At 42.3% G+C, this 72,089-nt stretch overlaps 1 protein-coding gene across 4 annotated transcripts; it reads left to right on the forward strand.

The window, feature by feature from the left end:
* Window positions 19,760-53,666, forward strand: LOC8062009 (histone-lysine N-methyltransferase TRX1). 4 transcript variants are annotated; one of them, XM_021452940.1, is made up of 25 exons: window positions 19,762-20,377; window positions 20,460-20,511; window positions 20,585-20,659; window positions 20,941-21,154; window positions 21,746-21,869; window positions 21,945-22,049; window positions 22,193-22,389; window positions 23,598-23,690; window positions 23,808-23,905; window positions 27,010-27,168; window positions 34,680-34,805; window positions 34,891-34,938; window positions 35,014-35,131; window positions 35,199-35,264; window positions 35,343-35,404; window positions 35,503-35,559; window positions 35,632-35,700; window positions 35,806-35,995; window positions 36,711-36,803; window positions 37,204-37,265; window positions 38,428-38,505; window positions 51,542-51,637; window positions 52,127-52,230; window positions 52,311-52,454; window positions 53,267-53,666. In XM_021452940.1, the coding sequence occupies exons 1-24, from the start codon at window positions 19,893-19,895 to the stop codon at window positions 52,435-52,437; spliced, it is 2,898 nt and encodes a 965-aa protein (XP_021308615.1). In that variant the 5' UTR covers window positions 19,762-19,892; the 3' UTR covers window positions 52,438-52,454; window positions 53,267-53,666. The 4 variants fall into 4 exon arrangements, with proteins under 4 accessions (XP_021308614.1, XP_021308615.1, XP_021308613.1 ...); XM_021452938.1 differs by having other exon boundaries at window positions 20,460-20,502; window positions 36,546-36,803; XM_021452937.1 differs by having other exon boundaries at window positions 19,763-20,377; window positions 36,546-36,803.

Consider the following 72,089-nt stretch of genomic DNA (forward strand, 5'->3'; position numbering starts at 1 on the left):
TCTCTCCCTATTTTTTAGATTACAACTAGAACTAACTAGAACTAGAACTAGATGAACTAGAACTAGATGAACTAGAGGGATCCTCTCTACTTGGATGAATAATTGAAACCCTAGCTTTGATTCTGTAGAATAGGTATGCCTCTAGGGGCTGGTGGGGTCTATTTATATAGTCTAGGAAGAGTAGCCCCCAAGAAATCTAGGAAGAGTAACCCCTAAGGAATTTCCACGTCATCGATTCGCGTCATGTTATTCTCCACCATCCGATCAAACCGACCTTAATCGCACGGTTATTCTTGAAGTTTAGAGGCGGTGGAGCATGATCCCCGAAGTCAACCCTGATTGGGCACCACAGGAGGGCGAGCGCCCTGGTCCCTAGGGCGGGCGCCCTAGGCCAGACCCCGTTCTGCCTCCGCTTCGTTCCCGTGGCTTCTGGACTCTTCTAGATGTTGGATAATTGCGGTGCACTTTAATATCTCTATGTAAACCCGACATGTGGACCTTTCCTCCATATTTCTTGATAACCCCCTGCAGAAATAGACAAACACCAAAACTCGTGGAATGTCAGATAAAACCCTAAGTCTGGGTGTTGGTTGCATATAGGTCCTTTTCCATGATTAGTTGACGATTAAATGTGAGCATTAAGGACCGTCAACAAGCTCCCCCAAGCTTAACCTTTGCTCATCCCTGAGCAAAGCCAAAATCAGCACGAAAACAGGGGTTACTTTTATGCCTCTTACTACAGGGTTTTTAAATTATCACTAAGGTCTTAAGTGATTGAAAAACAGAACGATCAAGTCAAGCACTATGTCTCAAGTTCTTATGTCTTACCTTTGTTCTGGAGTTTTTTTGTAAGTTTCCAAAATAAAACTGAGGGAATTGCCTTCTTCTCGAAAGATATATAAGTAGAGCTTTAAAAGTTTTAGCATACTTACTTTGCATTTTGCTATGTCAATGCTCGGAGCAAGGGAGAGCTATGTCATACTCCTAGATCAAGACCTTTGACCTTTTTGAAAAGTTTGTCATCTCTTACTGGCATATTGCTTATTAGAGGGACCATGGGCTATCTTTTTCTTTCTTTCTTTTTTTCAGTCTCTCTTTCTTTTTTTTCTTCTCTTTTTTCAAGTGGGCACCAAGTACCCCTAATTCTACTATCGGACACGTGTCCATTTTTTCCACTCAAGTGGGTATCTTTGTACCCCTAATTCTACTTCGGACACTTGTCCATTTTTACCTCTCGTCTCACTCTTTTTTTCCAATCAATTTTTGCATAGTCCCATGCCTCTAACGTAATAATACTTCGGAAGAGTGAATCTTTTATATTTTTAAAACAAAAAGACCTTGATCTTTGGAGCATGATAATTCTCTCAACCAAAACTACAAGAATTAACAATGGCTTGAACAAAGCAAGTGCCCACAGTTTTAATATTTATATCATATAAGACTCTAGGTATTATGTCAAACAAGATCTCATTCATTTTTTCTGAATTTTTAGATTTTCAGAAGATAAAATTTCCAGAACTCTAGCAAAACTTGGAACAAGTTAAATAGTAGCTTAGACCTTCTCATATCATGTTTGTCAATTACCTAGACTTGGATCAAACTTTCTTTTTATTTTATTTAAAAACTTAGGATTACACAAAACTATTGTATATTACTCAAAAGAAAAACTTTGTTTGGTTTCATGGTTATGCATTTTTTTATTTCCGAATACTAGTAAATAAAATCAAGAAAGAAAAGTAATACTTATCTAGATACACGTGGGGGTGCATCCCCTAAGCTGGATGTTGACATAGTCGTTCACTCTTGTGGCCTGCATGTTCGGTCTCGCTCTTCTTAAGCCTCAAAATCCTACACAACCCAAATAGACAACAAAACTCGTGGAGAATGTAAAGGGTTAGGTAATTGTCTAGAGCTTATGAGAGCTTAATGTGAGAATTCTATGAACTCAATCACATCAAGTTCCTCTACCAGGTTGTTTTGTGGCTCGAGATAGATTTTCAAGCGTTGACCATTTACCTTAAAAGTGTTACCTATGTCATCTTGGATGGTAATGGCTCCATGAGTTGAAGTGTCAATAACCTTGTACGGTCCATCCCACTTACTTCGTAGCTTACCATGCCCAAAGAGCTTAACTCTTGAATTGAATAGTAGAACCTTATCTCCAGGCTTAAACTCCTTGTGCTTGATTCTCTTATCATGCCATCGTTTTGTTCTTTCTTTACAGATCCTTGAATTGTGGTAGGCTTTTTCTCTCCATTCTTCTAGCTCAGATAGTTGCATCAGACGATTCTCGCTAGCAAGGTGGAGATCCATGTTCCATTTCTTGAGTGCCCAATGAGCCTTAAACTCTACTTCCACAGGCAAATGACAAGTTTTTCCATATACAAGTTGATAAGGTGACATGCCTATGGGTGTTTTGAATGCAGTTCTATATGCCCAAAGTGCATCAGGAAGTTTGTCCTTCCACCCCTTACCCATCTCATCTATGGTCTTTTGTAAAATATTTTTGATTTGTTTGTTAGATGTTTCGGCTTGACTGCTAGTCTGAGGATGGTATGGTGTTGTGACGTTGTGTCAAACTCCATAATCGGCTAGGTATTTCTAGAAGATTTTGTCGATGAAGTGGGAACCTCCATCGCTTATAACTATCCGGGGTATACCAAAGCGAGGAAAGATTACTTCATGGAACATTCTTTTGGCATGTTTTGAATCAGCTGATCGACAAGGTAGGGCTTCTACCCATTTGGACACGTAGTCCACAGCTACCAAGATATACTCGCAATTCCTAGACATAGGGAATGGCCCCATGAAATCAATGCCCCATACATCGAAAAGTTCTACTTGAAGGTTATTTGTGAGAGGCATTTCATTTCGTGAGTTGATATTCCCATGTTTTTGACATCAGTGGCATCTCTTAACAAAGTCCTTTGTATCTTCATACATCGTTGGCCAGAAAAAACCACTTTGCCAAATTTTAGCATGTGTCTGGAATGCTCCATAGTGTCCTCCATATGGTGAGGCATGGCATCTTTCCATAATTTGAGTAGCCTCAGCCATAGGAACACACCTTCTCAAGAGTCCATCAATGCAGACTCGGAAAAGATATGGCTCATCCCAAAGGTGGAAACGACTATCATGAAGCAACTTCCTTTTGTTTGTACTAGGTGGGACAAAGCCTTTTACTATAAAGTTTACGATGTCTGCGTACCATGGATCTGCATGTGTTATCTTAAGCAGGGTGTCATCCCTTAGGTAGTCATTTATGGGAAGCTCATCATGTGTTTCCTTATATTGAAGCCTAGACAAGTGGTCGGCTATGGAATTCTCTACTCCCTTCCTATCTCGGATTTCTATGTCAAAGTCTTGGAGTAGAAGAATCCATTGAATTAGACGAGGCTTAGCATCTTTCTTAGTGAGGAGGTACTTGAGAGCAGCATGGTCTGAATAGATGATTATCTTTGCCCCCACAAGGTAAGATCTAAACTTGTCTATAGCAAAGACAACAGCCAAAAGCTCTTTTTCAGTTGTAGTGTAATTGAGCTGTGGTCCAGACAAGGTTTTGCTAGCATAGGATATGGCATAATGCTTTTTATCCTTGGTTTGTCCTAAAACGGCACCAACCGCAAAATCGCTAGCATCACACATGATCTCAAAAGGAAGATTCCAATCAAGTGGTTGGATAATCGGGGCTGAGATGAGTGCTTTCTTAAGAGTTTGAAAAGATTCATGACACTCATCACTAAAGATGAAAGGTGCATCCTTAGCTAGGAGACTAGTTAGGGGTCTAGCAATTTGAGAGAAGTTCTTGATAAAGCGTCTATAGAACCCTGCATGTCCCAAAAAGCTACGGATTCCTTTCACATTCGTGGGAGGTGGAAGTTTTTCAATAACTTCAATCTTTGCTTTGTCCACCTCTATACCACGTTCGGACACTTTATGTCCTAGCACTATTCCTTCCTGAACCATAAAATGGCATTTCTCCCAGTTCAGGATTAAGTATTTTTCTTCACATCGCTGCAAGACTCTATCTAAAGTCTCCAAACAATGATCGAAGGTTTTGCCATAGACGGTAAAATCATCCATGAAAACCTCCATGATCTTCTCAATCATGTCCGAGAAAATAGACATCATGCACTGTTGGAAAGAGGCTGGAGCATTGCACAATCCGAACGACATTCGTCGGTATGCATAAGTTCCATACTGGCATGTAAAGGTAGTCTTTTCTAGGTCATCTGGGTGGATTGGGATTTGGTTATATCCAGAATAACCATCAAGGAAACAAAAGAAAGAGTGGTTTGCAAGCCGTTCCAACATTTCATCAATGAAGGGTAACGGAAAGTGATCTTTCTTTGTAGCCTTGTTGAGTTTTCGATAGTCAATACACATACGCCACCCAGTGACAATTCGTTGAGGGATGAGTTCATTCTTCTCATTGCTAATGATCGTCATTCCTCCTTTCTTTGGCACTACTTGGACAGGGCTAACCCACTCACTATGTGGCACAGGATAGATAATCCCAGCATTATAGAGTTTGAGGACCTCTTTTTTAACAACCTCTCACATAGCATTGTTAAGTCTCCGTTGTGGTTCCCTTGAAGGTGTAAAATTGGGATCAATAGGGATACGATGAGTGCAGAGAATGGGACTAATGCTCATGAGATCTTTGAGAGAGTAGCCAAATGCTGATCTATGCCTTTCAAGAACAGTGACAAGTTGTTGTGTTTCATAATCGGAAAGCTTGTCACTGATAATTACTAGAGTTTTTGGTTTGTTGTGCAAAAAGACATATTTAAGGCCAGAAGGAAGAGGTTTTAACTCTATCAAAGGAGGTGAAGGTTGTTCCTTTTTGTCTAGCTCAACGGGTTCTACCAACTCTTCTTCTTGAACAAAGTGTTCATGATTAAAGAATGGTTGGGCCATCTCCTCTTGAGTCAGCATTAAGATCTCCTCAATAGGATCTGGTTCAAGTTTGGGTTCCACTATCGTGTTAATTGATCTAGCAAGAGGAACAACAATAGTGGAATTCCCAACCTTGAAGTCTAAATGACCTCGTTGTTGTTGTTCTTGTAGAAGTTTCATGATTGGTATGCCAATCAAGAGAGGAATCTCTGGTATGTCAAAAATGTGAAAATCTAGACATATTCCAGAGTCCTTGATTCTAACAGGAACTGCCCTTAATACCCCATGGCTTTCTAGAATTAATCCAGATGGACTTTGTAAAAGTTTCTGAGATGGGGTTATGGACTTGTTGGGATAAAGAGTGTCAGCTAACTCCTTGGAAATAACATTTATCCCAACATATGGATTGTAGTGGACCTTCCTAGCGGACCCTCTAATTTGGCATAGAAGAATGGTTGAAGGAGTGATGATTCGAGCTACCTCAGGAGACAGCTCTACTTCTGTTAGCCATTCATAACTCAGAATAGCCGAAAGGCTTCTGATGTGTTCTATGCCAACAGATTCTACTCTTAGAACGGATTGATTGGTCCTTGCTAGAGGTCGTGTTTGGATAGGAAAATTCGAGGTGTTTCCATAATCTTCAAAAAGATCTTCCTCGAATTCAAAGGGATGCTCTAAAGGTGGTTGTTCATCATCCCTTAGTTGGTTTTGCATTCCCTTATCAGGAGGTTTCTCTACAACCAAATTAATAGATAGGTCAGCTGGAATTTCTAACTCGGTTGCAAGTTCCTCATCTTTTGGTTTAGGATCAGGCTCGACTTCTTTTTCTTCTTCGGGAAACTCTTCGTAAATGTCTGTGTAAGGGGTATTTTCAAGGATTCTCTCTAGGATAGCTCTCCCCTCATCTGTGAGTTTGTGTGTGAATGAGCCTCCTGAAGCAATGTCGAGGTGAAGAGCAGCTTCCATGTTTAGACCACGATAAAAGTGGTAGTGCAGTACCTGGTCAGGCAGGGAAAGGCTTGGACAGGAATTGGTAAGGCTTGTGAACCTAGCCCAAGCTGCACCTAAAGTTTTCTTCTCTCTTTGTTTGAATGTAAGAATTTCGATTCTAAGGTCAGCGATTCGAAAAAGTGGGAAGAAAGTGAGACAAAAGTTGTCCCGAAGTTCATCCCAATTTCCATTAACGCCTCCTACAGAATGAGCATACCACTTTTTTGCTCTTCCCAAAAGGGAGAACGGAAATAATTTCCATTTAAGGGTTTCTTGTGTCATGCCGGAAATAGATCGGCAAGAGCACAACTGCTCGAGTTCTCTAAGGTGGGTGTATGGATCTTCATCTACTTGCCCAGAGAAGGGTTGCTCCTGAATCATGGCTATTAGATCCGGGCCGAGGTCGTAGCCATCTGTATGAATTGGATGTGATGATGGTGGTGGCTCTAATAACTCGCACTTTGGAGCAAACAATTTATAGATAGGAGTGAAATCCATGTGGTGTGGTGAAAATGGTGTGGTAAAAAAAGGAAAAGAAAAAGGATACACGGACGACTTGGTTCGAAACTAGCACAGCTACCGTTCCCCAGCAACGGCGCCAGAAAGCTTGTTGGGTATTTTAAACGCAAACAGAAAAATCCGCAAGCGCACGGATACCGATGTAGCCTTCACCCGGAAGTATTCTAGAATATTGATTTTCCACAGGGAACGTGAGTGTACTAATTAGGATTCAAGATCACCCAAGGATAACTATATAATTATTTTTGGTGGGAAGAGAGGAAGTTTCCTGAGAGTTCTCTAGTTGATCTAAGAATCAAGAATTACTTCAAAGAGTATTTATTTCGCGACATCAGAACACTAACCATAGAAAGAGATGAGAAGGGGGCTAGGAAGCTCTGACTACGGTCCTACAAACACCGATCCAAACGAGGTGGAATACGTCGACCGTTAGGGCTGTCACTACCCTAGGGCTACCACAACAATCCGCAGGATTGGGTGTAATTCTAGGTAATTGCAAGACTAAACACCACGTCTAATCTATTAATTACTACTCTAGCGTAATAAAGACTAGAGCACTTGATGCAAGCGAGAATCCAATAAATAACTTGATTGTGAATAAAAGTAATTAAAGAACTCAGGAATTATGAATTGAAGAACTTGGAGAACGATGAAGAACGAACCAGTTGCTGCAAAAGTACAATGTTGAGGAAGATCCGACAGATCCGGCTCCTCCTCCGCTCTCCTCTTCTCTCTCCCTATTTTCTAGATTACAACTAGAACTAACTAGAACTAGAACTAGATGAACTAGAACTAGAACTAGATGAACTAGAGGGATCCTCTCTACTTGGATGAATAATTGAAATCCTATCTTTGATTCTGTAGAAGAGGTATGCCTCCAGGGGCTGGTGGGGGTCTGTTTATATAGTCTAGGAAGAGTAGCCCCCAAGGAATTTCCACGTCATCGATCCGCGTCATGTTATTCTCCACCATCCGATCAAATCGACCTTAATCGCATGGTTATTCTTGAAGTTTAGAGGTGGTGGAGCATGATCCCCGAAGTGGACCCTGATTGGGCACCACAGGAGGGCGGGTGCCCTAGGCCAGACCCCGTTTTGCCTCCGCTTCGTTCCCGTGGCTTCTAGACTCTTCTAGATGTTGGATAATTGCAGTGCATGTTAATATCTCTATGTAAACCCAACATGTGGACCTTTCCTCCATATTTCCTGATAACCTCCTGCAGAAATAGACAAACACCAAAACTCGTGGAATGTCAGATAAAACCCTAAGTCAGGGTGGTTGCATATAGGTCCTTTTCCATGATTAGTTGACGGTTAAATATGAGCATTAAGGACCGTCAACAGCAAGTTGCTATGGTACCCCAGCGTCATGAGCAAGCCTACTATGTACAAGATCCATCTGCTCTTCCTCCACCTCCTACAAGGTTGATGCTTGAAGGAGGTGCTAAGGGGAAGCAAATTGCTATCCCGAATGGTACTCTGCTTCTTCCACCTAGGGACAATGAACTGCTCTTGTCGGTCCGAACCGACATGAAAGGGAAGCTGATATGTGTGTTGACTCTTCTTAGCGTCACTACCTAGGATTGTTAGTCCTTGGCACAACACTAGAAATGCTTGTGTGACACCAGAAGTGGCAAATGGGTTTACCGCAAGCGGATGGTGGTCAATGTAGCACTTCACCAGGAGTATTCCAGGTATCGTATTTTCCACAGGGAATGAGAAGTGGATTAACTAGATCAATTGAGTCGTCAGATGATGATCAAAGGGCTTAGGATTGGGTGGAGAGGTATTTCTAGTATTTGGCTTCTGGCTAAGCTATCCTAAGTATACTTGAGAGTTAACTCCCTTTTTACTGTGGCCGATAGGTGAAAAGGGTGTGGCGAAACCCTTCCCTAGGCAGCTACCATGCAAGCCAACTATTCTTTGCAACTTGCCTAACAACACACTGAAGAGAACTCCTAATGTCTAGCAGAGGCCTGTCACACTTTGCTGCTGGCGTTCTTCAGGTGGGACAAGAAGTCCACAATGGCAGACTTAGTCTAGACACCACGTCTACACTAATTCTACTACTCTAGACCTAACTAAGGTTTCGAGCACTTCACGCAAGGCAAAGCAATGTGCCAGTAGGCCGGTTGTATACTTAAAATAAACTAAGACAAAGAGTAAATACTAGAAGTACTCAAATGAAAGACAACTAGAAAGAAGACTTACTAGAAGACAAGCATCCTCTAAGGCGCTCCTAGAAGAAGACTCCACACAAGTCGGGTCTCCTCCTCGGGGAACTCCTCACTCTCTTCCCTCATTTCTCACACTTAGCTAAGAGTAGCTCTTCCTAAGATACATCATGCTTAACTAGGCTCTCTAAGGGGGTATTTATAGAGGAGAGATGAGTAGGGGCTACTCCAGCGCCACGTAGCAATCCGCGTGACCTCCAGCATGCACCGTTGGATAAACCGACCTTGGAACCGCCATATGATCAATGGTTGGGGATTTCCATCACATGTTCATCATGGAAATGTTAGTGGGAGTGAACCGACTCAAGATGGGCTCACATGTCGGTCAGCTGACCTGCCATTTGGATGATAGTGGGTCCCACTGACCTTCTGGAAGGTCCCTAGGTCGATGGGAGGTTGGGCCAGGTGGAATGACCCAATTGGTCGGTCGGCCGACCGACCTTTGGGGCCCCTGGCCCACCACTGGCGTCCTGGTGGTGTCCCCACTTGTCATGTGAAGTGTTGTCCAAAGTTGAGTCTGGTTGCACACTTGCTTGCTTCCATGTGGGCCCAAGGATCCATGTGCTAAGTGTTTGAACCGTTGAGGGCAAGCACACTTGGATCCAAGGGTTGGGATTGACTCCTTGGAGTATGCCATGTCTCATGCCGTAGAGGGGAGCCCCTGGAGGGCCCAAACCATGGTCGACCGACCGAGGTTATGGGGCCCACACGGCTCATTTCCTTCTTCCCTGCATTGAACAAGCTAAGAGTACAAGTGGAACTTTATTAGTGATAAACATGTTCATGTGATGCTTATCTTCCTTCCATCGAGGACTGTTGACGGGCTTTTGAGTATATAGAACTGGGTCTTATTTCTCGTCAACAAGAACCCCCACACTTAAGTCTTTGCTCGTCCTCGAGCAAAGGTTAGAGAAAGATAACCTATGATTATGACACTTTTAAGATATAAGCAAACACAAAGACTACTCAAGACATATCTTATATAAGTGTGTTATGTGGCACTGTCTAACATATATCCTTAGGATGTTGAAGAATGGAACAGTTCTCGAAGCAAAGTCATCTTCCCATTTTCATATCCTTAGTACCTAGAGTTTTTTGATAAATGTTTTAAAAGAAAGCACATAGTTCATCCTTACTCCTCTAATAGTACTCTCAAGTCACTTAGTAAGTATAGGGTTCCTCACCAAGGCATAGCATAAGATTGCTTCTTTTGTTTCATCCTACATCTATTAGGCTTATGGGGCTCAGGTAGGGGGAAACAAGATAGCATACTTTCATTGTATCTATTGTAAAGTCAAAACAAGTATCCGAGGAGAAGAATGTCATAATCCAAGATCAAGATGTGTAAGTGTGTGAAAAATGATTAGAATAGAATGCTCCTATATTTGATAAGATCTCTCTCTCTATTTTATTTGAGACATGGCTAGCTTTTTTTCTCTTTTTCTTAAAGCAATGGACCTTCATGTGCCCACTTTTTTACTAAGCATAGCCTTTGTGTCTCATCTTATAACCAATACTTAGAGAGAGATATTCTAAACCTTAAAACATGGAACATCTATATGGTGGAAATGGATGGCATGTTTTTGCGTACTTCCAATGTAGAAGCAGCATATATATGTGGGGTGTGTGTGATCTTGATCTTGGGACTATGACATAATTCTCAACTAGGGTCACAAGGTTTGACTAAACTCAACACAAGTACAAGTTGCATATATAGAAGGGTTTTGAACAAGATATGAACATATATGATTGTAGTAGGAATTCTCTTACTATTTAGGAGTAAGTGACACTATGGTTTTATGATATTTTCAAAAATAAATCTCTAAGCACTTTGAATATAAAGGGTATGAATCATGAGCTAAGAACTATATCAGAATTGTCAACAACCAAGTCAATATTGTATTCCTTTCAAGATATGTGACCCACAAGTATAAGCATATGCAAGAATGAGGCTAGCAATCAAGATAGAGATTAGAGAGATAGAGTAGAGGAGTAGAGATTCGGAGGAGTCCTGGCCTGTCGGAGCTTCCTCAGGAGCTGTATTCGTCTGGATTCGGATCCCTCGCCCGGAGGTGCGTTCTGAGGTCCTTTTGTATTTACCATTCCGATTCAAATAAGCAATTTGTTTTTATTCATTCTTTGGTTTACAACTCATATTATATTGAGTACTTCAATTTGGGTAGCTCCTAGGTCAGAGTAGTGATTTGTAACATAGACGTGGTGTCTAGGCTATGGTTGCTTGTAGATGTCCCGTGATCAGCCGGACAGTGGTAGCTCGCGTACGTGACTTTATAGCTACGTTGAATCCTCTATAGTCCACTTCCCGTTGATAGGACCGATAGGCTTATAGGTGCCTGATAGGAGATTACTCTGTTTCTTCTCCTATTCGGGTTACTTGCCCGATAAGACAATATTATACAAAGCTTACCGGTTATTAGAACCAGAGTACATTAGCTATTTCCCAATTCTCAATAGCTTTCTAAATTGATTGTACCCTCCTTAGTTTAAGAGTTATAGACTAGGTCATAAATCACCTACTATTCCTTTGGGTTCGATATTAAAACCGGGTTGATCTTGTTGAAGTGCTAATCAGTATATATCTGTGCACTTGCGGATAATCTGATTATAATCAATATTTAGGTTGCAGTTAATTTATACCAACACTAAATCACCCCTTGCTGAAGCCAAGTCGGTTGAGCCAATAGCCAAAGTCGGCTAGGCCAATTCCACCAAGTTAGCTAAGCCGACTACCTCAGTCTGCTCAGTTGACTCCTCTATAACCAGCCTGATCAATTCACCCAAAAAGCTCTCAAATCATATTGACAAAGCTTCTAGCAGGGCTGATTTAGGTTGCGTGTTCCAAGTGCTAAAACTGACAAGAGTATTCGCCACAGTGCTTTCAAATATGTGCTGCATAATGATAAGCTCTATCGGTGACCCACTGAGGATTTGCTATTGAAGTGCTTGGGATCTGATCAGTCTAGAGTGGCTATGGGAGAAGTCCATGAAGGCATTTATGGTACACATAAATTAGCCCCAAAAGATAAAGTGGTTATTGCGAAGGGCTGGCTTCTATTGGCCTACTAGGATGGTCGATTGTTTTTTACACTATAAAGGTTGCGAGCAGTGCCAGAGGTTTGGGAATGTTCAACTTGTGCCTGTTGCTATGCTTCATCCTATTATCAAGTCATGGCCTTTTCATGGTTGGGGGCTACATTTTATTGGCCAAATTCGTCCCCCATCTTCGAAGGGACACCGAATTGTGTTGATTGCTATGGATTACTTTTACTAAGTGGACTGAAGTAGTTCTGTTACAAAAATATGACACATAAGGAGATTATTGAGTTCATCACTAAGTATATTATGCATAGATTTAGCATCCCTCAGACATTAAATACAGATCAAAGGACATCACTTGTGTCTAAAAATGTTAGGGAATTTGCTGAATTATATAAGATCAAGTTGCTTAATTCGTCTCCATACTATACTCAAACTGATGGCCAAGCTAAGTCTAGTAACAAAACTTTGATCAAGCTCATCAAGAAGAAGATTGAGGAGAATCTAAGGAGGTGACATGAAGTTCTATTTGAAGCCCTCTAGGCACATCACATTTCAAGGTATGGTGCTATAAAGGTTACTCCTTTTGAGCTAGTATACAATCAAGAGGTTGTGTTACCCATCAAAGTGAATTTGGATGCATACAGGCTTGCTAAACAAATTGATCTATCAGCTGTTGTGTATCATGATATGATGATGGATAATATCGATGAGGTGATTGATGTAAGAATAAAATCTCTTAAGGAGATAGAAAAAGATAAGACTCGAGTTGCTAAGGCATACAACAAAAAATCAAGAGTAGATCTTTCTAAGTGGAAAAATTAGTGTGGAAAACCATACTACTAATTGGATAGAAGAGGGACAAGTTTAGCAAGTGGTCACCAAATTGGAAAGGTCCTTACGAAGTGATCAAGGTGATATTCGGTAATTCTTATCTGCTAGAGACATTGCAAGGTGAACGTCTCAACAAAGCATTCAATGGAAGGTACTTGAAAAAGTATTTTCCAAGTATTTGGTAGGAAGCCTAAGTGCTCTCTAAACAATGGTTGATACATGTATCACCCTTAAAACAAAAAGGACTGATGTATTGTAACATCCCCGATGTTACGAATATTAAAACTTGATCATGTCATCATAAGTATTGCATAGCATATTTGTTAAGCACATCCTGATGCATTAACTTAAAATAAGTTTAATTTAGTTGAATGTGCTTAGGGAATTAAAGTGTGCTTATGTTGTGAAGTGATGCTTGTGTTTGTAGTATAATCCTTAGTGATGGAGGGTTCCGAGGAATTGTGGGAGAAAACCCTAATTTTAAATCCTAGCTTTTACCCCCTTTTGAGTAACTTAAAAACTAAGCAAAATTTGGGGATGAGTTCAAAAGAAAAGTTGTAGATCTTGTTAGGATGTACAACTTTGGTGTTTTGAGTTTTTGAAGTTTCAATACAAAATTTAAAGTAATTTTGAAAATACAGATTTTTAGAAATTGTCCCCTTTTCCAATTTTAATCCCTAATTCAAAACCTATTTGGAATCTTGAAAAGTGACCAACATGAAAGTTGTAGAGATCAACAAGTTGAACAACTTTTATTTTGGGAATTTTTCAAGTTGTTGAGAAAAATCAAAAGTAATTTTGAAATTTCTAATCTGCCCCAATTCAAATAGGAATTTCTCCAGATTGGGATTTTGAAATTCAAACTGTTTTGCCAAATTCACACTCTTCCACTCAAAATCAGCTTTGGGAACTTAAGGATGTTTTGTAGCTCTTAAAATTCTAAACAACTTTTGTTTTGATGGAAATTTGTCTTCAGTTCAAAATTTGGGAGTAATTTTGCAAAAGGACAGAAAAGAGGATAAGCTTATCTACAGTGGCTCGGGCCAATGGCGGCTCGACAGCTCTTGCTTGCCTCCGGCAAGCTGCCGTGGCCGACTCGGCCACTGCTCGTGGCTGCCACGTAGCTACTTGAAAGCTTCCTTGTCGTTCTACTTAAACTTGGTCGACCTTATCTACAAGCGGAGCGCCGCCGGCCGTTTTCCCTTTCACCTCTCTCCTCAATGCCGAGCTTCTTGATGAAATTCACCGCAATCGCTCCACCCCCATCCCAGCAGCTCTTTCCTATAGCTTTGCCTCGCTCTTGCATCCCTCTCCGAGCCGCTTGCGTTGCTTATTGCCGCTTTGATCGTTCCCAGTGCCGGTTCCCGTCGCAACTGCCCACCATGGCCGTCGAGCACCACCTCACCGTGGCCAGGCTTCCACAGGCTACCTCGGTCCAAGAAGTGGCTGCCAACGAGTGTGCCGGACCATGGAGATACTCCTTCACTGCTCCGTTGCAGCCATGGAGCACCCCAGCGCTGAAATAGCGATCTCCGACGAGTTCCTCTGTTTTCCATTCGCGACCAGGGACCTTGTGCAACAATTAGAACTTCTGCAGGGGCCTAGCTGCATAGACTGTGACTCAGGTGAATAGTGCTATAAGGACTTGTTTGTAGATATTTTGTTGAATCTTTGAAAATTCATATCTGGAGTTTGGTAACTCCAATTTTGGTGAACCAAATTTTGTTGTGCTCCTTGAGATGTCTAGTTTTTATTAAAAATATGAAACTGACCATGTTTTGTAGTAAAATAATTGGTTATGATTTATGTCTTTTAATTAGGTTTAAAAAGGAGAAATTCATATCTCATTCTGTGTAGCTCCTATTGCCCTGAAATTTTTATGATGTTCTCATAATGTTATTTGAGTGCTGCAGTAAAGATTTCATGTTCAGTGGATGATATATGGTTAAGTTATTAATTTATCATGTTTAGTGCTTATTAAATAGTTTACGATTAAACTAAAAATAAATAAATGTAAAACATAGTTCCTCTGCCTTTATATGAGCTTGTTATATCATATAGATACATAATTTAACTATGTGTTTGTAGGAAATGTCGAGTTTCTTATTTATCTTGCTGTTACATGCTTCCTTGTGATAGAAATTTATCTTTTTTATGGAAATTGCTATACTTATCCAAATGGCATGAAATTTATACAGTAGACTTTGGAGAGCATATATGAGCTTCTGTAGTTTTCTCAAATTTTACTGTGTACTTTTGATATATGGTTATTACTTTGTCTATTTATCTAAATAAATTAATAAAGACATGAAAGGTATTTATTTAGGGATGACTATGATGTTTTCTAGTATCTCTTTGATGTATTTCAACTGTTGGTAAGCTGGGTTTTTCCCAGGTTCAAGTTTGGAACATAAATAAAATGTTATTTCTTTATAATTCAAATATTAGTGGTTTCTCGACAGTTTCTGGAGTATTATGAATTGCTCTAGGTAAATAATGCTTGATGTGAAACTTGTCTATAATAAAGTTGTATGTAATTCATGTATCTAGCTGGTGTTAAAGTTTGGTTGCATTTGTCCCTGTAGTTTCTGAATTATGCCTGTTTAAATTTAAGTTTCAGAAATGGTTCCCTCTGTCAAATCCTGGATCAGTTTCTGTAGTTGTGCAATTTCGACCTACTAAACTTATGAATCATGCTTTCATAATAAAAGATGAATTGTAGTAATTTTCATGAGCTTTCCAAAATGTTATGGGTCATGAATTTTGGTGATCTAGAACTCTGGTTATAGATGTATGAAGCTTAATGTCTGATTCTGTCCAAGGTCTGGACAGAATTGTTTATTCATACTGTTTGGCCATTTTATCTATTAAAATAGTTCTCGAAGATAATAACAAAGTTGTAGAAAATTATATAAGCTTTCCAGAAAGTCTAATATCACCTTTATTGGATGCTTGGATCTCTAATTATGGTTGAATGAAGTTGCATATATGCTGCTACCCTGGTTATGTGTGCAAATAGAGTTGTTTGTTTTAACTAGCCTTTACTTAAATAATGATTAGCTTAATTTCCAAATTAGAATTTGAGTGCTTTTGGGATTGTGTGATGACCTGAGGTCATTAACCTTAATGACCTTTGGCACTTAATTATTGTTTGATGTTAATACTTAATTACTGCCATTAATATTTAATTAAGAATTGATTAAGATAAATAGAAAACCTAATCATTTTAGGTTTTGATTGATCTTTGGGATTGATTGACAACCAGTGGTTACTTGGCATGATATGCTCCCTGATTATGGATTATTTCATATAAATAATCTTTGTTGTCTGATAGCTACACAACCTTGCTTAATGAAGATGATAAAATTTGCTTAGTAGTAATCTATGCTTTGATAACTAAGTTAGTTTGTTTCTATACCGTGAAGGTAAGTTGTACTCGAGGTAGTTATGTTTGTTGTTATCATCCAAGAACATGTAACCTGTCTTTATCATGTCATGAGTATCTCATTGATCATGCATATGCACTTCTACGTGTAGACTACGCTCCGGAGGAATCTGATCCTCAGTAGGTTGCTTCCGAGTTTGTGGATCCATCTGGTTTTTCTGAGTTGTCGGACTTCCCTTCCCACCAAGGCAAGCCTCGGACATTAAACCCTATCCTTGTATTTTCATAAAGTTATTTATATCACTTGAGTTAATATGATGCATTAGGTAAATAGGAGTTGGATGAATTCTATTTGCTACATTAACTACCTTGATGATTCTTATATTAACCTTGATACCTGTTTTATGAAAATGCTTAGTATGCTTAGCCCTGCTTATTAGATATGTTTTCAAATGAGAATGTTTGAAGGGTTGTTGTGGAATAATTTTATAATCAATAATGTTTCAACTTAAGACCGGTCGGTGGACTTGCTTTAAGAATGGAGTCTTAAAGTAGTGTCTCCAACTGTGTCGATTAAGGACCGTTCCGTTGATGGCCTGCTGTGATTGAGACCTTTGAGTACAGCCCACATGCGAAGGTAAGCCTTACCTATAGCTATTCCGATACTTGAGAACGGCTAACCGCGTACTGGGAGTGGAGAGATGGCGAGAGTAGCGTGTACCCACCTTACGGATCTGAGATGACCGGGAAACATCTAGATTGGCTGTAGGATGGTGGTGTACTGTACTCTCGGGTGACGCTGGACCCGTTCTTGTATGGGAGGATCTATAGAAACAGGTTGACATATGCAAGATTAAGTTCTACATATGTCGTGTGGTACTGAATCCCCAGCTGGGTTTTATCGATTCGAATCGCCGTGTTTCCTCGGATATGGAGCCTCAATCCTCACACCATCATCGTAGTAATAAATGGATCTTTGGTATAAGAAAGATATGGTATGCTTATGAAAGTTTGATAATAATTGTGGTTAGTCATAAATGATGATCTTGAGTTAAAACTTGAAAGTAGGTTTTACTCTTAGTAAGCTTTTATGCAAAAGAAATGTGTTGATCTTGCTAAAGCCTTACTTTGAATCCCTATAGCCTGCATACTTGAGTCTTCACCTCTTTTCTAGTCGGTTAAGTCTTGTTGAGTACTCCAGTACTTAGGGTTTTATAACCCCTGTTGCAGGTGCTAACTTAGACTGCTAATGGAGGTCATGTCGGTGGGCGCGACATGATTTATCCACCTCTTCTACCTTAGAAGCTTCACCTAGGATGCTTCCGCTACTCTACACACCTTTTGGAAATTTAGTTAAGTTTGTACTTCATCATATGTTGTAAATTAAGTTATAAATCTTCCGCACTCTGATGTAAGTTATTTTTGTAACAAATGTTGTAATGTTGTGGTAACTCCATGTTGATCCTGTATGATTTAAAATGTGGATGATTCGGGGTCCTCCGAGGGCACCCGACAGACTATCCAAGTTATATGACTCTCATGTGCAGTAGTCAGAGGTCTTAAGGACAATGTCAAGTGCATGTGGGCCATATAATTAGGATGGTTCTGCTACATGTATACATCGCCCTTAGTCACTGAGTAGCTGATCAGATGGGTATCGTTGTTGTTTAGTTTTATCTATTTAAATTTTTTCAGGTTCATGCATCATTCACCTTAAAACACGAGGGCATATGTTGACAACCAAAATTGTCTATTGTGCGAAACTCAGAACTTTTTACCCCCTACCAGAACTTCTAACTTTCGCATGCAAGTTCTGCCTTTACGTGAAATCCAGAACTTCTGACCCCTTACTAGAACTTCTGACTTTCGCATGTGAGTTATGGCTTTACGCGAAACTAAGAACTTCTAACACTACTAGAACTTCTGATTTTCGTAGTCTGAGTCAGGGAGAGTCCAAATTCGATTCCAACTCTTTAAACTCGTGAAAAACTTAGAAATTAAGTCTTAGAGAAATTTTCTACTGAGATAAGACTACTCAGGAGCCTTTTCAACCAAGATCGGGCTCTACATCGGCCTTATCGATCTCTAGATCAATTTGTTATGCAAATTTAGGATGTTTTATACGCAATATGTTCTCAGTAGTAGCTTAAATTTGAACTTCTGATTACTTAGTGACAATAAATGGATAATTGTATGTTATTTTCAACAAAATTTTATAACTTTTTTGTTTTATGATAGCTTTTTATTAACGATACCCACAGAGATCAAAATCTGCGAGTTCCAGATATAATATTGCACCATGGATCTCATTAAGGATATACATAGTCAAATATCATGGACATTATAAAGGTTGAGTCTTTATATCCTGTTTGCCAGAGTTTGAGATTCTCCGTTGAATCTATTAGACTGTCAAATAATTTTTTAGAGAGAAATAATTCTCCACTAATTCTATAAAGTGATTTTCTATTGTGTTTCTAAGGGCTTGTTTAGTTCGCGAATAGATTTTTTTTGGATATACTATAGCAATTAATGTCCAATCATGAACTGTGTAATTAGTTATTTTTTGACAGTCTAATGTATATATTATAGCAATTAATGTCCAATCATGAACTTGTTTAGTTTGTGAAAAGATTTTTTTTTGTAAATATTTATTTTTTTAATTTATATTTAATATTTCATATATTCAAATATTTGTGACGAGACAAAAAGTTTTTGAATGAGGCCTTGTTTAGTTTACCCCAAAAAACAAAAAACTTTTCAAGATTCTTCGTCACATCGAATCTTAGGGCACATGCATGAAGCACTAAACATAGATGAAAATAAAAATTAATTGTACAATTTACTTGTAAATCGCGAGATGAATCTTTTGAGTCCAGTTATTAGTCCATGATTGGACAATAATTACCAAATAAAAACGAAAGTGCTACAGTACTAAAAATCAAAAAAATTTCGAAACTAAACAAGGCCTGGGTAGAGTTTATGTCAGCTACCGATTGAATTCTATCATAGGCCTTGTTTAGTTGCGAAAATATTTTAGATTTCAGTACCGTAGCATTTTTATTTGATAAATATTATCTAATTATGGATTAACTAGACTTAAAAGATTCATCTTGTGATTTACAAGCAAATTGTGCAATTAGTTTTTATTTTCGTCTATATTTAATGCTCCATGCATGTGCCGCAAGATTCGATGTGACTGAGAATCTTGAAAAGTTTTTGGTTTTTGGAGTGAACTACCTTGTTTAGATCCGATTTTTTTGATTCTAACACTATAGCACTTTTGTTATTATTTCACAAATATTGTCCAATTATCGATAAAACTAGGATTAAAAGATTCGTCTCGTGATTTATAGGCAATTTATAGGCAAACTGTAGAATTAGTTTTTTCGTCTATATTTAATGCTCTATGCATGTACTGTAAAATTCGATATGACGGAAAATTTTAATTTTTTTTAGTTTTTAGGTGAACTAAATAAAGGCCTTGTTTAGGTATTGTTTAGTTCGCAAAAAAATTCAAGATTCCCCGTCACATCGAATCTTTGGTTGTATACATAGAGCATTAAATATAAACGAAAATAAAAACTAATTGCACAGTTTACCTGTAATTTGTGAGATGAATTTTTTGAGTCTAGTTACTCTTGTTAAATAAAAATGAAAATACTACAGTAGCCAAAAACTAAATTTTTTACGAACTAAACAAGGCCTTAGTTTAAGGCCTAAAAACCAAAAACTTTTCAGGTGCTCTGCCAAAAACTCGGTGCGGACCAAACGCAGGCGCCAGGCCGCGCAGGCGCGTGTAGCAGCGTCCTCCGGCGGGAAACGGAAAAAAGAAAAAAAACAAGATAAAAGAAAAAGAAAAAGGATTTGCGAGGGCCCTAAACTTCCCTCCCCAAATTTCCCCAAACCCCATCGCCATCGTCACCATTGCTCGCCGAACCCTAGAGAAAGCGAGGTGGGGCGGATACCTAGCTAGCTATGGTGATCGCCGTCGAGGGCAACGGCTTCGTGCACGACGAGGAGGAGGAGGACGGAGACCGCCCTATCCGGTACCTTCCCCTCGGCCACGTCTATTCTTCCTCCGCCCCCGCCCCGCGCCCGCCGGTCCAGAAGAAGCCCCGCTTCGACGACCTTAACCCTCCCATGAAAGTATATTACCGCCGCCGTCGCAAGAAGCTGCGGGTCGATGATTCGCTGTCGCCGCCGTCGCCAACGACGGCCCCACTCGCGCCGCTGGAGCGGGATGAGGAGGCTGGGCCCTCGTGCCGGAAAGGCTCTCTCAAACACGACCTGCTCAGCCTGAGCTCTGCCTCACCTGCATTGGACGGGGACGGGAAGGAGCCGGAACGGCGGCGAGGGCGAACGAGACGCAGTGGAGGGGCTGAGAAGACGGTTTGCTTCTCAGAACCTGAGAGGCGTGGGCCGTGCAGGCCCAAGGGGTCGGTCGGGAGGAGATGGGTCGAGTGAGTTGGATAAGCGCATGCATTTTGCTTGATGGCTTTAGCTTTTAAAAATCGAGCAGTATTGATGCTGTTTCTGGAACAGGTTGGATATTCAGACTGCGGATCCTAATGCCTTTGTTGGATTGGTATGCAAGGTATGAACTCAAATTTTCTTCTTCTCTTGGAAATGCTGGGATGTTGTGATCGGAATTTTAATTGCCAGTGCAGGTTTTCTGGCCGCTGGATGATGATTGGTACAAGGGCTCCATCACATGGTACAATGAGGCAACCAAGAAGCATTCAGTATGGTCTCTGTTCTTGGTGGTGTAAATGCTTTTGTTTCCTGTGGGTTTGGTTTAAGTTATTATATTAGTTGCAAGGATCCTCAAACGTTTGCCGAGTTAATTGGATAAGGTTTGCTTATGCTTTTATTCCTTCTGCATGTTCATAAATATTCTTATTTTTAAGGTATCAGATGCTAGATACAGCTGATGTTTAATTTTTTGCCACTCAATTTCCCATCCATTGTCAGAATTAGAAATGTACTAACCCAGTGATTGATAACTGTGCCTACATTACTACAGGTGAAGTATGACGATGGTGAAGCAGAGGACCTTAGCCTTGCAGATGAAAGGATAAAATTTTCCATCTCCTCTGAAGAGATGAAGTCCTTGAATCTGAAATTTGGAATTTCCAATCAGGATAAGAAGGGACATGATGAGTTGCTTGCACTTGCTGTTAGCTTTCATGACTATCAGGGTCTCGACCCAGGTGACCTTGTGTGGGCAAAAATTACAGGTAGTCTGAACATTTGAGTTCTCTATCTCTGAAAACTGATGTTATCATCTGATTAACTTGAATTCTATGGTGATGGTTTTTTAGTTATCTTCTGTATCATCATTTCATCAGAAGTTCAATTTCTATTCAAATATACCAGAGTACAGTTGTCTTGTGCTCATATATCTGGTGTTGGGTGAAAAAACATTCATTAGATTCACAACACAGTTTTGTTTTTTGAGCTGCATCACATACGCTAGATGATTTCACCGAGTCTCTTTTATAGAAAATGTTTTCAATTAGAGTTAATGCCCTTCATAGCTTTGCTTTTAGGGTATTTTGATGATTGCCTGAAATGTTACTGTCTTGGTCACTTTCTACTTTAAATTGGAGTTTTATTCTCTAATTGCCACTTTAGCTCGTAGTTTCGCCTCTTCCTGAATTATAAACTCATGTGTATGCACTTGCCTTTTTTAAGGGCTTACATTCATGATCTTTTATCTGATTGATTTAATTTGTTTCATTTGTGTCCCTTTCCATTTTCTCTGTTACTGTCATTTGTCACCCACAATTATTGTGTCTTCTCTAACGGGGCCTGATGTGCTTGAACAGGTCATGCAATGTGGCCGGCGGTTGTGGTGGATGAGTCAAATGTACCTGCAACCCGAGCTTTGAAGTCCATTCGGTTGGACCAATCAATATTGGTCCAATTCTTTGGTACTCATGATTTTGCAAGGTTGGTCCTGTAGAATCAATTCTGACATCATTTGACTTTTTTATCTTGGAACTACCAATTATGAATTATCCTCAGGATTAAGTTGAAGCAAGCTGTGCCTTTTCTGAATGGCCTTGTTTCTTCTTTGCATCTCAAATGCAAGCAAACAAGTTTCAGTCGGAGCTTAGAAGAAGCGAAGGAGTATGTGTCCCTAACCTACTTTACAGAAGGAAATCATCTTTTAAGTTTTCTTGGGAGCAGAGCACATAGATGGATCTCCACATTGTTCTTTTACCCTGTCTGATGCTCTTTTGTTGTGAACATTTAACTTTTTTGTTCTGTAGATTTCTCAGCACACAGCAGCTTCCAGAAATTATGTTGCAGCTTCGGAAATCCGTTCAACATGATGGTTCTGTTGTTAATTCCTATGAGGACAAGGTAAACCCTTGTGGTAATTTATCGGAAGATCTAGCAGTGCAAAATGGAGAGGATGTTCAAATGACTCAAATAGAACTAGGAAACCTTCGTGTGAGCAATTTAGGTATGTGTTCAAACATAGAATGTAGCACCTTTTCTATTTCTATTCCTGTATACATTGTGATTGTTTTTTTTAAAAACATTCCATTGAATTTCCACTTGTAAATATAGTTTTTATTTATGACATCCTCAATATAGCAGATAAAAACGGTAAGCCGAGCTATATGCTTACATCAAATTTAAAAATTGATATAAAAAAACTTGCGGATCATGTTTATCCAATTTTATGCCATTCTGTTTGATTTGTTATATGAATCAAAGTTTAAAGTTGTTTGTGATTATGACACCCTCATCGTTTCTTTGATTCCATAGATCAATTAGTGTTTGCATCTCCAGTCACCCTGAATCTTGGTTACTTATATTATAATTCATGCTATTGAATGCCAATTTGTTCAAATGCATTTAATGGCCACTAAGGTTGAAATGTTTTCCTTTCTGAGAACAAGAAAAAAATGGTTGTACATAGTGGATACTGCATACCAAATACGTTTCAGGGATACCTGTTATGCTATATATCCATGCTTTTGAGACTCGGAGCACTAGGAGTGACTATAGGGTGTTTGCTTTGAGGAATGGGTTAGTCCATCATCTTCTCACTCCTTACTTTTTGATTTGGGTTGTGGAATGGAATGGGTTGAGGTCTTGAGGAATGGAGCCATTCCACCAAATTTGAGGATTGGACTCATGATGCACCGCCACATCTAGAATGGTTCCATTCCTCAAACCAAATGCACCATAAATGTTGCCCTACTGTCCTAGCACAGGCACTTGAAAAGGTATACCAACATGTAAACATTGAGTAGGCATCACTGGTACCCTTTTAGTTAATTTTTACTGGCACCTTCTTCTATGGAGTCCCTATTTCTGAAGCAGGTTGGTTGAGAGATATACTTGCAGAGTTGTAGGTGATAGGATAAATTGAAACTTCTTTTGCTCTTCTTTACCTTTTAGTTCCTTTTGGAAGGTTTTATTGTCACTTCCCTCTGGCTATTCACTTTGCAATCCACTCTTACTGTGCATGAGCTTTACTTATGTACTAAAAGCACTTGACTGAATAATTTTGTTTGCTTACCATGACTTGAACTTAGCGATTGGTTAATGTTGTGCGATATTAACTTTTTCATGGTAACATTTTTATCCCAATGTATGAATTTGCTCTCTAACCCTTCCTTTGCTGTGTGACCAACTTCTGTTTTGTGAGTTCCTTTCCAGGTAGGATAGTATCTGACTCTGACCATTTCCATAACAAAAGGGATATATGGCCTGAAGGATATACTGCTTTCAGAAAGTACATGTCAATAGCAGGTAATCATCCTTCAAACTTGTCTAAAACTGTTTGCAGCATTTATTAATCCATTTTGCAATTTCTTATACTCATTTGATTATGCATTTGTTTATTTAGTATATGAAATGTTGTTGCAGACCCACATTCAGTAACATCATACAAAATGGAAGTACTAAGGAACTCTGATACAAAAGCACGGCCATTGTTTAGGGTGATCTCAGAAGACGGGGTGCAGGTAATGAAATTAACAACCTTTTGTCTTGTAGATGATGTTCTCGTTAATAATTTTGAAGAGAGTTTTTTTACTAGTCTCACGTATTCATGTGTCCTGTGTGTATTGGCATCATGTAGGCCTGGGAGTTTACCTGTACAGCAATCTAATTGGTTTGTTTTTCACAAAAGCTAAAGCTTTTTGGGTCTGAAGAGATGCTTACGAATAATGGCTAATGATAATCAATATATACTATTGTTTTGCAATCGCAGATACATCTATAGAAACCTAGTTTATTATTCATAAGATAATTGTGTGCGAAAAAACATGCTAAGATAGTCTTGCTGTTGTGACTAATGGTTATTAAGCTCCATTGTCTAGCTGCCCCTTCATCCTGGAGACATCATCTTGTTTCACAGATGCCATTTCACCTGTATATTCTCTTAGAAACGCACATAAACATTTGGATGAGCTGATCTGATTCTATGTAGAGAGTGCCATATAGAATTTTTTTCTAATGCTTTTATAGTAATGTATGTCAAATTGGATGCTTAAATGTAAGACGCCGTATGTGGCTGGCCTTGGTCTGGGCCTTGCGGCCAGCTCTTGTAGCCTCCCTGTGTTGGGTTCCTTATCCAACAAGGGTGTAGATTGAGTTGTATATGGTAGGGATACAGCCTGTGGGTAAATAGGTGGTTGAGGTACAGCCGCACGTGGCTGTGCGATGTTGCCGGCCTGCGGGTGGAGAGCCGGCACGGGGTACAGCCACATGTGGCAGTGCGGTACTGGCAGCCTGCAGGGGAGAAACCAGCAGCGGTACAGCGAAGCTGGTGGCATCCAGAGGTAGCGACACAGTGGGCACTACCGCACGTGGTAGTGCGGTGTTCCCAGAAGTACCTGCAGTGGAAAGTAAAGGTGCTATACCAACAGGCAGAGGCACAGGGTTAGTAAAATCATCAAGAAAGGCATAGTCCTCAGGAGAAAGGGCTGAGGGATGCGCAGCAAAGGGAAAGGTGGATTCATCAAAAAACTCATGGCAAGAGATGATTCGGTTGGACTGGAGATCCGAACACCGATATCCCTTGTGATCATCAGAGAAGCCAAGGTGAACACACAAAGCAGATTAAGGAGAAAGCTTGTGAGGGGTGGTAGAAGAGAGGTTGGGGTAACAATGACAACCGAAGACACTAAGTCGATCATACAAGGGCACAGTACCAAAGAGGGCATGGTGTGGAGTAGAGGACCGTAGTGTCTAGGTGGGTAGGATGTTGAAGAGGTAGGTGGCGGTGGAGAGGGCTTCGGCCCAATAGTAGGGAGGCATGCTCACATGAAAAAGAAGAGCGAGCAATATTGTTAGTAGAGGGAAGGACTCGCTTGGCTTTGCCGTTTTGAGCCGAAGTATAGGGACAAGACATGCGAAGATGAGTGCCACGGGTGAGGAAGAAAGCACGGGTATGAGAGTTGTCAAACTCACGACCATTATTGCATTGCACTGCCTTGATGGTGACACCAAACTGAGTAGCGGCACAGGTAAAAAAGTTAGACTGTGTGGCGAAGGTGTCAGATTTGAGTCGTAAAGGAAACAGCCACGACACTTTGGCATCTCCTTTAGTTCACACTGTCCTCTCGCTAGCTCTATCTCGGAACTGGCCTATACACCAACTGGATGTCAAAAACGCTTTCCTTCATGGCCACTTGTCTGAGACTGTTTATTCAGTGCAGCCTACTGCATTTGAAGATCCAGTGCATCCTAGTTTTGTTTGTCGCCTGAACAGATCCTTATACGGCCTCAAGCAAGCTTCTTGTGCATGGTACAGTCGCTTCGTGACATTTCTGCTGTCATTGGGATTTGTGGAGACCAAGTCTGATACTTCACTGTTTGTGTATTGTCAAGGGACTGATGTTGTGTATTGTTGGAATTCTGTTCTCTATTGATTGGGCTTACCCTAGAATGGGTAGCTCTATAGTTTCCATACATGGGCCTCATGGGCCTAATATACTCTACTCCAACAGCCCCCCGCAGTCTGAACTACCGGCACAGCGGAGTTCCAGACTGGACAGGAAAAGAAGAACACACGGAACACACGAGCCCCCCACAGACGCAACTAGCCACTAGTGATGTTGAGGCTGGAGCGGAACTCGGTGAAGGTCGAGGACGGGAGGCCCTTGGTGAAGATGTCGGCAAACTAGGAGGTGGTTGGGACACAGAGAGAGCACTTAGGCTTATCTCTCACTTTGGTCTTTCAGGAGTTCAGGTCCAGTCTCAATGTCCGCAGCACCGGTGTTTCGACTGTGGGGGCATGTTAGACAGTGGTATGTGGCTGGCCTCGGTCTGGGCCACGGTCAGCTCTTGTAGCTTCCCTGTGTTTGGTTCCTTATCCAACAAGGGTGTAGATTGAGTTGTATATGGTAGGGATACCGGAGGTCAGTTCTGTTTCCATGAGGTGACCCTATCTCTACCTATATATAAACAGTATCATGTAACCCCATAATCAATCTACTATTATTCGCTGCAAAGTTTGCTTTTGTTAAAGTTGTTCTAAGGATAATTTAGTCTCTGGATTACTTAACATAATATCTTATTACGGATTGGGTGCAGTTAAGGCACTTCACTTGAATGTCTGTTTCTTGTGATGTTACTTAACAAATTTAAACTAGAATAGCAAGCTAAACCTTGGCTAATATTTTATGCTTTACTCCACTCAGTACATTCCTTTTTAGTTATCAGATTAGATGAAAAAGGTAGAAAATGAATAAAATCATTTTGGTACATGGGGTTGAAAAATGGTTATGAATTCAGCTTGACAGTGTCTTAACAATTTTCTAACTGCATTCTGAACACCAAGTTAAACTTTAGTCGAAAGCCTGGTTTAACATATTTCTATTTCTCTGGTGGAAATCTATTTCTGCCATTCCTTGTTAAGTAACATCATGTGGTCTGTTACCCAAACCAATTCAGTAACACTTATGGTCTTTATTAATAGTTTCCGTGTAGTTTTTATGGGAAAGAGCAGATTTTGATAATTATCATCAAAATTATTTTTATGCCGTGGATATAACAGCATCATGACAAATTTCTAGTTCCAAATCTGTGCATTTCCCTAATGTTGATCCTATATGATGTTCAGATTGATGGATCTACCCCAAATGCATGTTGGAAAGAGATATACAGCAGAATAAAGGAAAAACAGTGCAATACTGCTACTGAATTGGAAAGAAACGTATGCCAAAAATCTGGTTCCTACATGTTTGGCTTTTCAAATCCACAGATAAGGCAGCTTATTCAGGTTTGAAACGGAATATCTGGAACATATTTTCTTTTATACTAGTTTAAATTTTATTGAGGACTGCATTGGGGCTTGGGCTAGACAATTATTCATCTTTAATCCATGTATTTGTTTTGTACCCTTGGCTTACTTTTTGTAGCAATCCCTCTAGAAGCTTTTTTCCTCAGTTTAGGTCAATATATTGGCCCAACTATGTTACTTGAATGTATTTGTGCATACTAAATTTGTTCTTGTCTTATAGTACTTGTCCTAAGAAGAAATAGGATGATCGAGGTAGAATTTCAGATTTGGGATAGACGAAGCTGTAAATTTTGGAGATAGAACTTGTTCCTTCTCTCTCTTTGCATTTTAGTCCCTAACTATGGCCCTGTTTGGCAGAGCTCTAGGCTCTAGCTCTAGGAAATCTGTGGATTTCCTAGAGCTCGTCACTTGTAGCTCTAGGAAATCCTATATCTGGAGGTGCAGGCATGTTAAGTGCATTTACATGACTCATTTAATTTATTTTTAGATTGAATAAAAAATATTTAAGCCACTTTGGTTTAGTCTGCAAACTGCATAGATCTTGGAGCTAGAGCTGTGCCAAACAGGTCATAATATTCATATTTACAGCACCCCCCCCCCCTCCCAAGATGGGGCAAAAATACTATATAGACCCATCTTGCTACAAAATGTAGACAATATCAATCATTTAACCAAGACATACAAAACCTTACTAGCTGATTCTAATTAGACATAGTGCAGCCAAAATCATTTCTCTATCCAGCTTCTCCTTGGTAAACTGATGATCGATCTCAATATGCTTGGTTCTACTACAATGAATAGGATTGTTGGTTAGACCAATAGTTACTTTGTTGTAACAATACAACATCAAAGGCTTGCTCCTAAATAGTTTCAACTGTGTTGGAAGAACATAGTTTCCTTTAGTATATCTAGAACTTATTTTCTTTGAGATAGAAACATCCCTTTAGGACCCTGGGAGATTTCAGTTCCAAGGAACTTTCTCAATTTCCTCCCAATCTTGTTGCTTCAAACTCTCGTGCAAGATATTTTCCAAATAAAAAAATTTCAGCATCATTCACATACACTATTAGAATTGCCACCTTGTTTGGAGCGTGCTCATAGAATAGTGTATGATTAGCATTACTTTGGATCACCTCTCTTGTGGATTGATTGTCTAAAGCATTCAAATCAAACCCTTGGTAATTCTTTGAACCAAAGTTCAGCTAGGCGCTCTCTAGGCGATGACCCCTAGCCTAGCGCCTAGGCTAGCCTAGGTGTTTTGCCAATTTACTAAATTATATATATACTCTCCCTATATATATATATAATTTTATATACTAATTTACGATAATATCAATACATATTTACAATAGTTGGGTTACTATAACACATGGAGACATTTACCATAATGTTATAGTAAACCACTCAGTATGGAGTTACTATAATCTTGTAAATTAACATAGTAATTACCGTAACTCAAAGTGGCTACAGAATAAGTTATTTTGTAGCTAGCTACAGAGTAATAGTTATATATATATGGCTCGATGAAGTGTATATAGACGAAGTATATGATCATACTAAACCATCTAAGGTAGTATATATGTTAAGTATGCATGCATACAAAGAGTATGTGGTTATACTTATTATATATACTATAGTAGTGGCATTTTTAGTAATATATTAAAAAAATATGAATTTCTTTGAAAATTTTTCGCATGGTAAGATCTAGAGTATCTTAATATAAGTACATGAACATACTCAAACCGATAAACAACAAGTATGAATACATACGTAATGTGGTTTATTGAAGATGGGAGTAATTACTCCCGGGAGTACGAAAAATGCATCCTATATATATTATATACAACAGAAAATGCTGAATAATAAGAAGCATATCTAGCTGAATGTATATAAAATAGAGGGTAGTAGACATACCTTAGTGGCTTAGGCTCAATAATCAATAGACAGGTTGTTCTTAGTCCTACATCAAGGATTGACAGCTTGCAAAACTCAATAGACAGCAAGTAGTTTATCAAATAAATAGAAAATAGCAAGTTGATACTTATCTGATTACTGAATGTAGACTAACTTGTTGACATGTTGTAGTAAGCCAATTTCTCTTCTTAGTGTGTATCTATAGATTTAAAATAAGAACATGTTCAAGTCTGCAATTTAATTCAAAAACTCCTAAAATGTTGACAGCAGATAGCTACTTACCGCTTCAAACCCGCTCCAATTTCTTTCACAACCAGAGGCACTTGATGTCAAAGAGAGGATCCTTGTTGCCATCTTCTGTAAGGCTGGTATCAGTTCCATACAGCCGCCACCATGATGCTGGAATGAATGAAAACACCACTTACAGTTAGTAGGTACAATTAATTTATTGTGAGCTGAAAACAACAAAAAATCATATTGTAATAGCTAGTACCACTACCTGGGTTGTAATCAAAATTTTGGAAAGTCCTTGCCAGCTTCTTGCTAAATGGTCCTTCCCTGGTTTGAAACTTTCTCAGGTCAACATGGGCAGCCTGATCTTGCTTATCCTCATCATGAAAGTAGAAGGTCTCCGCACAACTAATAAATCCTTCTGTTATTGTGGGCTCATCAAAGATTGCTGGATTAGCATAACTGTAGTGTGGATTCAGCAAATAAGCTGTCAAATGCAGTGGAGAATCAAGTCTTTCATTCATCTTCTTGTCAATAACAGCAATTACCTCCTTGAACCGAGACTCATTGTTGCCCAAGGCCTCCTTGATCTCTCTCTTTGCCTTTAGTGCTTCTCCATAAACGAAACCCGTGGATGGTTTCACATCCCCATCAACCAAGCGGAGAACTTTGAACAATGGCTCAAAAACACTCACTGTTAGCTTCACATCCTTCCAGAAGGTTGGATTCAATACAATAGCTGTGGCATCTTTTCCTTTCTTTGATTTTACATCCCTTAGTGAGTCCCATCTACTATGAACCATCTTTCTTAGCTGGTCCTTCTCTAGTATGCTGTTCAATGTGAGAAAAGTTGAAGCAAACCTAGTCACTCCTGGCCTTACTATCTCTTTCCCCTCTGTGAAATATCTCATGCATTCTAATGTTCTTGTGTGCCCATAGACAAATATGGTGAATGCCTTTGCTTGCTCAATTACCTTCTTGAACTGAGCCAAATTGCCAATTTTTTGCAGCATCGGGTTTATTGTGTGAGTTGCACAAGAGGTCCAAAATATTTGTGGTCTCTTCTCAAGCAATAGTTTCTTTGCTCCCATGTTGTTAGAGGCATTATCTGTCACTACTTGCACAACATTTTCTGGACCAATGTCTTCAATTGCTTTGTCCACTAGTTCAAAGATGACTTCACTTGTGTGTGACACATCTGACATCTCCTTTGAGCTGATAAAGCTTGTTCCATCAGCACAATTGGTGCACAGGTTCATTATGCTTCTCCTCTTCCTGTCTGTCCATGCATCAGTCATAATAGAGCACCCATTCTTCATCTTCTCGGCTTCACGTTCTTGCAGCAAGCTCTTGGTTCTTGCATATTCTTCTTCCAGCAATTTCTCTCACAGAGAATCCTGACATGGAGGTTCAAGTCCAGGTCCAAACTGGCCAGTGGCTTCGCACATCTGCTTAAACTCATCGTTGTCACATGCATTGAATGAAATTAAAAACATAATAATTAATGTTCTGAAATGTTTCCCACATTCTAAAATGACACAACAACAGCACAGAATAACAGAAAAGTGAATTACCATGAGTATAGACCCATCTTGCAATATATTTGTGCACATCATGTGTTCTTTCTTTCCGCAACCTCTGTTGCTGCGAAGATTCACTTCTGGTTGCTTTAGGATCAATAGCCTTTGTCCATTTGTCCATGGGCCCTAATTTGTGAGGCCCTGAACTTCCAACACAGGTGACTTCCTCTGACTCTTCTCCAACTCGAGATACATTCACTTCCTCTCTAAGTTCTAGCTCACGAACCACCTTCTCTGCCCTCTTCCTTTTTGCACCATCTATTGATTTCTAGCACTTGTCTTTAGCTTCATCTGTGCTCTTTGGGCATTTCGTCGCATTCTTTCCATCATGGGCCACATGCTGCTTCAAACGATAAATTCCCCCTTGCATCACCTTGTTACAGAATTTGCACTTCACCTTGTCCTTGTTCTTAGGATCGACAAGAACCGCATATTCCCATCCCACATCATCTGAATTCCTTTTCAAGAGATTTGCTCCATTCTCAGGTGCAGGTGCAGCAGCTGCAGCATCTGTTTCTGTTGTTGACATCCTAAACTCAAGACTCAAGGGTTCAGTGAGCAACTAACAAGTCATTGACAAGAATCCTAAATTAAGCAGCTTCACCTAAGCTATACTGCTATACACTAGCTTCAGTTTTAGTCATTTAAAGTTCACAAAATCCATTCAGATTCAGTCAAACACAAGGACAATCAATACACTGCCTTAACCAGAAAGTATCAGTTTAACACAGGGACAAGCTGTAAAGGACATGGCAATCTATTCAGATTCAGAGATTCAGGCAATGACAATATCACAATACTCAATAGCAAAGCAATGAATTCAGAATCAGTCAAAATCCATCCACATACAGAAGCAGGGGAGGGGAGCAGGAGCAGCCGATGGGGGAGGGGATTCACCTTGCCACATGGGGCTGCCGCTAAGGGAGGAGATGAAGAGGAAGCCGTCGGGAGGGGAGCAGGACTGCAGGAGCAAGCAGATGTTGGGGGAGGGTTGCGCCCGCTGGAGGACGACGCCGGCGGGAGAGGTGTGCCCGCTGGATGACGACGCCGGCGGGAGGTGTGCTTCCAGGCGGGCACGAGCACAACAGGCGGCGAGGACGAGCTTCGAGGCAGGGTCGCAGGCGCAATAGGGAGGTGAGCAGCTGTCTGAGCTCGCTGCTTCCTTTTCGCGCGCGCGCGGCCTCGTCCCCCTCTTATCCTTCCCGCATCGCGTGAGCGGCCACGTCGTCCGCCTCCGCGCGCCGAATCGCCGCCTGGAATCGCCTAGGCGCCACCATCGCCGAGAGCTCCGCCTAACCCCTAAGCCAGGTGAACAGGCCTCGACTAGCGCCTAGTCGCGCCTAGGCGCACCTAAGGCGACGCCTAGCGGAACTTTGCTTTTAACCCTTATAAACATTGATGCGAACGATGCACTTTTACATTGATTTGTGTTGGAATATAAGTGAATTGCCTACCTCTTCCCATCAGCTTAAGCTTTTGGGTTGAACTGGTTGGTGCATGCAACTCAATATGGTATCAAAGCCAGAGGTCTTGAGTTCGAATCCTGGTTAGTGCAATTAAATAAAATAATTGTTGCTCGCTTCTATTCCGTGTCTGAGGCCTGAGGGAGCCTCCACGTGAGGGGGAGTGTTGGAATATAAGTGAATTGCCTACCTCTTCCCATCAGCTTAAGCTTTTGGGTTGAACTGGTTGGTGCATGCAACTCAATAATTTGATCTGTTCCAAATCCAGGTGGAATATGCATCTATACTTCATGAAGATTACCATGGAGAAATGCATTTTTTTCACATCCTCACTTCCATCTGATATATCTTCTCCCAATCCAAATTAACATCATAAGATACAAGTGTTACCAGTTTGGAACTAAATGAGCTTTGTACCTAGCCTCCTTTCATTCTAGTGTATGCTTAGTAGTGAAAATTCATTTGCACCATATAGGTTGCTTACATGGTGGTAGATCCACAAGCTCCCAGGTTTTATTTCTTCTGAAGCCTTTACCTCTTCTAGCATTTTCTGCACTTAGGTCATCTTTAGCCGATTTCTAGAATTCTAGTTGATGGGTATGGATGTGGAATCTAGAGAGCCAATGATACTGTGGTAGGAGAACTACAATTTTTATAGGGCATGAAGTTGGCAATATCCAACATAATTTTTGAGGAATATTTGAGGATCTATGTGGTTTTCAAGGCAATAGGTAAGTCATTGTGAGAAACTTGAGTAAATGATTGATTCTCACCTTGCTCTAAAGTGCTTGATAGAGAATATGATTGGGAGATTGGGTTATATTATCTGGCTTCTCATGCATAATATACTATATTCTGAGAAAGGAGATTATCTTGCATAAGTCTGTGGCAAGAATTATCATCATCACCATTGCTATTACGATAATTTGTCACCTCCCTGACTTGAACTTTGTCTATTAGGTGACATGATTAAAGTAGGGATACCAATAAAGCCCACAAGGGTGCCTCCACTGTTACCCTCCCCTCTTGTTGTACTGATGTGTTCAGTATCATTGGTTGGGCATGGTTAGTATTCACAAAAAGTCATGTCCATACAAAAAACGATGCTCGGAAGGACACCTACATATGTAACCCTTTTGAGTAGGGGAATAACTAACAAACACACATTTGACAGCATGAGGATCAAGTTTTCCAGTATATTATTTCTATAATAATCATAAACAAAAGCACACATATCCAAAAACCTTTGTAGAAATAACAAATTCATTGATTTCAAAAGTAACTCAACTAGAGATTTAATACCAAGAACATGGAAATTTATTACCAAGAACTTGAAGAAGCATTTGATTGCACTGTTCCCCCAAAGAAATTTAGGAAATTTATTACAAGAACTTGAAGAAGCATTTGATTGAATAATATGTTGCTATCTTTACATTGTTCCCCCAAAGAATTTACACTGTTACACCTTAATTAAATGCTTTTTTTTTGTTCAGCAACACCATTTCGCTCTGGAGTGTTAGCATAGATAGTTTGATCTTTGGTGCTCAATACCATTCAAGTAAGAAATTGTTCAAACTCCTGGCAAGTGTGTAAGGCTTTTTACAGTGTTGCCGAGCTTATTTTTGGCAAAGGCACACATGTCTTTAAATATTGCAAAGACTTGGTTTTATGTGTTTGCAAATAAAACCCAGTATATCAACTAAAACCTTCATAAAAGTTACAACTCTTCTATGCCCCCAAACATCAGAATGAATAATTTCAAATAGTTTGTCACTTCTTAAATCTAAACTTGGATAGGGAACCTTTGTATGTTTAGTAAACTCACATGCATTACATCTAAGAGATTCTTTACAGCATTCATTAAAAGGAGATGGATAACCACGGGCCATAGCAACAAGAATTCTTGACATGGAGACTTCTTGGTCGCAAAAGCAACTTCGTTACTTCATCAAGATAATATAGTCCATGCACGGCCCTAGTCCCAAGAATTCTCCCTGTCCCTAGCTCCTGAAAAGCACAGTTAGAAGGATCAAATCAACCTCTACAACTAAGTGATTTTTTTTTCTCAAAAACACAGGAGAGCTGTGTTTCTCTGCATGAAGAAGAAAAGGCGCAAGAACCATTACAAACTCACACCAACACACACACACACAAAAAAAAACACAAAACATTTTAATTTAGTTTACAAAAGGCTCATGCATTTGTCTCCTGATCATGGCTTTTACTTGTCTCTTTTTGTCATGGACTTTTGGTGGATACTGAATTTCATCCTTAACTTCGAGTTCAATTGTGTATTTGTCAGGAATTGCCCAATGCAAGGTCATGTCTGAAATATTTTGAGAACAGTGGGGACACTATCCTTGGTTATAGAGCGGTTCACGTTAACTGGAAAGATCTGGACTGTTGCAATGTTTGTGATATGGATGAGGTAACAATCTTGTTCCTGTCCTCACATAGGTTATTCCCTAGGTTGTAATCAATCTGAAACTTACTGATCTTTGTTTTGCATCCAGGAGTATGAAGACAACCTATTCTTGCAATGCGACAAGTGCCGTATGATGGTATGAAAGACATATTATCTTGGCCCAGGTTATCGAGAGTGGAAGTGTTTACAAATGCCTTAAAACATGATCCAGGTTCATGCTAGATGTTATGGTGAACTTAAACAATTGGATGGAGGACTTTGGCTTTGCAACTTGTGTCGACCAGGTGCACCTCGTGTGTCTCCAAAATGCTGTCTATGTCCAGTCACAGGTACAGACTTTCATCCCATGTCAATGCATAATGAAGTATTACTAATGGGATGTAAAACATTCTTTAGGTGGTGCAATGAAACCTACAACAGATGGCCGTTGGGCTCATCTCGCATGCGCTATATGGATCCCTGGTAATCACTTGTCCTAAAGCATCTTGATGTTGTGACATGATATGCTTTTTGTTCTCTCAATCTTCTATTCCGTCACAGAAACATGCTTAAAAGATGTAAAGAGAATGGAACCGATTGATGGACTGAGCAGAATCAACAAGGTCTCCCTCTCTTTGCCTTTTGGCGTGAACTGCTTACTTCAATCTTTTAGTATTTCTGTAGAAACATCATTGCTCATCATTGTAGTTTGTCATTCCAGGACCGTTGGAAACTTGTATGCAGCATCTGCGGAGTTTCATATGGAGTATGTATACAGGTACTTTACAGTTGGTTGAAGCTACTGATAGGATGATCAAAACATGTTATAACTCTTCTTGTATCAACACAGTGTTCTCATCCTACCTGTCGTGTTGCGTATCACCCTCTTTGTGCACGTGCTGCTGACCTTTGCATTGAGGTACCATACTAGTCTTTTTTCTGCAGATTATTTACTCCATGATTACTTCTTTTTTTGCCTCGACTAACATGTATTTCCATTATGTGGACCTGTTTTTTAATTTAGCTTGAAAATGATGACAAAATCCATCACATGTATCTTGATGAAGATGACGATCCTTGTATTCGTCTACTCTCGTACTGCAAAAAGCACAGACAGCCATCTGCTGAACGTCCATCTCTAGAAAGTGACCCTGCTGAACCTGTCCAGGTAGTTCAGACAGACGTGGTTTCCTCATCTGGTTGTGCAAGGACTGGTAAGAGAACAAGCACTGTTAATTTGGCAGGGACAAGGAGCTTCTTATTGTTCTCTGTATATTAAGTTTAATTGTGCATTAAAAAATCACCTTACAATGATATTAATTAGCTCTTTTGATCCCATGTTTTATTTACTTCAGGGGACAATTCAGATGTTTTTATGGTTTAGGTTTGGTTGTTAATATCCTTGACTCCTTGCAGTACCATTTTGATTGAAGTTGCATATTTATGCATATGAGATAAATTTAATAATTTTTTATTTTATACTAAGTTTAATCGCGCATTAAAAAATCACCTTACTGTGATATTAATTAGATTTTTTGGTCCCATGTTTTATTTACTTCAGGGGACAATTCAGATATTTTTATGGTTTAGGTTTGGTGATTAATATCCGTGACTCCTTGCAGTACCATTTTGATTAAAGTTGCATATTTATGCATATGATATAAATTTAATAATTTTTATTTTACTAAAGAGTGCCCTATTTAGATTGATTACCTATCTTGTCTCATATTTATTTCATGTCTGAATGGCCTGTTCCTTGGCCAGAACCCTATAATTTTCGCAGAAGGGGCCAAAAACAGCCACAAATTGTGTCTACTGCTTCTCTGAAACGTTTATATTTGGAGAATAGGCCATATATTGTCAGTGGTTACTGCCAAAATAGAGTAGGCAATGCTTGCAGTGAATCACTTCAACCGGTTGGCTTGTCAGATGCTGTGCAGCAAGAAGCTATTGGCAATGTGTCTTCTATGGTTGAAAAATATACAATCATGAAGGCTACATTTAGGAAGAGACTAACTTTTGGTGAGTTCTATTTAGATTCTTATCCTTTTGTATTTTGTATTTCCACAGCATAACCTTCTGGAGTTGACCAAGCCTTCATACCATTTTAAGAAATATATTCTGAGCCAAGTCCAAGATACTATTTTTGTGATCTTAATTACTATCTCCAATATATTTTTACCAGAGAAGTATATATTTTTCCTAAATATCTTGTGTTGTTCCAAGGGAGGAATCTTCTTATCCTATTTGACATATTGCTTGTTCTATACCATTTATCAACATATGTGGTTTGTCTTTCTTGCTTTTGTGCTAACTATGATGTCAATGTTGGATGTATTTTTGTCAACAGTAGCAGTGCACATTGATTGTTTTATGATTTTGAGTGAACTGTTCATATATTGATTTTATTGTCTTTTGATAGGAAAATCAAAAATTCATGGATTTGGTGTCTTTGCCAAGGTTGCACACAAGGCTGGGGATATGGTATATTTTTCTGCTTTCCCTTTATAAATATTTTATTCAGATGCTTATGATTAGGAGCTGATCTATATCTCTTATAAAGATAAACCCCACTAGCTATTTCTCTTGCCATGCAAAGTGTCCACATCAGCATCCACTAGAACATTCCACTAACACATCACACATTCATGATTAAAAAAAAAACACATCACACATTCAACTATCTCACCATGCAAAGTGTCCACATCAGCATACACTAATACATCCAACTACAACATGATATTATGTTTTTATTCAAACTATTCACATTAGCAAACTACATCATTTATTAACATATATTACTATATTACCAACATCATAGATATACATCTCCCGATTCTTAGTGATTAACACTATAACCTATTTATATTTCTTCTTCATACCCACGGCAACGCGTGGGGAATCCTCCTAGTTACTTTGAATGCAAAAGCTGGTATGCAATTTCACAAAGAAGCAAATACAGATAAATAAGGAAATAACACTGCTAAGTCACCTGGATTATGGGTCAATGCCATGAGTTCTGTACCAGGCTCATCGTCCCCAAGTGTGGGGTGTGGTCTATGTTGCTTGCCACCTGTACGGCATGGGCAGGAGCGTGGTGTGGGAGCTTGTGCTGTGGAGGCCAGAAGGAGTGCTTGGGAGAGAGCGTGAGCTGCAAGGATGGTGGTACTTGACTGGCATACCCAATTGGGAACCAGACAAGACCATGGCTGCTAGGGTCACCGAATGATATTAGGATTTTGATGTTTGCAAGCTGTTAGCCCACTTAACTAGCACTTTTTTCCTTTTCTTGCTTTTCCCTTCCATTTTCTTTTCTGCTATTTAGATAATACTATTGTTACATGTTGTGCGTACATAATAAATGGCTAATAATTACGTTGTCCTTGTCATTGCCCTAGATTTGTTTGGTTCACATTTAGTGTAGACAATTATGGTCTATTTCGTTAAATTTGCATGCGAAAATGCTATATGTTCAACTCAATTTTCATACTTCAGTATGATCAAACCTCTGCTGGCAGCTTGTGGGCCCAACTCAGTTTTCTGCATGCCACTATACGAGTAGAGCAAATCTTCACATGTATATCAGTTCTCATTTCCTTCTATTTGTGCTGAGCTAATTTTTCTGAATTTGGGCTTACTCCTGCAGATGATTGAATACATAGGGGAGATCGTTAGACCACCGATATCAGACACCAGAGAGCGGCGAATATACAACTCACTTGTGGTAAGTTTCCTTTTGGAATTTAGTTCATTGAAGATAATCTTTTTATATAAATGTGGATAACTAGACTGGCAGATTTAAATAAGCGCTCTTCTGGTTCACCGTGAACTGATTTTTGCTTCACAGTTTAATTTTATCTAACTGGTCAAACCCAACGATTATTTAATGCTACCTCTGCCCTACCCTAAAGTACATATTAAATGAGCACCATTAGATACATTATGAGATATATTTTCATATATGATACCTCTTTGATGTGGTAGACATTGATACTCCTTTTTGTGTAAACTAGGTCAAACCTAGGATGGTTTGCGTTAGGACAAACTCAGAATTTTTAGGACAGAAGTAGTTTAGAGCAACCCCAGCAATGGCTGGACCCTAAAATAGGCCACCCTACTTGCTTTTGCCGGCCTTATTTTTCTGGGTTCAACTCCAGCAGCAGCTTCCAAATCAGGCCCCCCACTTCTTATTGATAGGTGTTAGTCTTGTGCTAAGCCTAGTTACCCTGTTTTTCTACTTTCATTAGTATGTACTTTTACTGATGCAGGTTCCTTGGCAGCCAAGGTGATTATGGTGCCTTGAGAACCAAGTAGAGCATCTTCTACTTTTTGTTTGTTAGAATCTGTCAGGGTTGTTGGCGGGCTGTCTGGCTATATAAGCAGCTGCTATCCCTCTTGTATCCATAGCTTGTAAGCAGTTCAATTTCAATACAATCCAAGCCGCATCCTTGCCAAGCTACCCTCTGGCAGCAAGAACTACCTGTATTCATGTCCATGAAACCAACAATTGGTATCTAGAGCCTGGTTAGGAGAGTTCTTCGGGGATGTCCACCTCCAGCCAGCGCGCTGCGAGAGCAGCAGCAGCTGCCGCCGCTGCCAACCCAGGGGGAGGCGGAGATGTGGTGAATCCGGGCGTCGACCATGCCCAGCGCTTGGCCGCGGCAGAGGCCGCAGCCGCGCAGGCGATGGAGGCGGCTCGACAGGCAGCAGCAGCAGCCCAGGCGGCGGTCAACACGGCCGCAGCGCTGCGCTTGGAGATGGAGCGGGAGCCCAGATCTGCGCCGTAGGGGTCCGACGCAGAGCCCAGACAGGCGCCGCCGGGACCTGTCGCCATCGCCAACCCGCCGTCGCGGACACGGAGGCCGTCGCGGGTCTCCAGTGATCCAGACGGTGTACAAGGATGGCGGCGCGGGGACTCCATGGACGATGCTGACGAAGTCGAACTACCATGAGTGGAGCACACTCATGCGGCTCAAGATGTAGGCTCGCCAACTCTAGGACACCGTCGAGTATGGTGATCTCCCGTACCATGACGATCGGCGCGCGCTGGAGGCCATCATTGCGGGAGTTCCGCAGGAGATGCAGGTGTCGCTCGCGGACAAGCTCTCCACCAAGGAGGCGTGGGACTCCGTCGCCTCGGCGTGCATCGGCGTCGACCGCGTCTGCCGCGCCACGCTGCAGCAGCTGCGCAAGGAGTGGGTAAACCTCTCCTTTCGTCCGGGGGAGCAGATTGAGGACTTCGCCCTCCGCCTCGCCACGCTGAAGCAACAGATGATCCTCCATGGCGAGAGGAACCTCGACGAGGAGCGAGCTGTGGAGAAGCTTCTTCGAGCCACGCCCAAGAAGTACACCCAGCTCAAGATCACCATTGAGACGCTGCTCGACTTCCAGGACCTCACCATCGAGGAGGTCATCGGGAGGTTGAAGACGGTGGACGACCTCGACGACGAGCCTGTGCACGAGCCCGTGTTCGTTGGCGGCAAGCTCATGCTCACGGAGGAGCAGTGGCTGGCGCGCCAGAATCAGAAGAAGGACGCGGGTGGCGCGGGCGGCTCTGCTTCCTCTAGTGGCGAAGCGCGTCGAGGGCCGCGTGGTGGGAAGAAGCAGAAGAGAAAGCTGCCAAGGGAGGAGATCGTGACGGCGACAGCGGCGGGCAAGGAGCAAAGACAGGAGGTGCCGGCGGTGACCACAAGGCCAACCGCGACAACCTTTGCCTCAACTGTCGCCGCCCCGGCCACTAGGCAAAGGATTGCCCCGAGCCTCGACGCGAGCGTGGCGGAGCAGCGCACGCCGCGCAGGCCGATGATGGTGAAGCGGCTCTCTTCCTCGCCCACGGCTTCCTCGAGCTGGACACGGATCGCGATGGCTTCTGCTCCAAAGCCGACATCGACATCAACGAGCCCAGAGCACACGCGTTCCTCAACAACGGCAGCGAATACATGCTCAACGGCTGGTACCTCGACAGCGACGCCACCCACCACATGGCTGGATGCCGCGAGCTGTTCTTCGACCTTGACACTTCAGTGCACGGCTCGGTGCGGTTTGGCGACGCGTCCAGGGTGGAGATCCAAGGTGTTGGCTCGATCGTGTTCCAAGCCAAGAATGGCGAGCATCACGTTCTTCACGGCGTCTACTTCATACTGGCGCTGTGCAACTCCATCATGAGTCTTGGCCAGCTCGATGAAGGAGGATCCAAGGTGGAGATCGAGCACGGAGTGCTTCGCATCTGAGACCAGCGCGGGCGCCTCCTCGTCAAGGTGAACCGCGGGCCCAACCGCCTCTACGTGCTCCACCTCGACGTCGCGCAGCCGGTGTGCCTCGCCACAAGGAAGGACGACATCGACTGGTGCTGGCACGAGCGGTTCAGCCACCTCCACTTTGAGGCGCTGCGATAGCTCGATCAGCACTCCATGATGCGCGGTCTGCCCGTCATCAAGCATGTGGAGCAGGTCTGCGACACCTGCGTTGTCACCAAGCAGCGTCGCTGTGGCTTCCCTCAACAGTCTCTGTACCGTGCCGAGAAGCCCCTAGAGCTTGTCCACGGCGACTTGTGTGGTCCAGTGACTTCGGCAACCCTGGGGGCCGACGCTACTTCCTTCTCATGGTCGACGACACGTCGCGCTTCATGTGGGTCACCTTACAGGCCACCAAAGATGCCGCTGCTGATGACGTCAAGAAGATCAAGGCAGAAGCAGAGAAGGGGAGCGGCCATACGCTGAAGGTGCTGCGCACCGACAATGGTGGGGAGTTCACCGTCGCCGAGTTCGCGGACTACTGCGCCGGAGAAGGCGTTCGACACCACTTCTCAGCACCACACTCGCCGCAGCAAAATAGCGTGGTGGAACGCCGGAACCAAACCGTGGTCACCACCGCGCGCGCTGCTGAAGTAGAGGAGGATGCCGACCAAGTATTGGGGGGAAGCAGTCGTGACTGCGGTTCACCTGCTCAACCGCTCCCCAACGAAGAGCTTGCAGGGCAAGACCCCCTACTAGGCCTGGCAGCCATCGGTGGGCCACCTCAAGGTGTTCGGCTGCATCGCCTACGCCAAGGACCTGGGCCAGCTACAGAAGCTGGACGACCGCGACAAGCTCGGCGTCTTCATCGGCTACACAGAAGGGCTAAGGTACCGGATCCTTGATCCAGTGACGCAATGGGTGAAGGTGAGCCGTGATGTGGTGTTCGATGAAGGACGGGGATGGGATTGGTCCACCCCGAGCGCAGGAAGCGAGTTCACCGTTGAGTTCTGGACGTCTGGAGATCAAGAGGGGGACGTCTGGAGATCAAGAAGGGGCACTGGGTGCTTCCTTGCCAGCAAGTCCAGCTCCGGGGGAGTTCGAGCAGAGTGAGGCCACACCAATCGCGCCCTCTGCTCGGACATCGTCGCCATCACCAACGGCGCCGCCAACTCTGCTTCCCCTGCGCCACCATCGTCGGCCCCTGCTTCCTCTGCGTCACCAGCGATTCCATTGGCTGCAGCTGAGGATGGTGGCCGCGTGGAGTTCGCCACTCCGCTCGAGGATGATGAAGACCGCCTCGACGCCTACCACGATGATGATGAGCCACTGCGATACCGCACGTGGGCAACATCCTCGGTGATGCACCCACACCGGAGCCTCCTCCGCGCCTCTTCGCCGAGCTCCACCTGACTCACGCCGGAGAGCCGGCCAGCAACGCCGAGGCTAAGGAAGATCCAGCCTGGCGAGCAGCAATGGAGCAAGAGCTCAAGTCAGTCGAGCAGAATCGCACTTGGAAGCTGGTGCATCTCCGGCCTGGTCATCGCCCCATCTCACTGAAGTGGGTCTACACCATCATATGGATGTCAAACCGGCCTTCCTCAACGGCGACCTCAAGGAAGAGGTACGTGCAACAGCCGCCGGGCTATGCCGTCGCCGGAGAAGAAAAGAAGGTCTACAAGCTTTGCAAGGCTCTCTATGGCCTGCGGCAAGCCCCGCGCGCATGGAACGCGAAGCTGGATGCGACGCTCAAGAAGATGGGTTTCCAGCAGAGCGCCCATGAAGCGGCAATGTACAGGCGGGGTAGTAGGCGCACTGTCTTGCTTGTCGGTGTCTATGTCGATGATTTGATCATCACCGGCGCCGAAGATGAAGAGGTGGAGGCTTTCAAGGCACAGATGAAGCAGACCTTCGACATGAGTGATCTTGGCCCCCTCAGCTTCTATCTGGGTGTTGAAGTGCACCAGGACGCCACCGGGATCTCACTTCGGCAAACCCACTACGCCAAGAGGATCCTGGAGCTTGCGGGTATGGATGGCTGCAATCCAGCCCACACTCTGATGGAAGAACGGCTTCGACTCAGCAGGAACAGCACTGCTGCTGAAGTCGATCCCACGCACTATCGGCGTCTCATTGGAAGCCTGCGCTATCTGGTGCACACCCGCCTTGATCTGGCATTCGCAGTAGGCTATGTCAGTCGATTCATGGAGCGACCCACGGTGGAACATCAAGCTGCAGTCAAGCGTATCTTGCACTACATCGCCGGCACGCTCGACTTCGGCCTACACTTCACCAAGGCTCCTGGGAGCGCCCGCTACATTGGCTACACCGACAGCGACCTCGCCGGCGACGTTGACACGAGCAAGAGCACGAGTGGAGTACTCTTCTTCCTCGGCAACTGCTTAGTCAGCTGGCACTCCATCAAGCAGAAGGTGGTGGCACTCTCCAGCTGTGAAGCTGAGTACATCGCTGCCTCCACTGCTGCTACTCAAGCATTGTGGCTGTCAAGGCTGTTAACTGAGCTCCTTGGCAGGCACGTCGAGGTGGTGGAGCTAAAGGTAGACAGCAAATCAGCACTTGCTCTGGCCAAGAATCCAGTCTTCCATGAGAGAAGCAAGCACATCAGGATTAAGTATCACTCCTTCCGCAGCTGTCTGGAAGACGGAAGCATCAAGGCAGAGCACATTTCTACTACTGATCAGCTCCCCGACATCCTGACCAAGTCTCTGGGCAAGGCCAAGTTTGAAGAGATGAGAGGCAGAATTGGCTTGCAGCAGATCAACCCCAAGGCACATGAGGCTAAGGGGGAGAACTGATAGGTGTTAGTCTTGTGCTAAGCCTAGTTACCCTGTTTTTCTACTTTCATTAGTATGTACTTTTACTGATGCATGTTCCTTGGCAGCCAAGGTGATTATGGTGCCTTGAGAACCAAGTAGAGCATCTTCTACTTTTGGTTTGTTAGAATCTGTCAGGGTTGTTGGGGGGCTGTCTGGCTATATAAGCAGCAGCTATCCCTCTTGTATCCATAGCTTGTAAGCAGTTCAATTTCAAAACAAACCAAGCGGCATCCTTGCCAAGCTGCCCTCTGGCAGCAAGAACTACCTGTGTTCATGTCCTTGAAACCAACACCTATTTCTCTCTTTTCTCGCTGTCTCAATGTGTTTTACTCCCTCCGTCCACAAAAGGATGCATGTCACGGGCCAACAGGCTGCGCCCAAAAGAGCCCAAATTAGGGCATGGACCGGCTAGGCCCTTGAGCAGCGCCTCCATCAGGAGGGCACATGCTCAGCAAGGGGAACAGCCGAAAGGCAGGCACCCACCCTCTATGGAAAGTCCAGCTCTGGTTCCAATTAGTAATTAGAGATAGAATAGATATGGTAATTGAGTTTGCTTAGGGAAGAAGTGTGAGGGAAAGTTCCAATCTACAAGGAATTATTCCCATTAGATTATTTGGTAAACAAGTTCACTAGGGACTACAAATATAGGGCATATTGTACCCCCTTTGAGGCAAGCAAGAAAAGAAGAGGTTTATCCTCTAAATCTCTTGGTCTGTTAGCTTCTGTCCCTCCTCTCCCTCGCCCAGCCGTTGGCCAGCATAGGGTGCGCCCCTGTTGCCCAAGCCACCAGTAGCAAAGACGGGACACCGTAAGGCTCCCGTCCCTTGCCCTCCAACCTCCTTTGACTGCGATCTACACACCTAGCCTCCTACCAAGATACACCCATCACATCTGGTATCATGCCACCATGTCTGTCAACACCTATCACCATGACCAGCATTGAACAACAGCTTGAAGAGGAAGCACGACACATCATGGACGACTCTGACCGCAAGTTCCTCCAAGGAAAAAAGGAGAAAGCAATGACTGCAGACACCCCCGACATCGTCGATAAGGTGAAAAACACCCTGTTTGCTGCCAACCTGAACATCGATGAAGCACCAAAGCTGGAGGTGTCCAAACCAGATGAGGGTGCTTTCCTCCCAATGTTGCATTCTCGGTACTACAAGCTATCCTTCCTCGCCTATGAGGGCAAAGAAGACCTCTATCATGGCTCAACTGTTGTGATTAATGCTTCAGTGGCCAACCGATTCCAGAGCATGAAAATATGTGGTATGCATCTTTTCATCTAATAGACGGCAGCCAACAATGGTACATGAGTCTAGCCTAGGATCAAAAGGGGCTCGATTGGGCTATGTTCACTCGATGTGCTAACGAGCGCTATGACCCCCTTACAATGCGCAACCCCCTAAGCGAACTGACTTCTCCACCAGACCAACACCATTGATGACTACAATGTGCAGTTTTTGGCACGTGTGGTCTGTGCTGGCAGCCTCGACGAACTCCAAAAGGTGAACATCTACATTGCAAATCTCCTAGAACTGCTCAAGACGAACGTGGAACTACAAGATCCTCAAACCGTGGGGAAGGCAATGGATCTGGCACGGGCTAGCGTGGCACTGTCGCCCCTGCTTGACCTACAGGACACCCAAGCAAGGGATATCAGCAGCAACAGCCTCATCAATCTTGCAACAACTACGCCGACTCCTTCACTGCCGTGCACCCTAAAGAGGCTCACACCAGAGGAGATGGCAGACTGCTATCGTGCAGTTCACTCACGGCCACAAGTGCAAACATTTGATTGAAATCACCTCCATGAACAACTATGACCCGGAGGCCTGATGTCAGCCTGATGATGTTCTATGGCAACTAGGCGCACGGAGTAAGTGGTGGATGCTCCATCTTCCTGGCTGGAACCGTCTTTGGGGAGGGAGTTTGCATCTCATTGACACTGGTGCCACACCTAACATCATCGACACAAACTGCACTCGGCTAGCGAGCATTGCCGAATGCCCCATCAACACTGATATCCTCATCGGTACTGAGTGGCGCCTGCTTCGACATCCCTCTTTGCTTTAATGCGGAGACATGATATTGAGGCCCTCCTGGTGGCAGCATATATGTCATCCTCAGCATTCCATGGTTGGACACCCTTGGGATGATATGCTTGTATTTCAGCACCATGGATATGAGCTTTAGGTGGGATAACTACTACATCCTTTACACCGGAACAGCACTAACATCCACGACATACAACGCCATCGCATCAGGCATCCCGATCACAACTGCTTCGATGTTGTTGACTCACATGCGCCTGTCTTCAACATCAGGTAGGCTGTCCTTAGTTCGCTTGAACTTCACTCCAGTGCTCCTGCTTGGACCATGGATGATCTGTCATCTTCTTTGATAGTCGTTGTTACTTGCGGCATCATCACCATTGTTGCCCAATCTGTTGAAGACGGTTCTGGCAGATAACACAGTTAATCGCAGTCGTACACTCCACCACAAACACCGACGTTTGGACGGACATCCCTAGCAAGAGCCCTCATGGCAAGGCCAATGTTCCTCATACTCATACGTTATCTTTGATGAAGCCGAATGCCAATTTATCACTGCGGACCGAATCTATCTGGGCGCCCACAGTTTTGTCTTGGATGTTACCACTACTCCGGTCAGCCGCTGCTCCAAATCTTCTCTCTTCGCTTTTCGGGCAATCTCCCACCATGGCAATGACTCTAGATACATGGTTTCCTAGATTTACCATGGTCTGTCCATTTGTTTCCCATGGTGGCACTTGTTGCTTGCTCTATCACCAGCACGCAGGGAACACCAGCTACATAGTTCTATGGCAATATTGGCCTTCTCCAGTATCACTTCACCTTTGACGTCGACAAAGAGAACCACCTTGCTGAATTGGTGGTTGGAAGGCTACTTTACGCATTGAGCGGCGACATTGCCTCATACTCTACTTCCTTGAACTAGCGTATGGACACGGATTCAGCGTGAGGACACTGGCAGTAAAAGGGGAGAGAGATGTCACGGGCCAACTTGGCCCAAAAGAATCGAAATTAGGGCTTGGGCTGGCAAGGCCCTTGAGCGGCGCTTCCATCAGGAGGGCGCACGCCCAACAAGGGGGACGGCCAAAATAGGCATCCACCCTCTTTGGAAAGTCCAGCTCTGGTTCCGGTTAAGAAATTAGAGATGGAATAGATATTGTAATTGAGTTTGCTTAGGAAAGAAGTGTAAAGGAAAGTTCCAATCTATAAGAAATTATTCCCATTAGATTACTTGGTAAACAAGTCCACTAGGTGCTTTAAATATAGGGCATATGTACCCTCTTTGGGGCAAGCAAGAAATTAAGGCTCTTGGCCCGCTAGCTCGTGCGCCAACATTGGATGTGCCCCCTGCTGGCCTAGCCGCCAGTGGCAAAGATGGGACGGTGTAAGGCTCCTGTCCCTTACCCTCCAACCACCTTCGACTACAATCTACACACTACAATGCAATTCTCACTTTTCTAGGAGTCAAACAAATTTGAAGTTTGACCAAAGTTATATAAAAAGTAGTAACATTTGTAATACAAAATAAGGTTTATTAAATTAATTGTGAAATATATTTTCACAGTAAACCCAGTTGGAGACATAAATGTTATATTCAAAATGTAAACTTGGTAAAGTTTAACTAGTTTTTTTAGATTAAGGAATAAAATATTCCGGCCTTCACTATCAACAGTGATTGCTTAGAGCCAAACCTATATCTTGGGCAGTGGGTGGCCTCAAGTATTGATCTCTGATATCATTCATAAATCCTCAGAAGCAATCATCATTGGCCCGTCGACATGGCCCAAGTATTGCTCTTTCCATTTTTGTAATCAATGCAACCAAGCATCCCAGGCCATCCTCTCTTGTTCAAAGCCAACAACTTGTCATGTCTTGGTAGTGGGTGGCCTCAAGTATTGCTCTCCAAACACCACGACCTTGACAAAGTTGTTGAAAGCCTCAATCATGGTGCTCTCTCCAATCCTAACCACCTTAGAGTGTACTGAATATCTTAAGCAAGCACACGGAATTGTTAGAGTAAATAGGAATAATACCACATTGTCTACCCACGTGAGGTGTTAGTCCTATGTACCCTATATAATCAGCCCATGAGGCCCAATGCAATAAGAATATTCCACCAATTCTATTCCTCTTACAGGAATGAACCCACCACCTTCTGCAATGCATTTGCTCCAAGTAAACCTGTTGCATTTTTCTTTCGCCTAAAACAATCATCATATGCCTCCACTCATTTTTCTCGAAAACGCAGGAGAGCTGGGCTTCATGATATTAAGAAGAGAATAAAGGGCAAGAGCCCAAACAACACTCACACACAAACACACACGCACACGCACCCATACTCAGACACATGCACACCACCAGTCTCAAGGGTTACTATCGCGCTGGAGACTCCATTACATAACACGACCACAGCTGAACCAAACACTCTTAACTACTGGGGAGGAGGGCAGCCAAGAAGGATAGCTGTTATAGACTCATTTGTGGGTCGCCACTATAGGCGCCGGGCTAGACAGACCAAGGCTAACAGCAGTGGCTGATTTTCCGGTCAGTTTTAGAAAGGGAATAAAGGGGAGGATTTTTAGGATCTTATTAGCTATTTGGTTTGGAAGTGCACCTGGACTATAAAGGTAGCACTTAGGAATGTAATCAGGATTTTACCGAAGAAGAATAGAACCTCCCTAGCGGGTGGGGTTCATCTTCGACGGTGGCTGCGCGCGATTCTGCCGCTGCCGCTGACGAATTCCCCACCACGCCATTGCCTCGCTATCCTCTTCGTTCTAATTCACAGTCTCACCTTCTTCTCCAATCTCCCCTGCACACCCCTCAGCGGCAACGCCGTATCAATAGCCCCCGAGCCCCTGCCATAGACCACAAGCGGCGTTCATTTCGGGCTAAGATCAGTGCTTGAGCTAAGTTAGGCCTGCTCCATCAAAAACACAACTATTGCGATGATTCCAAATTGTCCAGGCTCCAAGAATAATAAGTGAATTCACTCCTTGCCTCATCAGTCCATCCTTGGTGCTGCTGCTGGCATTTTCCCACCAAGCATGGAAGGAAAGCTCTGTAGGTTGAGGGGATATGGTTTGGAGACCGAACTGTCGGAATAGAAAGAACCGAAATTCTCTTTCAAAGACACAACTGACAAGGAGATGGTCAATAGTCTCATCTTCTTGGTCACAGAGAGGACAATACTCAGGATGGGGCAACCCACGACGCACCAGGCGATCAGCCGTCCAGCACCTGTTGTGCGCTACCAACCACATAAAGAAGCGACACTTGAGCGGTGCCCAAGATTTCCAGATTCTTTCCCATGGTCCAAAGAGAGTAGACCCCAAAAAGAATCCATCATAAGCCGACTTAGCTGAGTATTTTCCATTAGAAGAGAGCCTCCATATATGCCTATCCTCAACCTCAGGCTGTAGCTGAAAATTGATCAAAATATCACATAATTGGAGCAATTCCACCATTACTCCAACTGTGCGCGCTCCCTGGATGTCTGAAATCCAAGTTTGGGCAGTGAAGGCATCCCGTACCGTGTGCCGTTTGATCCACCTTTTGGGAACAGCCGCATAGAGGCGAGGTGCAAGGTCAGCAATACGTTGCCCATGCAGCCACCGATCTGGCCAGAAAAGTGTGTTTGCACCATATCCAATTTCAGAGACAACCGCCATAGAGAAGAAGGCTCTTACTTGGTTAGGTACTTGTATTGGGAGAGTAGCCCATGGACGATGGGGCTCAGTTTTCTGTAACCAAACCCATCTCATACGGATGGACCAGCCAAGAGTTTTGAGTTCTGAAATTCCTAGGCCTCCAAGCTCTGGTGGGCAGCAAACTTTGAGGCAAGCCACAAGGCAGTGTCCTCCTTTAGCATCTTTACGACCTCTCCAAAGAAAGCCACGTCTAGTTTTGTCTACTGCTTTGAGAGCCCATGGGGGGAAGTCAAAGGCCATAGCGAAGTAAACCGTCATTCCAGTGAGAACTGCTTGCACCTGTATACTCTTCTTCTAGCCCTTGTCATTAGGTCTTCCTTCCAGCCAGGAAGTTGATCGCTCGTGCTACAATTTGGAAGAACAAATTCTTGGACATAAGAAACCCTCTCCCAAAGAACTGTACATCGGAGGATCAACGAAATAATCAACAAAAATACACAAATTGTTCCCTTGGAAATTGATCCATGTCGAACCCTCTTTTGCCTTCTTTGTTCAAGATCGCCAACATAAGCAGCTGCTATGATGAAGTCACTCACCATTGAACCCCGCTTCATCCCACCGTCGCTCAATTAAATCATCATCATACGTGAAAATCATCTAAAATTAAAAGATTAGCAAAATACATTGTTTTCTACATAAATTATATAATGCGATACAGAACTAAAAATGCAATTAAAATTGAAAAAAATGGGAAATTTGGATTCTCCCTGAGCTGGACAAATCAAACTAGTTCTATGATAATCGAACTAGTTCTATAGCTGGACCTAAGCTGGAATCTTGAAGCTTTCAGGCTCCAGCCAGGCGCTAGAGTCTCATCTCTATGAAGTATTGCTGAAGTAATGCTGAGTTTCCATGATAGACGGAGAGGCGCCATCAAAGACACATTTGTTCCTGTGAAACTTTTGGTCCAAGCACCCAAAATCATAGAGCTGTTGAACCCCTTTCTAATAGCACTGTGTTGTAACCCTATTAAAGGTATCTAGATTTTTTTTCTCAAAAAACGCAGGATAGCTGTGCTTCATTATATTAAGAAGAAAGATGGGTTAACAACCCGTTACAAGACACACCACACTGTTTGACTGATTACATTCGTGCTCGTGAACTAGCTGTCGAGGCGACTGAACGACATGCTAACCATCAGGGAGTGGGGTAGTCAGGAAGGACAGCCCCCGAGCACCTGCCATGCACCATAACCGGCGCTCCTCCCCTGCAGCGACCAAGGCCCTGGCGACGCTAGGCCATAAAAAATACACACCGGCAGGGAAGGTAGCGGATGGCTGGAGCAGTAGATGGGTGGGGATGGGAAGCAGCCGACAGGAGCTCCAGCAGCAGACCAGCGGGGATGAGCGCAATCGGCGGGAGGGGCAGCCCGGCAGGAAGGAATGCGACCTGCGGAGAGGAGCTGCGGGCGCGACAGCTTCTTTTCCCTCTTATGGTCTGCCGCTTGATTCCATCTGCTCGTGCTCCTCGCATTCTTTTCCTGCGCCCATGCGCCTGATGCCAGCTTTGTGCGCGCTTCCACGAGGGTGAAATTTTTCGCGCGGCTCGTGCCTGCGCCGTCCGCTTCCACGCTGCGCAGCCTGCCTCCGCGCTGCCCAACCACGCCTCCGCGCCGCCTTACGCAGCCTAGGTGCTGCGCCCCCCTAGGAGTCCGCCTACCCCCATAGGCCAGGCGGGACCCTGTCGCCCAACGATTAGGCGCGCCCAGGCGCTCTCCTTACGTCGCCTTTTGAACTTTGGGTGTGACAACTAGAGCACTTTAAAATTCAATGTGGTCCAAATAACTATAACTGTTCAACATGACAAACATAAGCCAACTGCTGACTCTTGACTCAAGAGACTTCAACCAGGTCTCGTTCAGTGTCAACTATTTATGTACTTCTATATTTATTGTACATAAGTCGTAATACTCATGCATTGCAGGGTGCTGGGACATATATGTTCAGGATAGATGATGAACGTGTTATAGATGCTACTCGGGCTGGAAGTATAGCTCATTTGATCAATCACTCATGTGAGGTAAGAAATTATGTGTTTGTTCTGCAGGGGCTTTCCAGTTTCTGTTTGAAGCTTAAATCACTTATCTCTCAGATGCTAATGACTGCACATCGACATATTTGCACATATGGACAACTGACAAACATTTCATCAGGCTATTGTTGACCATGGATTATGCCTATCTTTGTCATGTTTTACCCTTCTCAGATACGTAAAACATAATGTTATATGAGCACACTTTACTCAAGCATGGGCCTTAAGAAACTTGAAATATTTGTATTTATTCTTAAAGGAATGGGAATAATCTTCGATGAGCTTAGTAGGCTGCATGGTTTGCTCTTAAATTTTGGAGGTATTGCTTTTGACAGAAACATAATAGGAGTTGAGATTAGTTGACTCTTTGACATGCGAGATGGAAACTGATTTTAGCAAGGAGAATAACAAAGCAATTGTTTCTCCAACATGTTTTTGCATAGTGTATTTCATAACAATCCCTGTTTATCATTGCAGCCTAATTGCTATTCACGTGCCATAACCATTCTTGGGGATGAACACATTATCATTTTCGCGAAGCGGGACATAGATCCATGGGAAGAGCTGACATATGATTATAGGTCAGTAGTGGGTTATGATTTTGCTTTTGACCTTTTGAACATCATAGTTTTGTACAAAATATTGTCCATGCTTTCTTCAGGTTTTTTTCGAGTGATCAACGACTTCCGTGTTATTGTGGATTCCCCAAATGCCGTGGGGTAGTTAATGATGTTGAGGCAGAGGAACATGCAGCTAAAATCAGGGTTAAGAGAAGTGAATTGTTTTAAAAAAGAGAAAACTAAAGGTCAGTGTACAAGACTTGCTTCCCTGCCCCTGTGCTAATGTAATGTTCCTGCTGTGTACTTCCTCCGCCCACGAAAGAATCAATATCTAGAGTTGTCCAAAGTCAAATTTTTTATCTTTGACCAATTTTTTAGAAAAAAATGCTAAAAATTATAGTATCAAATTAGTATCATTAGATTTATCATAGAATATATTTTCATAATATGCGCATTTTATGTTATAGATGTTATTACTCTTTTCTATAAAGTTAGTCAATCTTTAAAAAGTTTTGAGTGGCACGGATTTTAGGAATTGATTCTTTCATGGATAGAGGGAGTACCAACAAAATGCTCATTTTCCTTTTTGTATTTGCCTATTTGGCCTCTATAAACAAATAAAAAGGTTTTTTTTTAAAAAAAAAGAAAGAGCGCTAAAAGTTCCCACAAAAGGTGGAGTCTACGCCTCTAGGGAAGGAAATTTCTAGACAGGCTGGATCGATCCCAGTACCTGGAGGCCACGGTTTTACCACTGTGCCTGTCCTGATTTTCTTGGATTCGTTTTCATTTGAACTCAGGGTATATGTATGAACTGGGATGTGTGCTCTAAAGAAATGAACATGATAAAATACTCAGTTTCACCAGGGCAATTGGTGAAAACAAGAGTGATCATCCATTATTTCTACCTTTTGGATTTCGTTTCTTTAGTGACAACTACACAGATTGGTTTATTTTGTAAGCCTAGTTTTTGATTATTGAAGTGCTTGTGATCTGAGAATTTTTAGCAGTTTTTTCCTTCTGTAGTTGTGCCACTCAGGTCAATGTTTTTTTTTTGCAGGTACAGCATATTGGTTGGGATGACATGCTTGAGTGATATGTGCCTGTGGCAAATTCCAAAAAAAAAATGCCGAGTTTCATTCTTGGAATCCTGATAATTCTTCTTCATTCTTTGAGTGGAACACCAATGTAATTGTGTATGTACCCAATATAGGATCAGCAATCCAATTTGGGGACAGGAGTTGAATCGATTGTGTAGGGTGCATTGAAATGTTAGGTGTTACGCATGTAATTCGGCCACTTATCTTGTTGAGCCATGTGTAACCAAAAAGTACACATGGTCGTACTTTTCGGTATGCCCATCTATGAGCCATAAAAATCTGTGAAACCTGTATTTATGGGTATCAGTATGTTGTGCATTGTAACCTTTGTGAATGTAGCAGCATATTTTTCTTAGGGCGTATTTGGTGGAGCTGCAGCTTTAGTTTACACAGTTTTGGCTGTAGCTTATTGGGTGAAACAACTCATTTTGGCTCTAGTTTCATTATTTAGAAATATAGTTTGGGAAAATAGTTTTTTAATAATTGATGAAAAGGGTGAAATGTTCATAATATTCTTTTTTTCCACTTTTTTCCCTCTTTTTTTTTTATTTTTCTTCTTCCACTTCTCTCTCTACCTTTATCGGCTCCTACGCCTCATCCACCGTAGGCATGCCTCCATTCTCTTATGGCGGGATCTCTCTTCTGCATTGTAATCTTCTCACTATTCTCTTGTTCCTCCCACGCAATCTCTTCTTCCTTTTCTAGTATTTCTACACCCTAGCATGCATTGCTACCCTTCACGGCTCCTTTGGCCTCACCATGTGGTGCCCTCTGCTCCAGCGGCCTCCTTGGTCCCATTGTTGGTGCCCTCTGCTGGACTCCTCGGCTGAACTGTTGGCAATTTTTGCCCTTGCTTCCATGTGCCGCTGCTGCCCCTCATCATGAAGCCCATGACGTTTGGCGATGGTGCCAATAGCACACAGTCTATATGGTGGCCTCCTCGGGCATGAAAGGCATGGCAAGGATCTGGTCCAGGATGGATGGCCTGGACCCGAACATGGTGTTGGCGATGATATGGCAGTACTTGGGGGGATCATATTTCAACTTTAGGTGATGCAAGCAACATGCAAAGAAATATACCTTAGTCTCTTGGTCGTTTAGTTCATGTAGTATTTCTTGGATGTTGACAACTATCGCTTGTTCACCTCCTTTATAGATCTAGAAGACATACTAGGCTTCCGAAAAGGCAATAGTGGGGGCATTTGAAATGTGGGACACGGAGTGCATGCACATACAAGAGATCGAGGTATGCTTCTTGTTATAAATTGTGTGGCAATTAATAAATGGAGATTTAGTGGCAATTAACCAACGGAGATTTAGTGGTGAATCGTTTCAGCGTAAAAGGATTGTGCGCAACAGTGCATGCAGTTGGAAGAGAAACGGCAAGCATGCATATGCGTGAAAGGAGAAACAACAAAACTACTACAGATATGCGTAAACGATTTTTAGTATACACGAGATGACGTGTCTACATGAGAAGCTAGAAAAATCCAAAATCCTGTAGTGAGCATCAATCATGGTGATCGTAATACTGCCTTTTTCCATCAGGCCATAATCAAAAGAGTAAGAAAAGATAGAATTACTTTCTTACTCAATCCTGATGGTTCCCCTTCTACTCAACATCAGCTTCAATCCACTTTGCTAAATTACTTTCACGATATTTTTGCTGTCAACAATGTCTCTGCGTAGGATCATGCAGGTCAAGCTCATGCTAATATTAACGTTCATCCCCATCCTTCTAACAATGCTACGACTCAAATCTTAACTTCGGCCTCTCTAGCTTATCAACCGCACATTAATACTTCTGATCTTGCTTTCACCAATTCTATCCCTACCTTGCAGGAAATTCATGACATAATTAAAAGTATGAGAAGTAACGCATCCCCGGGCCCAGATGGACTCAATGCAGCGTTCTACAAATCAGCCTGGACCTGGATAGCTCCTGACCTCCTAAACCTGGTAACAAAGTTTTACACTGAAGCTTTCATGCACCCTGAGATTAACCAAACCTTCTTAGTTCTCATCCCTAAAAAGCCTCAACCTACTATTCCTCAAGATTACAGACCAATTAGTCTCTGCAATGTTGCCTATAAAATTATTTCCAAAACTCTGGCGGAAAGACTCAAACATCATCTCCCACACAATATCCACTATTCTCAATCGGCTTTCATTCAGGACAGACATATTTACACTAATATTATCATTGCTCAGGAAATTATTCACTCTTTCAATTTAAAATCCTGGACTAACCAAGCTTTCCTTCTTAAGATAGACCTTGCTAAGGCTTTTGACAGGTTAAGATGGGACTTCATAGTGGCTGCTCTGACAAGACTCAATCTTCATGCTCCTTTTATAAATCTCATCTATCAATGTATCTCCACCACAACTCTTTCTGTGCTGGTCAATGGTGAGCCCTCTGCAGGTTTCTCGGTCACCAGAGGAATAAGGCAAGGCTGTCCTCTTTCCCCTTATCTTTTTGTAGTAGCTATAAATGAACTTTCAATCTCTCTCCAATGCCACCTGCAGAATTCTAGACTTGCAGGTATTTCCTTGGGGCATGGCTGCCCCCCCAATCCACTCTCTCCTTTTTGCAGATGACTTAATCATTTGTGGAAACGCCAACTTACAGGAAGCTCAGACAATTCACTCGGCTCTGTATGATTTCTGTGAACAATCAGGTCAGACCCCCAACCTCAACAAGTCATCCATTTTATTCAGTAAGAATGTTCCTAATCAGGTACGCAATCAAATTAAATCCATTTTCCCAGTTCCTGATCTAAACCCAAACACCATTCACCTAGGGCACCCCATGATTTTTAATCATAAAGACAGGAACAAAGCATATGCTTTTATCAAGAATAAATTTCATGCTAAATTCACCACTGTTAAAGCAAACAAATTAAATCATGCTGGCAGGCTCACCTATATACAATCTGTTCTCTCTGCCATTCCTGTTTATTATATGTCCACCATCCTCTTCTCCAAAACTTTTATTGCTGAACTAACAACCATCATTAAAAGATTTTGGTGGGCAGGAATCCAGGAGGAGAATGCAACTAACCCTATCCATTTCAGGTCTTGGGAAGATATCTGTCAATCTCGTCAAAATAGAGGTTTAGGCATTAGAGATCTTCATCTTGTTAATAAAAGCCTGATTATGCACACAGCTTACACTCTGGCATCTAATAAAAACCCCTTCTTACAACAAATCATCAAAGCAAAGTATTATCCCACTTCCTCATTCTGGAAGGCTACTAACAATGTTCCTAAGTCCGCTTTCTGGTCTTCAATTCTGCAGGTCAAACAGGAGCTCTCGGAAAGTGTGCAGCTTCAGCTACATCAAGGCAACAACTCTATTTGGTCAGCCCCCTGGTGTGACATCTGGAAGTCCATCCATGACCACCTGCTCATCCCAGTCACAACTTTACCTCTTCCAAGCACTGTAAATCAACTATGATACCCAGGCACTCGTAATTGGAACTTACCTCTTCTTACTACCACTTTTGACAATCAAGCTATTGGCCATATCATAAATACTCCTACGGTTAACAGTACTGACAGTGACATCCTAAGATGGACTCCTGCCAAAGATGGATTAGGAACTGTTAAAGCTATTTATAAACATCTCTCTAATAACAATGCTCTGCCTATTCCTGCCATAGGTACAAGAAGCATCACTCCTCAGGCTAACACAATTCTATGCAGGGTCTGGAAATGCAAAAGTATCCCTCCTATTATAAAAACCTTCACCTGGAGACTCATAAGAAGAGCCTTAGCCACAGCTGACAGAGCAACCAGATTTTCATCCCCAGGTAATAACACATGTGACAGATGCAACATGATTGAAAATGACTACCATCTGTTCTTCCAATGTACCCTCCTACGTCAGGTATGGCTCACAGCCAACCCTTCCATCAACACAACTAATTTTCCCCCTGAAATTGATGGTGTTCAATCAACGCTAACCCTTATTGTTAATGATACCACTCCTGAAGCTTTATTAAGCAAAATTCTTTATACTCTCCGGTTTATTTGGAAAGCCAGAAATGACTACCACTTCAACAGAAAGGATTGGACAGCACCTCAAGTTCATCAAGCCATCCGAGCCTACATGACCCAAAATGAGCAAAATCCACCCCAGACATCATCTCATTTTGCTCAAAACCAAGGTAATCAACTTTCAGTTTTGCAGGCAAACCTACAACAGCCAACAATGCACTACTGCCCCCTCCCAGCAAACCTCCAGGGTTCAAGATGTTATGTTGATGCAGCAATAACCCCTGATGATCAAAATATATACACTAACAATGCTGGCCTAGACATCTTTATCCTAAATTTTCAGGTACATCCGCCTCAATCCATCTATGTCCAAGCTAAACTTCAGCGCTGCCACTCCGTTCTCATGGCTGAGGCTGCAACCCTAGCTCTTGGAGCATCTATTGTTCAGGCTCTTTAAATTCCATATTGCAGCTTTCTTTCAGATTCCCAGCAACTGGTGCATTTCCTCCATCAGAAGAACCACCAAAACCCGCCCTAGTGGAGAATCAAACCGTTTACACAGGTTTTCATCAATGCTGCAACCACACTTCAAACTCAACTCTTCAAGATCAACCGAAATCAAAATTCTACAGCTGATACTTTAGCAAAACAGGCCCGTAGCTCAATGCTTACATTTCAAAACTGTAACTGTACCAGGCCTGTTTGTGGCCCCATTTGTACTCTGTTTCAGGCTCTACTCCATGTAAACCTCAACTCTGTAACCATCTTAGCAGCTTCTTGCTGCAGGTAATAAATTTCTTTGCAATTGTCAAAAAAAAAGTTATAGAAGATACGCTGACTTTTTAATAATGAAGGTAACTTATATTCTTAATAAAATCTTATTTTGGCCCTTAAATGAGATGGCCCAGTAGCGGTACATAACTGTGCTCCAAAATGCACGGCCTGGTTAGAGCCTGTGCTGCTCTCCCCTCGAGCCCAATAACAGCCCACTGGAAGTTGTAGGGTAGTCTGAACGCAATCGTTTCCTTAGTGGAGAAGCAAGACATTTCTGCCGTTCCCATATCCCCTCTCGCCGCCGCTTACCGGACCCTGCCTGGCTGCCGGCCCTCACCCTGCGTGGCCATCGGCCATCCTCCTCCTCCGAGTAAGCTTCAGTCCTCCCATTGCTGCCCTGTTTCCCCTCCACCTCCGTCTACTCTCGCCCCATCTGCTGCCTCCCGTCGTCTCCTGCCCTGGTGTGAGATCTCCTCTCTCGCAAGCCTCTGTCGCCCGTACATCTGCGCGGCCGAGCGCTGCACCAAGGATTCCTCATCCTTCGTCAACCTAGGCGTTCCTGTCATGACCGTCCACGGTTTGCCCCACATCCCCCACGCGATCCCTCTTTCAACTTTCTTCGCCTCTTTCTACCGTGCTTCCTCTTTTACCCAGACATGGATCCCGAACATCCATCCATGCCGGTCCCCCAGACGGAGATACCCAAACCACCTAATCCCTACACGATAACCAATCTTCCGCTCAACCCTCCTCAGCAACAGCTTCACAGCATGGCGTCCCATAGGGCGCCGGGGACGCCATGACATTCCTAACTTGGAACTGCCAGGGATCGGGCGGGTCCCTGCGCAGCCCAAAGATGAACCACGTCGCCCGTCTACTTACCTCTATTAAAGCTCAGGTATGTTTTGTTTCAGAAACTAAAACCTCTACTATTTCTCGTATTTCTTTGATTAATAAATTCAGTGCCGCTGATGCCTTAGTAGTTCCTGCGATAGGCCAATCTGGTGGCTTTGGTTGATATGGAAGCAGGACATTAGGGTTAATGTAGTTGAGCATTCTCACCACTTTATTTTTGTAATCTGTCATAATAAGCTAGATAATCGGTAGTTTAGATTGCTCTATATTTATGGTGTCATAATAGGCACGTTTACTCTTTTGTCCAGGACCACAACAATATGCCCATGTTCTGTATGGGTGACATGAATTAGATTATGCATCCTAATGAAAGACATGGTCCTGGTAGACCTGATATGCGTCGTATTAATATTTTCTGTGATGTTGTCAAACAATGTGGCTTTATTGATCTTGGTTATAGTTGCCCAGCTTACACCTAGACCAATAAGAGATTCACTTCGTCTCCTAGTTTTCAACGGTTAGACAGATGTTTAGCTAATGCTGATTGGTGTATGATTTATCCTCGTACTACGCTGGACAAAGTTGATACCATCGTCTTTCTCAAGTTGCAATTCATCTCCAACTGAGTTACCACATCACTCTCGGATTCACCAGACACGTCGTCAGTGTTTCGATCACAACTTCTACATACGACATTGAAACGGGGTGATCTTGGACTCGTTGGAAAGGGGACGACGATGCGGTCATTTTGAATCTGGTCCAGCTCTAGATCGCCCTTAGATTATTCTGTGTAACCATAGCAAGATGCTACGTCATCTATTTTGGGCCAACTTGGCCATATACCATGTCGGGCCTTAAGCTCAAGTTGTGGACGCCTCCCCCTGGTTGCCTCCAATCCTAGGACGCCTCTCTTTTATATTCCATACAGCGGCCGCAGTTTAGACTTAGGTTTTGATTAGAGTTTAGTTTTCCATCGAGAAACTGAATCGTTCATTGTAACTGTGGTGACAAATCCTTTTACAGTGATCCAGGGCCCCCATTCTTGATCTCCTCCACTATGTCGATTAGTCCTTTGGAACCAAGTTCTTGATCCCTCCATTGATATTCATGTCATTCATATTTGCAATGTCAGATTATGTGTTTATACCTTTTTGCTTATGTTCTTCAATTCACTTGTAGGAACAACGTTCTTGGTGAGGTCTATCAAGTTGTGCTTGGTTGGTAACCAACGGAGTAGTGGTGTAACGGTTGCAGGGTTCAAATCGTGTCTGATTTGATGCCGGATTGCCAACATCGAGATCTCCACAAATCGAATTTACCATCTACCTCTCGGAAGATCGGGCCTGGACCTCATCATTTGGTATTAGATCCAAAACAACGGCGTCGTCGTCCCCTTTCCAAGGAGTCCAAGATTACCCCGTTTCGATGTCGTATGAAGAAGTTATGATCGAAACACTGACGACGTGTCTACTGAATCCGAGAGTGACGTGGTAACTGAGTTGGAAATAAATTGCAAGACGATGGTGTCGACGTGTCCAGTATGGTGATATCCTCATCAACCTCCCCTTCTTGAAGTGGAGTCGTCGTCGACTCCATCTTGGTGAATTTCTGTAGATCACATCTGACCTCAGTTGTAGGTGCCAATTTTTGTGCTTTTGTGATCCTTGTTCAGAGAAAAATATAAAAAAATAGTGAAAAAATAAAATTTTTTGATTCCTACTAGTGCCTTTTGGGAAAATCCGGGGTAAATTCAGGAAAAAGGAAAAATCCGCCCTATTGCTTGTTCGCTGAGTTCTTTCTATCATACTTTGTTTTACCTTGTTGTGCTACGTCTAGACACGTCTTAGCCAGTAATTATGATTTGTCCTCTGGATACTTATTGAACATATCTAAATCTGTATTCGTTAATTGCTCATCCTTGCTGTTCAAAGTGTGCCTTTCCAAAGCTCCAGATATACTTCTGTCAGTACAGGTTCATCTTGCAACTGTTACCCACACTCAACAACAGATTGCTTTGCCAATTTGGTTTTGCTCGACTTTGGTAAGAACACATGTAAGACGATAGTAAGCCACTTCTGATTTTGTATTCCACTTTCACCACCACCACCACTTGGTTACTTTTAGTTGATAGGGATAATACTTTGATGTTGTTTTTCCTATTTTCTAACCATGACAGGATCTCCAACGGATTTCAATGATTGTGTGTCCAAGGGTGAACTTACAGCGTTCATCACTAACAAAGCAATCTTATGAACGAGCTAACACGCAATGTGAGCAATCTGGTCACCGGCACTGAACAGTTTGAGCAACGCCTTCCATCTCATCGTGGTGATGATGAAGATGCTGATGCAGATGGAGATCTATTTGATCATGAAGATACGGATGCTTACGGTGATGCATGCAACCGTCGCCGCTACAACTTCTCAATCGTCGCGGTGTGAGAGGTAATAATCATGGTAATAATGATCTTTTTGCTAAAATTAAATTTAGTTTACCTTCTTTTGCTGGTACTGTTGATCCTGAGACATATTTAGATTGGAAGCTTGCTGTTCAATAAAAATTTGATTCTCATAATGTGCCTGCTGAGCATAGAGTTAGACTTGCTACTAGTGAGTTTACTAATTTTGCTTTGTTTTGGTGGAGTGATCTTTGCAATGCTTATAATGCTGATGTTGTGCCTCAAATTTGTAATGCTTTAAAACAACGTATGAAATCTCGTTTTGTTCCTCCTTATTATCAACGTGATTTACGTCTTAAACTGCAAACTTTAAAACAAGGAGATAAAGGAGTAGAATCATATTATCAAGAATTGCTTATTGGTTTAGCATGTTGTGGTGTAAATGAAAATGATGCTGATGCTAGTGCTAGATTCTTTGGTGGTTTAAATCATGATATACAGAACATTCTTGATTATAAAGAATGGTGTAATTTTTCTCAATTGTATCATCTTGCTATTAAGGTAGAACACGAAGTACAGGGATGCAAACAATACCAGTCTTTCAGGTCTAATAATGGGAGAAATTTTCAGCAGCGTTCCGAGCTGGAGACGCCTAAGATTTCTGTTCCACCACAACCATCTACACCTATATTTTCTTCTAAGGTAACTAAATTGTCTAATGTGCAGCCCCCACAGTTGAAGAAAAGTGCCACTCCGGGTGCTTCTACTAGCTCCTCCTCGTCCAGCTCTAAAATCATTTGCCACCAATGCAAAGGTATAGGACATGTCATGAAGGATTGCTCCAGTCGTCGCGCTTTCATTGCTACTGAGGATGGATATGTAAGTGCTAGTGATGTTGAAGATGATTTAGCCCATGCTGCTAACATTGCTGTAGATTCCACCGAGGGTGATCAAGACACGGAGACTATCGCCATTGACTCTGTGGCTGCCTCCGTGGACTATCCTAGCCTTCTTGTGCAGCGTGTGTTGAGTTCACGTGTGGGACATGAAGAAGAGATGCAGATCCAGCGCCACAATTTGTTCCACATGTATCTCATTAGGTAGGCTTATTGTGTTCTCACCATCATTGATAGCGGGAGTTGCAACAACTTGGTGAGTTCAGATTTGGTTGAGAAGCTTGGCTTGACCACACAACAACATTCATATCCATACAAACTTCAATGGTTCAATAATAGTGGTAAGACTAAGGTAACTAAATCAGCCCGTATTAGCTTTTTCACAGGCATTTATCATGATACTGCTGATTTTGATGTTGTACCTATGCAAGCTTGTTCAATTTTAATAGGACGTCCATGAGAATTTGATAATGATGCTTTACACCATGGTAGAACTAAAACATACACTCTTATGCATAAGGACATGAAAATTACTTCGCTGCCTTTGTCACCTATGGATATTGTTAAACATGCTAAAGAGATTAACAATAAACCTCCAATAGACATTGATAAAAATAATGGGATTAAGTTACAAGGAGGTGCTTTACTTGCTACAATTTCTGCTACTGCTGAGTTATGTGATACACCAGATGCACCATATTATACTATGTTTTGTCAATCTATTATGTCTTGTGCATTGCCTGCTATCACTAACCTTTTGCATGAGTTCGTTGATGGGGAAGAGTTGAGGACGACTCTGATTCTAGGAGGGGATGATGAGGACATCACCAAGATGGAGTCGAGGACGACTCCAATTCAAGAAGGGGAGGATGATGAGGTCATCACCGCGTTGGACACGTCAACACCATCGTCTTTCTCAAGTTGCAATTCATCTCCAACTCAGTTACCACGTTACTCTCGGATTCAGCATACACGTCGTCAGTGTTTTGATCATAACTTCTTCATACGACATCTAAACAGGGTGATCTTGGACTCTTTGGAAAGGGGACGATGACACCATCGTTTTGGATCTGGTCCCAGCTCCAGATCGCCCGTGGATTATTCTGTGTAACCATGGCAATGTTCCGCGTCACCTATTTTGGGCCAACTTGGCCATGTATCGAGTCGGGCCTTAAGCACAAGTTGTAGGCACCTCCCCCTAGTCGCCTCCAACCCTAGGACCCCTCTCTTTTATATTCCATCAGCCGCCGCAGTTTAGACTTGGGCTTTGATTAGAGTTTAGTTTTTCATCGAGAAACTGAATCATTCATTATAACTGTGGTGACAAATCCTTTTACAGTGATCTAGGGTCCCCGTTCTTGATCTCCTCCACTATGTCGATTAGTCCTTTGGAACCAAGTTCTCAAACCCTCCATTAATATTCATGTAATTCATATTTATAATTTCAGATTGTGTGTTTATACCTTCTTGCTTGTGTTCTTCGATTCGCTTGTAGAAATAGCCTTCTTGGCGAGGTCAATCAAGTTATGCTTGGTTGGTAACCAACAAAGCAGTGGTGTAACGGTTGCAGGGTTCGAATCGTGTCTGATTTGAAGCCGGATCGCCAACGCTGAGATCTCCACAAATTGAATTTACCATCTACCTCTCGGAAGATGGGGCCTGGACCTCATCACTTTCGCTTTGAGAATTGGTGGTTACTTGAAGAGGACTATGAATCTACTGCTAAGAATAGTTGGAATAAATCTGCTAATAGACCTTTTCACCATAAGACTAATTATGTTGCTTTTGGCTTAAAAAATGGCACTGTAAAAAACCTAGAATTGATGAACTTCTTGCTAAAGTGGAAGAACAAAATTTACAAGCGTAATCTCTTCACCCTATTCTCCAAGATTTTACTTTGCAGGCTCATCTAGCACTGCAACATCAATAGCTTCTAGATAAAGATGAACATTTTCATCTTCAGAGAGCTAAAAAGGATTGGGCATTGCATGGTGACAAGAATACACAGTTCTTTCACTAGGCCATTGTTAAGAGGACAATAAAAGATAGAATCACTTATTTGCAAAACCCTGACGGTACTGAAGCTACTACCCATGAACAGACTGCTGATACTCTAACCAATTATTTTCACAATATCTTTGCTGTCAATAATGTTGCTACTCAGCCCCATGCAGATGCTGTCTCCAATGAAGTCCAGTCTCAAACTCACCATAATACTACATAGGACATACATAATAACATTGCATCGAATATTCAAAACCAAATTAATCAATCTGATTTTGCTTACAGTAATTCCATCCCAACTATGCAGGAACTGTACTCTATAATAAAAAGTTTGAGAAGTAATGCATCTCTAGGCCCTGATGGACTCAATGCTGCTTTTTACAAATCTGCGTGGTCTTGGGTTGGCCCTAACGTCCACAAACTGGTAACTGATTTCTATACTCACGCTTTCATGCAGCCTGAAATCAACCAAACTTATCTTATGTTAATTCCAAAGAAGTTGCAACCTATGAACCCCCATGATTTTGGACCTATCAGTCTTTGCAATGTGGCTTATAAAATTATATCTAAAACCTTAGCTGAAAGAATTAAACCTCAACTTCCTCATAACATTGATAATTCTCAAGCTGCTTTTGTCAAAAACAGACATATCCACCAACATCATTATCACTCAAGAAATTATTCATTCTTTCTCTCTTAGATCTTGGACTAACAAGGCTTTTCTCCTTAAAATAGATCTTGCCAAAGCTTTTGACAGCTCAAGATGGGACTTCATCGCTACAGCTTTGAGAAGACTTCAGTTACCACCATATTTTATTAGACTTATACATCAATGTATATCGAGTGCCAGCTTTTCTATTCTTTTAAATGGTGAACCCACTGCAGGTTTCTCCGCTACTAGGGGAATCAGACAAGGTTGCCCTTTATCCCATTATCTCTTTGTAGTAGCTATTAATGAATTGTCAATTTCTCTTCAAAATCATCTGCATAATGCCAACTTAACAGGAATCTCTTTGGGTCATGAATGCCCCCCAATTCACTCTCTTCTCTTTGCAAATGATTTAATTATATGTGGTCAAGCAAATATTTTCGAGGCACAGACTATTCATACAACCATGTATGATTTTTGCAACCAATCAGGCCAGATCCCCAATCTTCATAAATCTTCTATCTTATTTAGCAAGAGTGTGCCTGATCATATTAAAATTCAAATTAAAAGTCTTTTTCTTGTTCCTGACCTCCAACCTCATACTCTTCATCTGGGTCACCCTTTAGATTTAAATCATAATGATAGGAACAGAGTTTATGCTTTTATTAAAAACAAATTCCATGCCAAGTTTACAACTATAAAAGCTAACAAACTTAACCATGCAGGGAGATTAACCTATATTCGGTCTGTCCTTTCTTCTATCTTTGTCTACTATATGGCCACTATTCTGTTCTCTACGACCTTTATTAATAACCTGACTACTATCATTAAAAGATTTTGGTGGACAGGTATACAGGAAGAGAATGCACACCTATCCATTTCAGGTCATGGGAGGATATTTGTCAATCCAAATCTAATGGTGGTCTAGGCATAAGACATGCATTTAGTTAATAAAAGTCTCACATGCATGCTGCTTATAATATTGCTACTAATAAAAATCCCTTCCTTACTGCAGTAATTAAAGCCAAATATTATCCTAACTCATCCTTTTGGACAACATCTAACACAGGCACCAGATCAGCCTTTTGGTCTTCAATTTTGCAGGTTAGAAAGGATCTATCAACCAATGTCCAACTCCAACTTCATCAAGGAAGCAATTCTATCTGGTCTTCCCCCTGGTGCACTATTTGGGAATCTATCCACGATCATTTATTTCTCCCTATCACCAATCATCCACTCCCTACTATAGTCAGTAATCTTTCGCATCCTAACACATAACTAGAATACTCATCTTCTTGATTCTACTTTTGATGGCTAGGTTGTTAATCAAATCCTTGCAACTCCTACTGTCCACAGTGCCTCCCCTGACATCCTCAGATGGATTCCTACCAAGGATGGAATCTGTTCCACTAAAGCCATTTACAAACACTTTTCTTCCTCCAATACCACTGTTGACGGTCCTTAATGCTCACATTTAACCATCAACTAATCATGGAAAAGGATCCAAATGCATCCGACACCTAGACTTAGGGTTTTATCTGACAGAATTCCACGAGTTTTGGTGTTTGTCTATTTCTGCAGGGGGTTATCAGGAAATACGGAGGAAAGGCCCACACGTCGGGTTTACATAGAGATATTAATGTGCCGTGCAATTTTCTATCATCTAGAAGACTCCAGAAGCCACGAGAACGAAGCGAAGGCAGAACGGGGCCTAGCCCAGGGTGCCCGCCCCCCTTTGGTGCCCAATCAGAGTCCTTTTCGCGTATCGTGCTCCACCGACCTAAGGGATCAAGGAAAACCGTGCGATTAATGTCGGTTTGATTTAACGGCCCAGATTCATCTGAAAAGACTATATAAGCAAGGCCCCCTGGCCCCTGGAGATCATACCTCTTCTACAGAATCAAAGCTAGGGTTTCAATTCTTCATCCAAGTAGAGAGGATCCCTCTAGTTCATCTAGTTCTAGTTCTAGTTCATCTAGTTCTAGTTCTAGTTAGTTCTAGTTGTAATATAGAAAATAGGGAGAGAGAAGAGGAGAGCGGAGGAGGAGCCGGATCTGTCTGATCTTCCTCAACATTATTCTTTTGTAGCAACTGGTTCGTTCTTCATCGTACTCCAAGTTCTTCAATCCATAATTTCTGAGTTCTTTAATTACTTTTATTTACATTCAAGTTATTTATTGGATTCCCGCTTGCATCAAGTGTTTTAGTCTTTATAACGCTAGAGTAGTAATTAATAGATTAGACGTGGTGTTTAGTCTTGCAATTACTCGGAATTGCACCCAATCCTGCGGATTGTTGTGGTAGCCCTAGGGTAGTGACAGCCCTAACGGTCGACGTATTCCACCTCGTTCAGATCGGTGTTTGTAGGACCGTAGTCAGAGCTTCCTAGCCCCCTTCTCATCTCTTTTTGTGGTTAGTGTTCTGATGTCCTGAAATAAATAATCTTTGAAGTAATTCTTGATTCTTGGATCAACTAAAGAACTCTCAAGAAACTTCCTCTCTTCCCACCAAAAATAATTATATAGTTATCCTTGGGCGATCTTGATTCTTAATTAGTACACTCACGTTCCCTGTGGAAAATTGATACTCTGAAATACTCCCGGGTGAAGGCTACATCTGTATCCGTGCGCTTGCGGAATTTTCTGTTTGCGTTTAAAATACCCAATAAGCTTTCTGGCGCCGTTGCCGGGGAACGGTAGCTGTGCTAGTTTCGAACCAAGTCATCCATGCATCCTTTTTCTTTTCTTTTTTTTACCACACTCACCTTACCATTTTCACCACACCACATGGATTTCACTCCAAGCATTAATGAGCATGGAATTTATTTCATAGCCACTTCGTTTACTCCATGCTCATATGCAACATCTTCCCAATCTTTTGGTCTCTCCAACATCACCATATTCGAGATCTCCAACCCCCTCTTCCTTTCTATTTATAAAAACTTTAAAAAGGCGGTTGTCGATACATATGTCTATAATAAATATTGCAGATCTCATTGAGATGAGTTGATATAGGTCAGCGTTGGAGGGGAAACAACTTCATCGACATAAATTGATGGTTTCCCAAGGACAAGCTTAGTGTCCTAAAATAAGCACTGATCAGATCGTAACATGAGCTTTTAATTATTTGCAACATTACCTTGTGTTTTGAGCATATAAGGATAATTGTAAAAAATTCCTTCGGGTATTTTTGTCACTAACCTTTCCAGGATTGGAGCAAGAAGATCGGATAAATGACAAGCACAAGGTATGTCCAACCAATCATCATACAACATTGAATTAAATTCATCCAAACTTGAATTTTGCAAAATTCAAGCTTGGGGGAGTACTTTACATAAAAACATCCTTTGCCATGTTGCTATGTTGGGTATCCCTACCTTTGGGACATGCTCAATTTGTTAAATACTAATCACACTACTTCATCTCCACTTGAGTAGATCTCTATAAATGCTCTCATGCTACCTTTATTTGCTTTAGTATATGTCTAGGTTTGGAGTAGTTTCATTTATCTCTTAATTAAGCATGGTGCTTAGTTTAGGAATGATGATCTTACTTCCTAGGGATTTTAAATTAAGCATGGTGCTTAGGTTAAAATGCCCTCCTAAATAAAATCAGACATGGTGTCTAGGTTGAATTTTTTGAGCCGATAGTATGCTATGGTAGATATTGGATATTTTGTTGGACTAACCCCTGCAGGAAAACTTTCAATATCGACCTGGGAAGTCCTGAGATAAACTCACATTGGAGACAAAGAGAGAGACACATGAAGTTTAACAATTTACACAAGGAAGGCATAGCTCACAAGAGATGATCCATGGAGGGTGCCACAAACACGATGCACAACCGCTAAGAAAGGAAAGCTTCCATATGGTGATACTGTACCATCACTCTTCAAGTAAGGTAACATCTTAAGGTACTTGACTATCACTTTTATAAGCTTCTCTTTGGTTCCGGCGTTCACATGAATAAAAGAGACAAACATGTATGATTTACAACTCTAGATTAACCAACCCAATCGATTCAATATGTTTAGTCCTTCTACCTTTGTGATCCCACACTCCTAATCATATGAGCTAAAATGTTGCACACTCAATCTTTGGAAGATATATAAAAAAATAAGTATAGATAGTTTATCTTTCCATTAGGTTGAGCGATCTGATCTGATAAATGTTTTAAATGCTACACTCATGATCTTATTATCCATCAACTTTGTCTTGCTCACTATGCTTAAGGTTAGAGAAGAACAAATACACTTTTGGTTCTGTTGGTGTTTTCCACCAACAGGGCCCATGCCCTTGATCTCTGCCTTGGCTCTATGAGCAGATATACTTCGAGCAAAATATGGAGGAGTTTTACAACTCCCAGACTCCATCAAGTGAAGAACCTGGATCTACGAGCACAAACACACTGAAGATACTGGACACTCAGGCAATCACTGCCCTGAGATGCTTGAGGACGTAAACTACATCAACAACAACAACTACTACTACTACAACCGTCCTCAACAAAATCAAGGTTGGAATTAATAGAGGCCTAATTACTCAGAATGTGCAAATCTTGTAGACATGTTTGATGCAGGTAACTACTGGAGTAACCCCGTAGTGGAAGTAATTACTGACCTTCTGCCGGTCAAGAGAGGCGATCCAGGACGCCTCGTCATCCTGATCTCCATCAGCATGGTGGACTTTCCAGAAGCACTCTGCGACTTTGGCTCCAGCGTCAACATTATGCCCATGGGAATATTGAAGAATCTCTGTGTTCAAATTGGTACCTTGTACGCCCTAGCAGACTTCTTGGTAATAGAGACTTGTACCGATGAGAGGGCACCCATCATCCTAGGGAGGCCATTCCTGAACACCTCAGGAGCTGTCATCTACGCTAGTGCTGCCAAGATCAGTTTCTACATCAAGGGGAGGAAGGAGATGTTTTCCTTCAAGAACAAGACTACACAAGTCTCAGAGCAATCCCGTCATGAACCAAGGAAGAGGACCAACAGGAGGGACAGGAACAAGCAAATGTGGACCAAGTCAGCTAAGATGGTCACTGCAGTTCAAGGAGGTCAAGATTGTCGATTTAAATCACCGTTCCTGACCAAAAAGGACGACCCAGGTATGCCAAGCATCCAGTGCTCCATTAATGGATACAACTTCCAGAAGACGCTTTGCGACACCGGGTCAGGCATCAACATAATGGTCGCAGTCACCTATCAGCTCCTGTTCGGAACCATGCCCCTAAAACTAACATACATTCAGCTCCAGATGGTAGATCAGACATTCCGAAAGGTTATTGTCATGGGAGAAGATGAGTACGATCCACCCATCATCCTTGGGAGACCGTTCCTCAGCACCGTTAAAGCAATCATCTACATTGGAACCAGAGAAGTCCACATGCACTTCCCCTCTGAGAAGGTACGCCGCTATTTTACTGACCCTAACTATATAGTTGAAGACTCTAAGCAGGTCAGGACAAGAAGACGATGCAACCGCAACCAGAAGAGGCAAATCATCAAGGACGGATGGGCAGACTACGAAGGAGAAGTGGTAAGGTCTGAAGACATACAGTTTGAACAGAACTGTCCCGAGGAGACCGTAGCACCGAGTCAGGTGTGGAGAGAGAAGATAGTTATACATGAAGAGCAGGCGCCGCCGGAACCACCGACTACGCCATCCAGCGATTCCCAGGACGACTGAGAAAACAGAGAGTCCCGTTCGGAGGACTTAAAAACACCGAACGCCTTGCCAAGAGGCAAACTTGGTAGTTATCCTTTTCCTTTCAATTATTTAAAATAGTTTGCTTAGTTAATCAGGTTCATATCATCTTGAAATTAAAATAAAAATGTTAAAAATAGTAAGCCCCATGTGAGTATGCTCATGGCATAAAACCCATAAGTACATTCACTGTGATGGCGTAAAAATAAAATAGATATATTCCTATCCTATAAAAATGAAAATATAAAAATAAGATTGTGATCATACTAAAGAGAGTAACATTTATTGAGGAGGCTCAATATGATAAAGGCTAGATACTTATGCTAACACTTAACTAGTTCCACAAAGCTTTGTTGTCTATTTGAGCTTCAGAGAATTCAAGGATCAAAGAAGACTAGCAGACGGAGGACATCCTAATTGCTGTCAGGGTGCTGCCGACATTCATATACACCTCCGCCACCTGCTAGCTACATCAGGAGAAATTACATCAAAATCCAGCTTGGGGGAGAGCACCCCCATTTATCTAGCTAAGTGTTCTACTCATGTTTATACTTTACTCAAATAATAAAAAGATGCATAATCATAAAAACCCAAATAAAGATTTTGTGCTTATATATATATCTTTGCTTAGATTGGTAAATAAATAATTAATTAAAGTTTGCTATGAACCCTCATGATAAGCTCTCACATGGAAATGATAATAGTTGCTCTACCATGACTAGTTCTCAAAATTGAAATCTCTCTCAAGTTTAGGCATGACTGTTATTAATTAAGAATTGCTCTAAATCTGAACTTGTGAGAAGAGTACTTGATCTAAAGTCTAAGTTGTTAACGGATATGATATGGGAAGGTTGAGCTGCTGTTTATCTGTTCCTAGAGATGCTAGAATTCTGGAGAATTTTATCTTTGAAAATCTTTAAAACGTTGCATGATGAGTTCTTGTACGATGAGAGTTTAAAATCCTACCACAGCCATATATACATGCTTATTAGATTATGAACTATACATTTACTTTTTATTGCTTATGAGCATTGAGTGTGGTCAAGCTGTGTAGACCCTTAGGAGCTTGTCATGCGGTTAAAATCAAGATTCACTTGCACATTCACTCACACATGCTGCTTCTACTCCGGAAGTACGCATCCACATATATCCACCCATTTCCATCTCCAGAACCACCCAAAAATATTCTACTCCTAATCTGGGAGAGAATAGCCAAAAACATTCTCCTATTTCTGTTTTCCCCTGTGAAATAAATGCTCAAGTTATTCCGGTTACTACCACTTGCTACATTATTTAAAGAGGTGAGTGGTCTAAAAAAAGTGAATACGAGGAAATAAAAAGGGGCAAGTGCCCGGAACCTCGAAGAAAAGAAAAAGTGAGACGAGAGGTAAAAATGGACAAGTGTCCGACAGTAGAATTAGGGGTACAAGATACCCACCTGAGAGAAAAGAAAAAAATAAAATAGAGAGCATCTCATTCCCTTCAAAAGTCTCAAGTGCAA

Source organism: Sorghum bicolor, chromosome 2 (genome assembly GCF_000003195.3).
Source record: "Sorghum bicolor cultivar BTx623 chromosome 2, Sorghum_bicolor_NCBIv3, whole genome shotgun sequence".
Taxonomy (NCBI): domain Eukaryota; kingdom Viridiplantae; phylum Streptophyta; class Magnoliopsida; order Poales; family Poaceae; genus Sorghum; species Sorghum bicolor.

Coding starts and splice junctions, on each gene's coding strand:
- LOC8062009 (XM_021452937.1), top strand. CDS start 19,893: ATGGTGATCGCCGTCGAGGGCAACGGCTTCGTGCACGACGAGGAGGAG. Junction 23,691..23,807: donor AAAGTACATGTCAATAGCAG/GTAATCATCCTT, acceptor ATGTTGTTGCAG/ACCCACATTCAGTAACATCA. Junction 51,638..52,126: donor TGATCAATCACTCATGTGAG/GTAAGAAATTAT, acceptor TTATCATTGCAG/CCTAATTGCTATTCACGTGC.